The sequence below is a fragment of the Lytechinus variegatus genome, chromosome 18, assembly GCF_018143015.1.
Source record: "Lytechinus variegatus isolate NC3 chromosome 18, Lvar_3.0, whole genome shotgun sequence".
Taxonomy (NCBI): domain Eukaryota; kingdom Metazoa; phylum Echinodermata; class Echinoidea; order Temnopleuroida; family Toxopneustidae; genus Lytechinus; species Lytechinus variegatus.
The window spans coordinates 23,841,248-23,904,872 of record NC_054757.1 but is presented as its reverse complement, the minus strand read 5'-3'; the positions used below and the strand labels follow the sequence as shown (position 1 = coordinate 23,904,872).

General features: G+C 34.0%; 1 long non-coding RNA gene across 3 annotated transcripts; it reads right to left on the bottom strand.

The window, feature by feature from the left end:
• Nucleotides 1-13,570: 13,570 nt before the first annotated feature.
• On the bottom strand, nucleotides 13,571-59,324 carry LOC121431768. 3 transcript variants are annotated; one of them, XR_005972160.1, is made up of 8 exons: nucleotides 59,127-59,316; nucleotides 29,759-29,843; nucleotides 28,920-29,060; nucleotides 26,403-26,490; nucleotides 24,074-24,215; nucleotides 22,856-23,014; nucleotides 22,150-22,253; nucleotides 13,571-14,737 (listed from the first exon to the last, which is right to left on the bottom strand). It is a non-coding gene; the product is annotated as an uncharacterized LOC121431768 (long non-coding RNA). The 3 variants fall into 3 exon arrangements; XR_005972162.1 differs by lacking the exon at nucleotides 13,571-14,737 and adding an exon at nucleotides 17,238-19,311 and having other exon boundaries at nucleotides 59,127-59,324; XR_005972161.1 differs by lacking the exons at nucleotides 28,920-29,060; nucleotides 29,759-29,843; nucleotides 59,127-59,316 and adding an exon at nucleotides 27,051-27,113.
• Between the last annotated feature and the right edge of the window lie 4,301 nt (nucleotides 59,325-63,625).

Genomic DNA, 63,625 nt, shown 5'->3' with positions numbered 1-63,625 from the left:
GATATGATTGTTGATAATTATTGACACAGTCGTTATTATACAAGCACATGTTTCAACTTAAGCTGAGAGAAAGTAGTGTTTGAGGAACTTATTTCGCTTGCCATAACTAATTTGGTTATAAAATCATATGTAACTTCATGAAGAGATCTATGAAACACCCATGGACCGAATTATTGCACAATGCACTGAACTTAAAGCGTTAAAGTGAAAAAGTTTCACGATAGATAGTCCATAGCTGTATATACGATGTTTTGCATGTAAGAAATGGTTTTAAACATTGCTTTTAGAGGATTATAAACAGGTACAATACAACATCATCGTTGTTACGGATGATATGTTTGCTTAAATACTGTATATACGTGTAAAAATTCATGAAAATGTGAACGTCGAAATAATATCAGTTGAAATACGATAACAATTTGGTCATTGTTGATTTTTTGTTTCATTTCAAGCTTCCTGTTACATACAATGTCGAAGTGAATAATCTAAGTAATTATTTTAATAACTTTGATTCTTTGCTTAAAGTGCTTTAAGTACAATTCCTCCTCAAAGGTCATTTAGTCCATAATAATGTATTATTTCGATTGTGAATGATGTATTTTTCTCAATCATAAAATCATAAAAGACCAAAAATAGTAGGGGGACATTTGACATTGTGTCCCCCCCCCCCCTCTAGGAATCCGCCCATAGTACAAAGTAAGATGGGGAGATGAACGGAAAAACGAAGAATAAAGAGAGAGTAAGATGGAAAAAGAAGAGAGAAGGACGAGAGAGAGGGGAAGAAAGTTGGGGAGAATGGATAGAGGGAGGAAGAGAGAAAGAGAGGGGAGCGAGGGGGGGGGAGGGCAGACAGTAAATTAGGAAAAAAAATAAAGGGGATAGTATAATGTGGAGTGGGAAGTCATTGTTAAGAATTCCGAGAAAATTGATATTGAACTAAAAAAAGAAGGGAGGACAAATTTTCTGTTAAAGTGAGATGATGAGAAGAAACCTCATCAACAACAACAAAAAAGTGAAGAGAAGAAAATCTCCAAAGCCTGCACATCGACTGAGTCAGAACGTGGGTATATAGTAGGTCCATGGTTATACCAACGCAACCTGCTCCTAACCGACCGATTTTTTTTTTAAAATCATATTCATTTCTTCCTCATATCACATGTAAAAAAAAAAATATATATATAACATGACATCATTAAAACTTAATTGTTTCAAGTTTACACATAAACATTTTATCATGGTACGAAAAGGAATATATATGAATTTCAAATGTAAACTTAGAATTAATCTGCTCACATTTCTTTAACAACTTATAATCACGAAGGGATAAATACAGAACAGAATTCGGGTATACAACAGCAAAATTCTAAATTACGGAAATACACTTATAATCTGTATATAAAACTCAAGTTAAGATTCTCCATACTCTTCAATCAAACTGATTAATGAGAAAGTTATATTAATTAAAAAAAAATACACACAACTTAAAGCCAGACCCTTAGCTACACTTAACCCCCCTACCCCCATAAACGACAAATAAAGAATAATAATAATGGTAATAAAGAAAAAAAACCTAACTAAGTGGTGGAAGACTGTGAGGCTGATTCGTCAATTCCCCTTTCCGTTGCAAGCCGTTTCTCTTCTTTTCTATTTTCAATTAATTTATCTCTAATTTCCTTTACATTTGGAGGTAACCCCTTTTTCCTACCATGGAAGATCATGAATTTTATCAAAATTATAATGTGGTTTAATAATTGTTCTGTTTTTACACTATAGTCCCATTTATTCCAATATGAATTTGTTTCCAAGATATTCTCCTAAAAAACGGCACATTTCTCCCACAGTCTTTTAATTATATTACACTCAAAGAATACATGTTGGTATGTTTCTTCTAAAGTATTACAATATGAACACAACCCATTTATCAGAAGTTTGAATCTGTGTAGATGATGGTTCGTATAGACTATTCTATACAATAATTTAAACTGAAACTCTCTCAATTTGCTAACTAATGTGCACAACCTTGGCCGAAAAAAATCTTTTCCACTTCTTTAACTGTTATATTATAAACTTCCATTAAGTTATAAAAAGCAGAGCTAATTTCTACATTATTGCTTATTTGACTTCTATAAACCATTTTTGCATTTATTTCTTCAAATTTATAAACTTTCTTTGTAAATACTATTTCTAGGCTGAGGCCACAGTGGATAGACTTCCTTTCCGGCTGAACGTTTCTTTTCCATTCATGAGGAATTATTGAATATATTTTTTCCAATTCCGATTGTAAGCTATTCGATATAACACAATGAAGTTGATCGGTCAGGAATCGGTATCATGGTGCGACCGTTGCATTACGATCAAGAAGTGAAAAAAAACGAGTGGGATATCTATTGTTATATATAAATGAGATGTATCCAGGTATTGCTGTAAATTGGTATCAATAATGTTGTTTTACCCTACCCCCATAGCCGGTGGATTAGTATTGAAACCTGGAAATTCCCAGTCCATAAGAACAGAAGATTTATCTTACTTAGAGAAGGAATATATTATTCAGATAATGGTACATAACGAGAAAAGGGGGAAATGATAAAAGTTCTGAAGAGTAATTGCTCGTGCTTGTCTAAGTGTCGGATTTCAACCTTGGGGAGATTCTGTCATTCCAAACCCGAGACCAGATGAAGCAAATTTCCCATTTCAATTTTAAAATCTCATTTACTGAGATATTTTTATTCATCTTATACATCAAACTGAAATCTTGATATCAATCGGAAAACATACAAATCTGCATAAAACATCTAACAACCTGTCTAAGGCTTCAAAAAGGGTCAAAGATGTGAATTGTTTTTCATTTCAATCTTACAAAAATTGCATGATCGATTTTTTTATTTCTTTGTAAACATTGGAGTTTGTTGATTGCATATCAGAAAGCTATAAAGAATATTATATAATTTTCCTACACTGACATTTTTCAGCAAATCCCTGCTTGATAAATGATAAGTGGAACACATATGCAGTTGCTTTTACTTCATATGATTTCATTTCTATAAAATACGTTAATCATCTACCAAATCCAAAATGGCCAAAAAGGGCTTTAAACTGCAAAAAAAGTACTCCGAAAAACTTTTGTTAAATTTTCTAATTTAAATTAGACCCATTTATATAACGCATTTTGAAATATGATATGACAAAGTCGTATGCATATTTTTGTATTAATTCCTTATTCATTATCTTAAGATGACAGTTCTCATATCTCTCCTGCTGATGAATATCATTCATAAAATTATTTTTGTAGATATCATATAGATCATCTTAAAGAGTAATAGGATTCCAAATGTTATCCATACATATAGCTTATGTTTTCTTCGTGATATTTACAATCGCCTTATAGAAGAATGCATAATTTCACGAATATTGGGGATTACCAAAAGAAACATAAGAGAAGCCGAAAACTTCCAAAACATATCTGGGTAAATGTCCTGAAATGTTTCCGTTTAATTCATTTCTGTAATAACATTTTGAAATCAGGTAACATGAAGATTTACGTTATTCTTAAAAAAAAGCATTACTCATTACTTTAAGATATGAGTTGCCATTTTTCTGTTGATAAAATGACTTATGAAACTTGATTTTCTTAGATGATGAAATAATCATAAAGAATAAACGAGATTCGGATTATTGGGAAGAGGCGGGGTGGGGCAGGGTACAATATTGCTATAAACATTATTAAGGCAAAATGCATTCCCAGCTTACAAAGGGCCCCTATAGCAGACCATCTGAACCCTCCCCCCGGGGGGCTCATTATTCTTATAATTAAAAAAAATACATATTTTTCGTAAAATTCAAAATGGAAACAATATTGGACTATCATCTACCCAAGAAAATATTTAAAAAGTGTGGAGACTACTAAATATTTTGGGTCGTTGTGAAGAACTTTACAATTTTAATTTCGAATGGTTCACGGTAGACGTAAAATAAAATTCTCATTAGAAATGAGTGACAATCTAATTGTTTCTCTCTACAAAATGACTGCTTTAAGATTTTTTTTGTACTTGCATTTCTCGTTTTGATGCCCTGTTCATATTCCTTTTTTCTCATTATTTTTTTTCTCGGTCTTAATAATACCTTTGCAATCAAATCTTTCCAATTTTCTTCCCGATTAATTTCCTTATTTTTCTCACTATTCTTTACTATTTATCCCATTTATTTTCCTGTTGATCTTTAAATGTAACTTTTCCTTCTCTCTCTTCCTCCTTCTCTGATTCTGTTTGTTTTATTTTGTTCTCCATCCTTCTAACTTCCCTCTCCATCTAGATGAAAGCAAGCAGGTGATCCACTGAGGGCATATAAATGATAAGATTAAACTCTCCTAGAGAATAGATTCTAGGAGTATCTCCGGCAGGTGTTCGACCAGATCTCAACCATCTCAGGATATCCTTCGTTCTTTCAGGTTTCTTTCATTAATTCATTTTCATTTTCCGGTGAACCATGGAAAATGATAAATGTCACATAATATATTTGAAGACTTCGCGTCTTGTTATCATCTATTCCTACCTATGTTTATTGGGATTGTTTTATCAATACAAAGTTATTCGTGAGAGAAAATATTTTTTTTAAGGATGTTTTATTATATTCCCTCAAATCAAAATACACAATCAAATTCTATAAACAATTTGTACAAACTATTTGAAATATAATTATGAATTATACAATAAATCCATTACAATATAATTATACAAATTATACATCAAACTTAAAAAAATACTAGGAATACTAATGCGTTTCAGCAATTACAAAATGAAATATTAACAAAATATATGACATGATAAGAGAGAAAAAAAAAGATAAAAAAAATTGTTCCACCTCCCACCCCCCCCCCCCCCCTCCCCTCCGTCCCAAGGTTAGGAGCATTTTCCTCTTTATGCCTATACTCTACATGGAAGGGACTCCAATTCTCCGCGTTGTTTTTTTTCTGTGTTTTTATTTATTTTGTTTTGTGGCTTTGTTTCTCGTATGTATACCTTTGCCTCACTCTCCCTATTTATTCTTTTAATTAAGATTAATTATATATAGAGACAAATATAGAGACAATATAGAGACAAATATCGATTCAACGGCCTTTAATATCGCATAGCAAAATAATCATAAAAGAAACATTTAAGGCCCTAAGTGATATGATAAGAAAGACGTCTGAAGAATTAATAGGGTTCTGAAATTTCTAGATCCAGAATGATGAGAATTGTCAATTCGACTATATCTATTAATATTGCGAACTCGGAAAATAATTTAACGTTTCTTTACTCCTTTCTTCTTCTTCTACTACTATTCTCCTTCTTCTACTACTACTACTACCACCACTTCTATTACTACTACTACTACTACTACTACTACTACTACTACTACTACTACTACTACTACTACTACTACTACTACTACTACTACTACTACTACTACTACTCCTACTACTCCTACTACTCCTACTACTGCTTCTACTACTACTACTACTACTACTACTACTACTACTACTACTACTACTATTACTATAGTACCGAGTACTTCTCCTAAACTTTTGCATCTCTTTTTTTTCTAAATACTATTCCTCAGAAACATTTTTATTCAAGTTTTTGATCATGAATAAATCATTTTTGGGAAAAAAGGAAAATTAACATTAATATATCACGGCACGTTCTAGTCCCATCCGTGGGCATGATGACGAGAGACGTGTCCCCCTCTCCTTTTAACGTTCAACTCTATCAAAGGTAATAGCCAGTGACAAAGGCCAATCTGTTTTATGGTTGTCATAAACGTCACTCCCGAATTCCGTTTCGATTTGTCAGTCACGGCAAGTCGAAGCCGCTCGCATTGTCGTCAACATCTAATCCAGGAAATGGACGATTCACCGAGCAGGTGGCAGCACGTATCGGGAAGGCAGCGGCTTGAAATGAGTCGAAGAAAGTCAGATCTCCGCAGGTTCTTCCAAGCAATATTCACCTCCACTGTTCTCCGTTTTGTTCATCGCTTTTACGCCACCATAGCTACGGGAAAAGGCCCTAGTATGTTTATCAAGCTCCTGACATCTCGTTACCGGGAGTGCTTCGGCTCCGAGCTTGGATGAAGCATGGTCCTGTCATTAAGCAATTTTAATATGCCTCCAAGATATAGCGGATCACTTAGCTCCATAATAAGCCTGAAATGTGGCAAAACATTATTTTGGGGGTCACTTTCACACTCTGAATTTCTTCGTCATGGCAGGCAACCATCGTCATCTTAGCTGATCCCCCAAAGCATCTCATAGATAATACCCGTACTAAGAAAAGCCATTGGCTGGAGATTATATTCCTGTTTTGAAATAAAATTCATGTTGTGATTTATTTTCAAACATTAATTAACTAATTATAAATCCGATTAAAATGGTTTAAAGGGGGTACTCCACGCTGAAATAATATGATTAGAACAGATATATCAGACAAACAAAACACTGGGTAATTCATCAAAATTGAACAACGAATAATTGAGTTCATGGCGGCATTTTCAAGATTCGGCAAAACAGTTCTGTGCATGTTTTCATGAATATTTAATAAGCAAACAAGTGATGTTATATCCCCACTTGTTCTTTTGTATTTTACTATATGAAATTATGATCATTCAAATTCTATCCTCCAAAAATCAAAAGAAAGTTGGAATGGCAGCTGATGTAATGCATTAGATATTTTTGATTGCAACTTATTATTTTTTGGGGTCTGGGAGACATACTACTAGTATACACACATATATGAAAATATGCAATTTTTATGAAATAAAATAAGAAAAAGAAAGAGGGGACATGACATCTTCAGCCATTTTGATGAATATTTATGACGTGCGTATAACTGCTTTCATATTTCTAAACTTTAAAGTTAAATAACTTTGTTATCATATTTTAAGGAAATTTTCAGCACATTGTTCCGTGAAATTCACTTTATTTATCTAGATATCATTATTTTCTGAGTACCCCCTTTAAGTATATTGAATACAGTAAAAAAAAATTACAGCGCTGTTTTCTACATGAACCTTACAGTAACAAGTGTTTAGATCTTAAGCAACAAAGTTCAATTTTCAATATCTTATCTTCAATAAATTAAACATGATTGTTTAAACGGTTAAACAAATACTGTAAGGTACAGATAGTGAACAGCGTTGTATTAAATCTTAAACAGCGATTTACTGTGTAATGTGAAACAAAGTTTGATTATTCCTTGAACATGTAGAATTATCATTGTTTCAACATCTTATCGTTTAGTCAAAATCGTCCTTCGTGTCTAATATCCTTCTTACATTTCTTCATTATTTCAGCAACAAAAATCTACTTACTCTCTTCGTTCTACTGCTGCTCCTTCCTATGTAATTCCAAAGTCCAGAAAACAGGCCGGTTTCAACTCCTTTCAATCTCTTGCCCCCCCCCCCCCGTCTTTGGAACAAACTCCCTCCATCTCTTTGAAACCTATTTTCTCTTAACCTCTTCAAAAACATCTAACTTGTCTTATGCAATTAACAGCGCTTTGTATCCTCTGGAAAAAGCGCTATATAAATCCAATTATTATTATTATTATTATTATTAATATGTAAGAAAATGAAACAGTGTCTACTTCTAACAACTAAACATAAAAGAAATATTAAGTGAGCACATCGTCGACTCTCTCATTTACATATCACTGAGTTGCTCGTATAACTGTTGTGTGAAAAATAAGCGAAATTGTAAAATGCCATAACTTAATTACTTTACATCCGGTATTGATTAAATGGTATGCTTGTTTGATTTTTCCGGAGTGGACTTGATCTTTAACAACTATACGGTAAGATTCATAATATAGTATAACATTTTAAACAGCGTTTTTATTGTGCATATTTGATTCCGTTCTTCAATAAATTATTCACAATGATTATCTCGGCGTATTGTGTTCATGTAATCAAAGTAAAGATAATGTTGATGGTTGTACACTAATCTGATTGTTGTATTATCAACCGCAGACGATAGAGAGATAAATAAGTCTCTATCCTCTAATGCGTTTTTCTTCATATTATACTTGTAATAACGTTCTTGTAAATACGACGTGTTAACAAACCAAATGCAAAACAGGGCGATTCTACATTTCATTAACACCTGGGGGCGTTTCATGAAAGGACTTGTCAGACGATTTATCCGACAAGTCCCATTTTATCTGACAGTTACCATAGGAACACTGCCTCTCAGCCAATCAAAATCATGGAAAGATGTCAGATCTGACAACTTGGATGAAAATATTGATGAAACGCTCCCAAGATTCTGCGGTGTATTGCCCGGCGTCCATGAAAAGATCCATGCAAGAAATTATTTGATATTTTGCCCCCTATTTTGATGATTTTTTTTTTCAAAAATAAAGTTTGTCTTCTCCTTTCGGGGTTAGCTTAGTTGGTCCTAACTGGCGTTACTTGCAAGTTCGTTCTGTTTACTTTCAAAATTGTGGGCAAACTTTGGGGATCCGTACGTGGTGATTACCGCCCTCGTACGGATTTTGAAACACGTAGACGCGACGTAGCACTTTTACGTCATGACAAACTTTCGCTGAGTGCGGTCTGTGTGGGGGCTAAGGATGCATCCCCGGTAGCATGAGTACGGACGACATGCGTTCCCTCTTCTGCCAACGTTCATCGCACTTGCACACACAACTTGTGAGTGAGCAATGACATCTTATGTGCGCAGTCCGTGTAAGTTAAGGCCTCTGAACGATAACGTTACAATCGCATGGAGATCGTAATTTGTAAGCACGTTGTAAGAACGTACAACTCACCACGTGCACCCAACCGCTCACGGCCTTGCGTGTGATATGCGTTGACGTACTCCCTTCCTACTCTTGCCACTCTCTTCTTTACCTTTTTCGAAAAAAGAAATACAATCTTATTGGTTATACAAAATGTCGTTTTCTAACTTCAATGTCGACAGGGTTGCTTTTATAAAAAAAAGTGTATCTGAACTTTTTATCGTGTATAATGATGTTTTGATATTAAGTAATATATATGGACCCCATGGAATAACAGTATTGTCATGTTGACAAAACTGGATGGGCTATCCATCGGTTTATATATTTTTTTGTTTTATAATGAAAATAAATACAATACTATAATAAAAAGAAGGATGTGCAACTTTAGTTTCGTCAAAAACTCTCATCTCTATTATTGATGCTTCCATATTTATAAATTTATGATATTCATTTACTTTTTGCTTTGGGCGTTTTCCCGTTTACAAAGGTTGGTGACCGTTCGTATGTACTCTATCATTGGAAAAGGATTATTGCCCATTCACCTCATTAATACCTTTTCCAGGATGAACATCTCTGGAAGAAAATAAATAAATAAAAGTTCTTGTCGTTCCTTGTATAGAAACATATATAGACACATATATAGACACGATATGGTCTGTACCTTTCGCTTACGATTGATTCTATTGATAAAAATGTATATAGGCAGGTACCTGATGACATTGACAAATCATTCATCATTTGTACCTCTCCTATTATTATTAAAAGGAATATATAAACATATAGTCATGATAGTCATGTGTATTGTATACATGTGATGAGGCAATACGAGTTTACTGCATAGTGAGTGATAAGCACGGTTCACTATCAGGGTAAGATAGGGGAAAGCTGAGGGGAAATTCAGAGTGAAGTTAGCAAACAGTTTTTCGCTGGGTGATTGGTTTGCTTATAGCTTGAGTGGATGCTACTGTACCCACTGTTCCCTAATTATATTCATAACCAGGATTTGCAGAGGGATTAAGGCATCGAGCTTACTCTCCATCGCAAAAATGGCAATCGAGTTTGAGCAGAGCGGAGGTACTCGGTACGGCATAATCCTAGCTGCATGGGAGAACGAGGGATTAGCCACAAAATCGAATAATGCGCTCTTTTTCCTGCGGGGCTCCGTAGGTGCGCCTTACATTACATTCTCAATCCCCGCTCATTCTCGATTCATCATTTACTGCTCGTGCTCTATCTATATAGCCATTTTATGGAAGCAAGAAATCTATCTCTTTTTTTCTCCACAGTCAGACTCTGATTTATGTCTCACGTCTCTAGTTCTTCTTGCATCTATCCTTGTAACAAAATCAGAGACGCGATTCATAATTCATTTTGCATTATGATGCCTGTCCTCCGTGCATTACTCGTTAGAGTAGCGCGTTGATGCTAATAAACCAGTATTTAGGCGACAGGGGATGCCGGAGACTTGGGTTGGATGTAGGCTCGCCATGGTGGGGGAGAATGCACGCAAAGCCCTTAAAATGCAGTCTTAATTCTGGAGACATTTTCCAGGGACTTTGAGTGACGTGTAATAGTTTGTTTTAGGTTTACTCGAGTCACTTTTTTCAAGAATATGCATGCATTTTCGAAAGATGCGATTATTACTTCTAATGAAGATGGGATTAATAGGGGAAGGGGATGATGAAAAAAGGCAATGTGAAAAATAGATTTGGAGAGAAAAGTTAATAGAATATAAAAAAAATGATAAAATGGAGTATTCAGAGGTACGAGTAGTAACTCTAAATCAGTCATGTAATTACAAAATACTGGAGGAGAGGTTACAGAGGGAACGAAATCATTTAAAGGAGTTATTGGTATAGAAAAAAAACAGGTGTAAAAGAGTGAAACGATATGGAAGGGGGGGGGGGGAAGAAGGAGAAGGAAAAGGAAGAAATAGAGACAAGGGAAAATGAGAGGAATTAATAGAGGGAAAGGTGCAGAAGTATAATTTTTCCATATTTGTTCAATTTGTTATTTCAAATGAATTCCAATTCCATTGCATTTCCATTAAAAAAACAATGCATAGTAATCAAAATCAGACACGAATTAACGAATTTATATTTTAAAGAAAGACAGTATCAAATAGAGCATTATAATGGAAGATAAATAAGGTTTTATTTCCAACATAACATCAAACATTGTCCATTGTCAAGAGACATGAAATACATATTTATTTCTATTTACAAGCATAACTTTTTGAAAGATGAATATTTAGTAGTAGTAGTAGCAGCAGCAGCAGCAGCAGCAGTAGTAGTAGTAGTAGCAGTAGTAGTAGCTGTTGTTGTTGTTGTAGTAGAAGAAAAAGTAGCAGTAACAGTAGTCGTCATTGTCGTCGTAGTAGTAGTCGTAGTAGGAGTAGTAGTAGTAGTAGTAGTAGTAGTAGTAGTAGTAGTAGTAGTAGTAGTAGTAGTAGCTGTTGTTGTTGTTGTAGTAGAAGAAAAAGTAGCAGTAACAGTAGTCGTCATTGTCGTCGTAGTAGTAGTCGTAGTAGGAGTAGTAGTTGTTGTAGTAGTAGTAGTAGTAGTAGTAGTAGTAGTAGTAGTAGTAGTAGTAGTAGTAGTAGTAGTAGTAGTAGTAGTAGTAGTAGTAGTAGTAGTAGTAGTAGTAGTAGTAGTAGTAGTAGTAGTAGTAGTAGTAGTAGTAGTAGTAGTAGTAGTAGTAGTAGTAGTAGTAGTAGTAGTAGTAGTAGTAGTATAGTAGAAGTGGTTGTATTAGAAGTAGTAGAAGAACAAGTAGCAAAGAAATTCCTTTCACATTCTCTCTTCTAATCTTTATTTAATAAATTGCCGAAATGTCCACAAGTGTTGTCAAAACTTGTGCATGATTTTCTAATAGCATCCAGGACTGCAAGGAAAGTGATCCCTGAAAGAATGAATGTTGGTGAGGAGGGGGAAGGAAATATGAAGAAGCGGAGGGTATGGGGATCAAAATGCCATAAAGGAAGGATTTTGCTTTCATTTTGTAACGAGACGATGGCCAACATCTGAATATTTACGGGATTACACGGCACGTTTTCTAACAATGATCAGGTAGGGAGATTAAAAAAGGGGAAAATCCTAAACGATCATTAGCATAACTAGCAGAAAACGGGGAATTACTGACAAAAATAATAATGTCTTCGCAAGTGGGGTTCTTTTTTCCTCGCCAAAGACTTGTGTTTACGGTTTTCCTATAAAATTCATCATCAGTTTTTTGTTTCGAGAAATTCCCTGTCACTTTTAGGCATATATTGACTGAATAGGATTAGGTTTCATTTTCTAGTTTTCTAGGGCATCCATTGTTATAAGTAAGGAAAATAATGTTCTTTTCAGACTAGCCTTATTACTGATGGGAAGGGGGTTTCTTGTTCTGTGAGGATTTCAAACTTCCCTTTCTTTCATTCTTCTCATTGAATTTCATAATGTCATAATTCATCATCTTTCAGTAAACACAGTAACAAAACCGTTGTATGAATTAATATACCTCTTTGAACAATAATTTAAGAGTTATGTTAAACATCATATATGTTCCTTCTTGTTTTGTTTTATAAAGGTGATATTTTTTTCTTTCTGAAACTCCACAGATTGTTCCATCTCCTAAGTCAAAGATATTCCAAGAAAAACAATTTAAAATGTACGCCTATCGAAGATTAGGTGATTGGTGACTGGTGGGATTTTTTTACCTGATTGTTAAGAAAGCAAGGATGCTTGTAAGCAAGCAACCAGAGGACCGACCGCTTAAGGTCCTCTCCGAAGGACCTGGTAATGAGGATTAATGCCTTACCAAAGGGCACCAGCGCACCAAGTGGGAATCGAACCCGGGTCACCGGAATACGAACCCCCCGCTCTACCGATTGAGCTATCGCGCCTCCTAATAATGAAAGTAAGCCGACTGTATATATTTTCATCATCTTAAATAATATTTTGATAACAACTCAATATCTAACAAAGATTACAATCAAGTATTTCATAACTTCTTTTGACTCTTGATATTAGAAACGACAATTTAGAAAGGTAACTTTTCTTAAATATTATATTTGATGATAACTCAATATCTAACGAAGATAGCACTAAAATAAATTTCAAGTATTGCTCGTTTTCCGCAGTGGTTTGAAATGAATCATAATTAAAATAACTTTGATATCGATTTTATAACTATTACCATTATGATATTTATAATCAGCATCTTAGCCATCCTCTTTATCATCATCACCATCATTGTCATCATCATCACCATTATCATCATCATCATCATCGCCATCATCATCATCACCATCATCATCATTATCATCATTTCATCATCATCTTAATCATCACAACCACCATCAGCATGATTATCATCATCATCTTCATCATCATCACCACCATAATAATTATTATCATCATCATCATCATCAACACCACCACCATCATCATCATCATCATCACCACCACCACCACCACCATCATCATCATCATCACCACCACCACCACCACCAACATCATCATCATCATCACCACCACCTCCACCACCAACATCATCATCATCATCACCACCACCACCAACAACATCATCATCATCATCATCATCACCACCACCTCCACCAACATCATCATCATCATCATCATCACCTTCATCACCTTCATCATCATCGTCATCATCATCATCATCATCATCATCATCACCACCACGACCACCACCACAATCGCAATCACCATCATCATTGTTATCATCACAAATAACGATGATTGACTCTTTTATTATCTAAGATTGAAAAAAAACAAAATAAGTCATATTAACATTTTTTCATTACAAGGAATATAGGTTTAATGATACACAATCTACATTATCTTCATCGAATCAAATAATGGAACACATATATCGGTATTTTCTCATCAGCCAATTTCGACACAACTTCGGTGTCTTACTTGTTAAATTTTACTATGAGTTCTTCATATCCAACTGAAGTAGACATATAAATGTGATTTTTTTCTGATAAACATGATACGAAATAAGAGATAAAACAAGTACGCTTCGCTTTTAAAAATAACCTCCGATTGAACACCTTTGAAATCCCCGAAACTCATTTTACCATTATCGGTAACATGAGAAAACACAATATCCGACAGAAAAGGTAATAATGATCTTATTATTCCCAATATAGTTTTGTTACTTCAAATTGAGGTATATTATCACTGTCTTGTTTATTACAGTACTATGAGAAGATCTTTTGCGTGTATTTCGATCGCACATCACAAGCAAGAGCGAGCTCGGGGATATGTTTGATGTGGAGGGGGGGGGGGGGTTAAGGCAGTGGTGGAACAAGGCGCCAAATAATGATATCACTCCCAACCAGAAGACCAAGAAATAAATGCATTTTGACCATTCTATGTTCTGGGTCGAAAACAACTCCAAGCAATGTCCGAAGTGATCATTTCTGGATCATATCTGGCCTTTTCCGAGTCACTTTGACCCTCATTTTGACCCAGAATAAACAGTTGCCAAAACGGACTGATTTCCATATAAAATCTGACCTGAATCTTTTTTTTCGAAGAGGGTATCACTTTACATAGAATCACAAGCCGTTACTCAGACCATAGAGGACCAGTAATGGATCCAGGAGGGGGGGGGGGGCAAATCCGGCATGTGCCCCTTTTGAGAGCCATCATATAAAAAAAGTAATGTAAATATGCCGTTTTTACACAAGTGTGCCCCCCCTTGAAAGTCACAACATATATTTTGAATGGGAATATGCTTGTCGGTAAAACACAAGTGAGGCCTTTTTTATTTTTTATTTTCTACTTTTCAAATCATAGGTGGACGAAATGAAGTTCTTTTTTGTCAATTTGCTTGTCAATTTTTTCTCGGGAAAATGTGCCCCCTGAAATATCCTGGATCCGCCCCTGTAGAGGACCAAGACAAGCAACCAATGAGCCTTCAGTAGCTAGTCATCATAGATTCTTCCAGATCTGTGGTGACACACAAAATAAAAATGAAATAAAATAGCATAAATCATTTGCCACTGGATACATTTTGATGTTGAAGTTATGTTTCAAAAAATGCAACTCTAGAATTCAAACACAACTTGATTTCCAGCCAATTAACTCGCGTAACAGAGATTTGTGATTGATCTTTGGAGTTACAGTTAACGCAACTCTTCTGCAACGGCCCATGACATAATGCAACCTTTGTTTTATTTTCAGGTTATGCATTCTGGAATCAAATAAATGTGAAATGACTAGATGAAATCATTGCAATATTTTATAAATCGGTTGGCATCTTTCTTTTTAGATAAGCAGCAGGCACACACCCTCTCAAAACAACATTTAACTGAGTAAACCTGTTTTTTAGGATAAACATGAATATTTGGTAACTTGCATAGATCGTCAATTTACACAATATGCTCGTAGGCCATTGGTAAAACTAAAACACCTCGGCACCGCTTAGTGCCAAATTCAGTAAAGTTCTGTTGTTATAACGAAAAAAAATAAATAGAAATCTAACATAATATCGAGAGCAGTCACTGTACAATCACTTAGAAAAGTGTATATATAATAGATTATTTGATTTTATTAACAAGTGCAATATATTATCTCTCCATCAATACGGTTTTCGTGCTGGTCATTCAACATCTTCGGCTCTTATTGATTTTGTCCATACTGTTACCAACGCACTTGATGATAAGAAATATTTGATAGCAATGTTTTTAGATTTGAAAAAGGCTTTCGATACAGTTGATCACGCTATTTTATTGAAAAAACTCGAATTGTATGGCATAAGAGGTAATGTACTTAAATTATTTAAAAGTTATCTATCTAACAGAAAACAATATGTTGAAATATCCAAATGCAAATCACAGCTTCAGATTATCTCATGTGGGGTTCCTCAAGGTTCTATTTTAGGACCGCTGTTGTTTCTCCTCTTTATTAATGATCTTAGTAAAGTATCCAACTTGTTACATTGTATTATGTTTGCTGACGACACTAGTCTGTTTTTATCTCACACAAACTATCATGTTTTACACAATTTATTCAATTCTGAACTTGAATTAATATCTGAGTGGTTTTATGCAAACAGAATGATAATTAATCTTGCCAAAACCAATTATATGATATTTAGTAATGTATGTTTACCAGATAGTCTTTCAATTAGAATGTGCAATACAGATATTAAGTGTGTATCGTCAGTAAAATTTTTAGGAATAACAATAGATAATAAGTTTACATGGAAAAATCATATTGATAATCTGTGCAATAAGCTTGCCAAAAATATAGGTATTATGTATAGATTAAGATCATTTCCCAAGGAGATATTAAAACTGACGTATTATGCTATTATATATCCATACCTCAATTATGGTATTCTAGCCTGGGGAAGTGAAAGTAGCATTCACATTTATAGATTATATATTTTACAAAAACGTGCAATAAGAATTATATCTCATGCTCCTTATCTTGCCCATACGAATCCTCTATTTGTCGAATTGAATGTATTAAAATTTTGTGATATTCATGCATTTCAAATTCTTATATTTATGTATTTATGTAACAATAACCTCTTACCAGATTATATCAAAACATTTTTTAAGTTCAATAGTGATTTCCATGGATACAACACAAGAAATGCAAAGGATTTTCATCTACCTAAGCCAAGACTCTCATCTTTTAAAAACTCAATTTTATTTCAAGGACCACAACTCTGGAATTCTGTTTCTGTAGATATCAGGCAATCAGTTTCATTAAATGTTTTTAAGTCAAAATCAAGGCAAATTATTTTAAATAGTTATTCATAAAGTTTGTTTGTATAAATTTAATTTAGGCATATTAGGCAACCCCCCCCCTTTATGTTGTAGTTTAGTGATTTTTTTCTTTGTTATTAAAGTCTTTGTATGATTATTATGTTATAGGGTCAGCTAATCACAAGGCTCGTTCCTTTCTTGCTGTCCCTCTCATATTCAATCCAATGTTTATTTCTATTTGTTGTTGTTGTTTTTCTATTTTGTTAATACGATGCTTTGTATATGTTGTGTTTTTGTATGGATTTTTATGAGAAAATAAATTGAAATTGAGCTAAAAGGCCAAGTTTAGAATGATATCTTCACGTGTCACGTTTAGATGAGATCAATCATGATCAATTCAGACGGAAACTTCATAAATGGACTCATATATTTTTGGCAAAATATATGAATAAAACACCTTAAAAACACATAATTAATCAAAGGCGACACTTATTTCGGCGATGGCCTGAAGGCCCACCAGTCTGATATGAAATGGGGGGGGGGGGGGGTAGAGATGGGGTAACCTGCTCTAGACCACCAGGCATATACACATCCGGTATGAATATCATTATCATGCACTATCAAAGCGACTGTGTTACTGGTTGTGTGAGAGAGAGAAAGAGAGTGATGAGAGAGAAAAGGAGAGGAGAAAAGGAGAGAGAGAGAGAGGTGGAGGAGGGGGAGGGGGGGGGGGAGGGGGGTACACTTTTGCCCATTTGCAAATGCTCGTGCACACAACAGCGTGCTATCAATCTCGCAAAAAGACAATACACCCGGCGACAGCACCGGCGTTTTCAATACCACAATGGGCTGTAAATGGCGAGTGTTGAAATTGTATGTAATGATAAAAATCTATTTTCTCCCCACTCCTCTCCCCCCTCTATTCACCCCCTTCAGGAAAGCTGCTATACATCGACCTGGCGTATGTTACTAACCATCCCATCGTCGGCACTCGTGTATTTTACCGTTATGTTGTAGAGTGGTGTGTATTATACATTACAAAGACGCGTATCAATCTTCCCCCGTTATTCCCCAAGACGGTTTACTATCCCCTCATCTTTTCTCTTTAAGGGTTTAGAAAGTTTGACGTACGCTGACAGGCTGAGGATTTAGACGTGCGTTGAATGCGCTCATCAAAATGCCTGGGTGAATCGAGGACACGCTATGAAGGAAATCTGTATTGCCTGGGTTATGAATATTACATGAACCGTGGGATTTCATTTTATTAAGATAATGATGTTAAATGGTACCAGGCTAGAATAGAGAGAGGGAGGAAGAGAGTCCTTTTAAACGCTTTTACCTTCTCGCAAGGGAATGCCTTTGTATTCCCCTTAATGTAAATCAAGCAACTTTAAGACAACTATGTTGGAAATGTTTTTCTCTCTACAGGATAATTGCATTATCGCTGGAATAATCATTCATTTATGGGTATTGTAAATCTGTTTTTATCCTGACCATCTATCCTTAAAAGCTGTTCACCTTTGTAAAACTCTTCCATATTGCATAAATAAATATCTCTAAACAGGAACTAAAACATATCAATGTTGATAATAATGTTAATGATAACATCTTGACAATGTTCACCATTTCACATTGTAGGAAAGAAATTGCGCAATATACAATAAATATTAGTATTCATGCTTCTTTACACAGAAAAATAGCAAATTGTGTCAGCCTGTAAATCTAACGACAAGATGCTTAAACCTTTTTGTAATATTTTTAAACAACATGTTTAAACGTTTTAAACAGTGGTTTATTTAAACAGTTAAAAAATTATTGTTAGGAGTGAGGAGCCTCAGCAACGTGCTCAAAAATTTTAAACAGGGTTTTTACAATGTAATATACAAATGTTTACGTATTAGAATTAATTAACAAAAATCATGTAGGGGGAATTAAAATAATCGAAAAACTATCATCAACTACAGACTGAAAATGAAGTAACGAAGGAGAAGGGGGATAAAATTACAAATTATGTGATAGGCTGAAAATTTACTTTCTCTTAATATTTGATTTTCGCTTGGAATAGTGGAAAGATGCAAGACGTAACAGATTCAAATGTAGGCCTATGCAAATTCATTGTATAACTTATTCATATATCAGAAGGATATCACGTATACGCATCGATGAAAATGTAGGAAGGGGAAATACAAAGAAATTAAGAAGATTTTTTCTTCATATTCCTATAAGAAAAATATCCCTTTGACATTATCCAATTGACGTATTTATTCTCAGTAAAAAACCGAAAACAAACCAAACTCATTATCAAGATAAATAGGATGGTTTTATTGCCGATTAATGGTTATGAAAACGGAAATGAGAAAAGAACCAAGGAAAAATGCGAAGATGATAGAAGTGTAACAGCTAAATGCATTGAAAAGAACACCAATTTAATGCAAAGACGAATATCTTTCCAATATTGTCCAAAGGAATTGTGAAAATGCGTAGTTTACTATACACACCCAAAGAGTCACATGAAGCCAAGATGATTATGAAGATGAAAGTAATAAAGAAAACTAAGAGAACAAGAAAGTCAATAAGATATTAGTTTCTCCTCAATCATTCATTATTAATTCTCTCTGTCTTTGATTTTTGTTAGCGATCTTTTTAAAGAGTGGAACGCAGTGAAAAACACCTGCTTTGACAGGAAATATCGGATAGTGGAACGGAACCTTGGAGTTTGAAGAGCGAGGGGTAATACCTCTTACCCCCCTGGCCCCTCTATAGGAGCAGATGATTTCTGGAAGATGGGACTGGTGGTGATGGATTCTATTGAGACGGAGAGGTAGGAGGAGAGAAAGTGAGTGTGTTTGAGAGATGAAGATAGACGGACAAATACACACATGACTGTAAAAAAATATTGGGTAAAATTTTAACCAGCATGAGGGTAATTGTGTCCAACCAATTTTGGGCAGTATTTTACCCAATGCGGTAAGCATATTGTCAGTATAAGTTAAAATTAAGCAGCACTTACTTTTGAATATAAATATACCATTTTGGCGTTTAGCAGCAAAAATGCTGTCCTGCCGAGTTTCTAAGGGAGTTACCATAAACAGAAACAGAATAGGCAAAAAATAAAATTAAAAAAAATCATCACACTGGAGAAATAAAAATACCCCAAAAGAAATGCCCAATGTTGGTTAGACACATAATTACCCTCATGGAGCACTTTCACCCAATATGTTTTTAGAGTGCACATATAAGTCCAATGTCGCACAATCTTCATCGACCCTCTTAGATTAAGAACAATGATAATTTATTCTGAAATTTTGATGCATGTACATTTTCATTGATAAAATTACTGCAACAAATTGTGGTTTTGTTTAATTTATATTCAACATTTGTTACGAAATTTCATTGATTTGTCTGTATTATCTATTATATTGAATACGTATTGTTACTTTGATTATATTTTGAAAAAAAAATGTTGAACGGAAATAAATAAATCTAAATCTACATTTTAAATTGACGAATACAATAGGTTTTCTCTTTTAAAGTACTTTCAAAATACTAAACATTGTTTTTAATCAGATCCGATACGTGATATAACGGAAATGTGTTAGCGAAATATACGATAACATAAAAAATTAAACTAACGCACTGCTTATGCCTGGGGCTTGCTTCATAAAAATTGTTTAATACGGATTTGCAATGACAAATTAACGCTACTGATACCCTTCAATTTGATTGGCTGACAGTAAAATTGTTGTAGAATCTGTTCGTGACAAGTATTTATGGAACCGGACCCAGGTTTGTTTTCTGAAATAAAAATATTAGCCATCAGGAGTAGGGCATCTCCACCCCTGCATGAGAAGCCGTCAATCAGGAGTGGTCAAGTACTTTTAATGTCATGAAAGTAGCTACTAATCAAAACAACAGCCAAGAAATGCTCTTCAGGTTTTCGAAAATATACAAATAAGACCAACTTTCGGCCAAAATAATATTGATGTGTTGTCCCATACAAGTATTCCAGTGTGCAGTATATGTGACTCAAAACAGTGTGGATTTCTGACTATTTTGTTTCAAAATATCATATTGTATATAAGTTGCATTTAGAGAAAAAAATCAAATTCCTTTTGAGGCTTTTCGATCTCATGACCAGAATACATTTTATCTCTAAGGAAGTTATAAGGTGCAATTTGCCTTGACTTGATATTGGAAATTGCACGATCAGATGGTCAATATGTCTTTAGGGTACATAAATACAAAAATGCGAACATCGTTTAAAAAAAAAAGACGGCAAACGAGATTTGCAGAAAAGGGCTAATAAATATGAAGGATGAATTGGACATGACAGTGAACATTTCAATCTCATGCTGGTTGCGCGTGATAAAGCATGTAGAATGACGAATATTAGCCAACATTTCTGGCGTATGTCCCCCGATCGCCCCGGGAGAGGAATGGAAGTCAGTCGGTGATTTTCAGCGCGATTAATTGTCATGTATCTCGCACAATGAATGGTTTAGAGAGCGGAGGCAAGAAAGTAAATAGGAAAGACGAAAGATATCATGAATATGGCAAGTGTTCCCATTTTGTCCGTAACAATTGCAGAAGCTGTCGACAGTGGTTAGGCTCTATGTCATAACGGATTTCATAATAGCTTCATCAGGGCATTATGCATGTTAGGCAATCATTCTTTCTGTGGTTTTAGGTCAAGCATATTTCTATGATTTTTAGGGACCCTTCCCTGATTAAAGAAATTCAACGATTTATAAACTACATGCATGACAAACATGACAAAGCTAGGATGTTCAATTCTTAAAAAAAAAACAGACTGATAAACACCGACGAAACAGACTGGAAATGAAAACTTGACAATTGAAATCACAAAATAAACTTCAAATAAAATTTATAGCACAATGGCGTACTCATTGGGGAGATGGGGGGCATGGATCCCCAAAATTCTCAAAACAAAGAGAAAAGGAGGAAAAGATGTGAGATATGATGTTTTGAAGTCAAAATCTGTCACTAAAAATAGATTTTATATTAAAAAGTAAATAAAAAATGCTAGATCGGCTTGACCTCTTGCAGGTTTTATTTTTTCGCATGTCAGGCCCCCTTATTTGACTTAAGCGTTCCCCCAAATATTCTCGGTTTTATAATTTACACCTGTGCCCACTTACATAAAAGCGTGCAGTATCATTGCTGTATGTTGCATACTACCTGATTATACAAAATTTATATCATCAAATCTTTTGCTATAGGCCAATGACAGATTTTATTGTACTTTATTTCATTTGCAAAAGAATAATCGCAGGTGTTTCATAATACTACTGAAGAAAAAATATCAGTTTATTATCTATCAAATTATCTTGGATATATGAGTTCCAACGACACGCTTTCTGTACTATAGCGCTAACGAACCGCGCATGTCAAACTTAATGAAGCGAATAGCAACCGACACATTTAGATGCAATTTACACGCGTTCATTATGGTGCAGCGGCGCCCGCCAATTAGTATGGTAGAAAACAATGACCACTCGCTGTTAATCAAGTTTAAGGCTAGGCCATCGTTGTGCACATTGTTTACTGTAGCTGATGACACTGTAGAATTTGACCTCATTTCTACATGTGTGTCGAAAAAAGAGGAAAATGTCTTATACCTACACAGAGTATCTATGTATTATTGCAATCCTGTCCAATCCTGCCCAACTCTACAGAAGTCCAGATCAATCTAGAAATACTGCACCCTCTCCGTGCATTTATTGTCCCTGTTATGAATAAACATAATTTAAGAGGATTGATAACAGTCAGTGTTTATATTAAAAAATATATATAAATGAGCCTATAAGAATACAATGAACAGAAATATAAATGGCTATATTATCTTAATTTTAATGGATAATCATTTTAATCAAGTAACACAGTGTCGATACGTATTATATATTAGGGAATGTTTTGGAAGGGCTGCACTGCCTTTGCATTCGATTCAAACACTTTGGAAATTTGTATTCAATGATACGCTATACGTCAAACTTCAAGCATGAACTATATTTGTTTATTAATGATTTTCCCAACAAAATACACGTACCTCCACTTTTAACATTCATGGGTAGTTGTAACTCAAGTTTTAGTAGTTAGAGTGTAAAGGGGTTTTCATTATACTGTTGTCCATGATGCTTTTAGTGAAAATATGCATTTCGCATTCAAATCGATTCAATTCAATTCATCATAACTTTAAAGCCATGAAAAAATACCCATAATAGAGATAAATAATATCGCAATAGTTCTTTGATTTTTTTTTCAAAACAAGTTCAGCGATTGGTAATCATACTACGAGAAAACAGCATTGTGGATAAAATGCCTTGCTCACGGGCATAAGATGTCTTGCCGGAATCGAACCCGGGACTTCCATGGTGTAGTTGTGTGCCTCAGACCACTCGGCCACGGTACCTCTTTGATTGGCGACTTCGTGTCTATTCCCTCAAGGATCAATACATCCCGGTATATACGATAGTGAATCTCTTCCTTGCTGTAAAATGATAATAATAATTAGAAATTCAATGAATGCAGAATAGAAAGAAGGAAAGAACAATGATAAATGATATATTGAAATTAGTGACAACTGTTCTGAAAGATAATTTGAGACGCGTCACTTAAAAAACATAATAGAAGTCACCTTTATTTTATTCCTTTGTGCACTGCAAAAACTCGGGTGTTGATTTGATACCAGCGCGGAATGTATACATGTCCACACCGGAGAAGTATTGAAACAACACCAGTTTGGTATCAAACCGATGATGTTTTAATACTACTTGGTATTGTATAAACACCTATCTGGCATGTCTAGTGTTAGACCAAATTCAAACTGGTGTAGTGTAACACTTCTCTGGGGTGGACATTTATATAGATTCAGGGATGGTGTTCAATAAACACCGGTGTTTTTGCAGTGTGATAGAGCAATATATTTCTGTCCCATTTCTTTATATTTTCATGAGTGGCCATAAAGATCCCCTTCTGTCTCAACAGTCAAAAGCTTTACCATGACAAAACAGAGATACCTTAGGGTAACCACAATGGTATTGGTAATAATTTACTAATTATAATAATTGTACATTCAGAACACATTTTCTATACAGACATACTCAACTAAGCATTGATCAAATAGTTCAGTGATAAACATGGAATTAGAGGTTTGACAATAATTCTAATTAACGGTATTTAACCCCGAATAATAAAATATATCGCTGTTTTCGGGAAGATAAGACTGAATATTAATATATAATGTTTTTGCTCCCTTTATTTTTTTTACATATTCGCGACTTGATTACTACTTGAACCTTTGTTCACTTTATTTTTCAACATATTCGCGACTTGATTACTACTTGAACCTTTGTTCACTTTTTCAACATATTCGCGACTTGATTTCTACTTAAATCTTTGTTCACTTTATTTTTCAACATATTTGTGACTTGATTACTGCTTAAACTAAATATGATATTATTTTAAGAATGAACAGTCATTCCCTTCATAAGTGTGGTACGTATAAAAGAGGATCTACTCATCATGAAGTTATACGATAATGTCTAACTTCGTCATTTATCCTCGTATATGCTTGTATATAGATGCAGAAAGACGACCTGATGTGATGAAGAAATCCACGTAGGTATCATGGTTGCCATGGTAACACCTCATCGAACATGCATTTTATCTTTGTTGAAGATAAACATAACCTGGGAAAGAATAAAAAAAAAATTATCCATATTTTAAAATTCACCCATCGCATCATGTCACTTATCCACAAGCCCTAGTATACATACACATGTGTATTGGAAATTTCGTTAAGTGTATGTTTTCACCAGGCTACGTCTACTAAAAAGATGATTTTTTCCAGGAAATTCAATAATATAGGCAATTACATGTTATACAAAAAGTGAATTAGATAGAAATAAGACAGGGATTTCAATAGTTCTACAAAAATGTATAAGCTTTTATAATATCACAAAATAAATCATATCGAATAAATGGAAACACTTACATCGCACTTTAATTATTCATTGACAGACCTTTTGCGGAGCTGACATTTATATAAAAGTAAAACTCGATGAATAATTCATTGGATATACAATTAGTTTCGAAAAAAATAATCTTCCAACGATATTCCAGGCAACGCAACCTTAGTTTGCTTAAAGTGTTTTTACTCAATCAAATTGGAGATTGAAAGACGTTATTTTTACTTATCGAAAAACCATGAATAATATTCGATATCGGAGAACGCTTGAGAATCTGTGCAATCTTGACTCTATAATGCTTACAATTCATTGAGATTGCGGATTGATTTTAAGGCTAATGGTTGTATTAAAGTGATTTGTTAACATTGGTTTGACTTTAAAAAAAATCTGAGCTAGAAGGTCACACTTGTCACCTGTATCTGTGAAATGTTACAAAAATGAAGCCTAGAAAAAATTGCGTTCAAAAATAATTATTTAGTGCTTCAAAAATTGAATTATAAAGTGACCGGAAACACCATCTTAATTTCATCCCATACACTTATGTGTAGTATTTAGGTGTCTATACACAAAACCGGGGTTTGCCTTGTAGTTTTAGCTTTTCATTCTCAATAATGGTTGTTTTCAGGGTTTATTAGTTCTAATACATGCACTTGTACACATGTTTCATCTTGGTTTGAGAATTTTTTTAATTGGCTGCTCACAAAGTTAAACAATACCTTTAAGGCAATTGTGAGTTTTAAACAAGACTACAATAAATATTGCAACTTTATATATATATAGTCCACGTGCGAAATCACTGGCTGTGATATAAATCTCAGTTCACTATTGAATGGCGAATAGAATATTTGGTTTGACTTTTATTATGTATATTTCTTCCGTTTCTAACCCGAGGTAAATACAACCCGGTGATTTATCATTGCCAGAATATCAAACTATTTGCATTTTAAAATTAGTATTTTCACCAACAACCAAACTCACCAACCCATCATCCACGCTAAACTGATCTTGTATTCATTATTTTTCAAATTGTATTCATCGCAACATCTAAATTATTTGCCTACGTCAATTGCCAGTGCCTTTCAACGAAGTATTGTCTGAATAGGTATCTATTGCCTCTCATTTACAATTTAATTTCCTCTTATAAATGGCGCAAATAGCATTGATACTTCTGATTTCAATGTGTTTGGTGTCTATTAAGGACTATGCAGTCGCACTATTAATTTGTTTCATTGGACGGGCTGCGCGTTTCTCTATTTTCAATTTCCGGATTTAATTTATCACACGCGGGACTACGCACTCCGATTGAGCGATCGTCTGCGGTTTTTGACTATCAGAGACAGCATTAGGCGAAACGCCAGGGTCAGTCAACAAAATGGCAATGAATACCATCTCTAAAATCAATCGGTGCATTTTTGTCCTCATTTTGTATCTTTCATTTCACCTCAAAATTGTGATTATTTACTTTGTTGTAATTCATTACCTCATCCAAAATGTCTCACTATATATATATATATATATACTTGTGATCTCTAATACATTTATTCTATTTTGGGGGAAAATTTAAAAACAATGTTATCATTTGTAAAGATATCTTTTTGTAACATGCATAATTATCATCATCATTATTAAAATCATTATTATTACATCGTTATTGGCATTATTAGTGTTGGTATTATTATATTATAATTATCATCATGATCATCATCATAGTCGTAGTCATGGTAGTAGTATAGTAGTATCATTGGCAGTGTATTATCCTCCTCCTCCTACTACTACTACTACTACTACTACTACTACTACTACTACTACTACTACTACTACTACTAAATATAGGACCACTGCTAGCACACGATATATCATTCGGATTATTATTTCGCTGCATCTAATAAAAACATTTTATCTGTATACCTTAGACAAATATGAATAATTATTGCATCAAATCAACGAGGTCATCGAATAGCCTTAGCTGACACCTTCAGTTTTTCATGATGAATATCTGCAAATAAATCAGATATTGAGAGGAATTAAGGAGAATGAAATCACAAGTAAAGAGAATTATTGCATTATTGGGAAGGTATAATGATTTCTCCTAATAGAGACTTATTACAATTCAATGATAAATTAATAAAGTGAAATTTTCACCTCAAAATATTATTTTTTTTTATTTCAGTTTAATTTCTTTGCTTCAATTCTCAGTGCACCTTAACAGTCGAGAACACAAGCCTCTTGACAATGATATTTTACCGATTCGTATACTTTACAAAATAACACAACTAATGTACATTTTGTTCGAATCTGTAACACTGTCATGGAGATTTATTAGAACTTAATTTGGTGCAAGCATAAATATCAACGCAAAAAATATATTTCCCGTCATTACCCAATTGTTCTATTTAACAACGAAAGATGTCTTACTTTGCGTACTCCGACATGCCCGGGTAGACTACAACAGCTATGGACATTACACTTTTAAGCGATGGTTTCATAAATCTCTAAATACATATTCCTATATCATATTTCACCCCTAATCCCTCCAACAAGCTTTCTTAATCTCACCCAGCTGTCTACGGAAGAAGATCTCAACCAGACACCACTAATCCTTAATCCACCAATTTATAAGAAGAAATATGATAGACAATAGAGAAAAGAAAATAATAACATGAATTAGTAAAACCATCAAAATGATTTTTGGCAGGGCTGTAAAAGCTACTCCAGAAATCAATGCTGATGCTATTTTTGAACCACTTTTCCATGTTTGCGGTTGCGCAATAAGGTCGTGCAGGGGAAGTCAATTCATAGCAATGATGGCATGATAGTGGAATATACTCTTCTAACCGGAAGATGGTATTTCTCCTTATAAACATCATCCCATATCTTCTGATACAGATCTTTTTAAGACGATGAAAACAAAATCAAAGGACATTTCGATGTGTCATTGCTACCTTTCCTTTTATTTTTTCTTCTTTTTGCTATCTTTATCTTCTTCTTCTCCTTCTTCATCTTCTTCATTATTCCACCCTCTTTATCTTCATCAGTATAATTTATTTGCAATTATTTCAATAAGGACGGTTTATAGATAATAATAAGGATTTTGTTATTCAGCAACGCAGTGTGTGCCGTGGGCCTACCTAGAGTCCAGTGCACTCGACCTTATAAACGAAAGCAAATAAACGATTGGCTGTTAAAGGTCTGACCACGTGACTGTTTTCCATGACGCCAAGGGTGGTAGAAATAACCAGGAATCCGTGTAAGTGTCAAGGTGTAAAGCTCTAAAGCTCAATTCTTCTCCTGTATCTCATGCCCCTGGCCAAACCGATGATCATCTTCTTAACTATTATCTGCTCTAGCTGTCATTATTATTCAGATACGGTCATTTTGCAAGTATAAAAAAGCAAATCTACAAAAAATACGTGATCACCCGTCCATTGTGCATGGATGCACAAAAGGAGTAAAATGCTGATAACTCATTGTTGACGCACCATGAAAATCACAGAGGGAGGCCAGTGGTGGTAGTGATGACCTTTTTTATTCCAATTGTAAATATTGAAGGGACATTGCATTTATGCACCATTTCAAACACTTGTATTGTATTGTACGTGTATTTCGGAGCCTTTTAATGACCAAATACCACAGAGTCATAAGAATAAAATATACTAAGTATGAATCACCTTGATGAAGTTGTTGAATCTATAAACTGATTTTTAAGGCGACATCTTTTTCTGATCCACAATTCTCCTATCAGTTGGGTTATAAATGGCCTATATCTTCGAAATCAGTTCCTGGAAATTTGAAAGCTGTGACATTGCCATGTCTAAGCTAGCCGTTTAAAATGTTGACGATAATCAGCTTTATCCACTTTATTTTCTTTATTTCAGTGGGCATGTCATGAGTTCAGTTAAATTAGTTAAATTCATATGAACACCGCTGATTCCTAAGTTACATCAACAGACTGGCATCATAATATTAAATCACCTTTTATTCATATTTGGGGGTTTTGCTTTTATCTAAACAAAAGTCAATATTTCTAACACAATTCATAAAGATATGAGCTTTTAATTCACTACATACATTGTACACGTCCTATCCGTCCCTCGGATGTGACGTTAAATGGAGGCCCCGTGTAGAGGAGAGTCGCCACCTTTGCACGTTAAGAACCCATTGCACTATTCGTATAAGAGTAGGGGGAAACCCCGGTGTAGTGGTCCACCTGCATTCCCCAATCAGTTATATCGGGAGGAGAGACCTGCGGGTCACAGTGATTCAGTTCGCTTTTCGCCTCCCAGGCACAGGTGACGCCAAACAAATAATAATAATAATAATGTTTTTACTGCTGAATTTGTTATACCCAAGTACCATCATAAATGCAATTATTAAATGTATAATTAAATGGTAATTTCTAAGTGTATATATATTAAGCAAACTCACCATGTTCATTTGTGTTGAACCCACAGTCATTGATTGTCATCACGTTCTTCTTTTTATACAGTGATACAAATCACAGTGATACACATCTTGGTCTTGATGCGCTAGATGTCCACATAAATATAGTTCAGTTTTATCATCGTCCTGTAATGATAAAAATAATGATAAATATTTGATATAATATATAGACATGCTCAATAGAGCCAAGTATTACATATTTGCCCCCGGATTCACTTCATACTCGGCGCTATATGCAAACAATTATCCTACTAGATTTTTTTCAAGGCAGGGGACACTCCCCTTTTCGTGAAATGTTGCAATTTTAAATATTGCCATTTTATTATTGCATTCAGTAATTTGGATCTGTTTTTATAAATTATTTATAATGATTTATATTTATTTTCATTTCATTAAATGATAATGATTGTATTAAGATATTTGTACCTATATGCACGACAGTCATTGAAATATGTCTAATATGTGCGCTATTGCGTGCCGAATTCTTAAGCACATTTCTTCACGAAATTAAATATTGACCATGAAAAGACTTAAATCATGATGAAGGTCATTATTTTTTAATTACATAAATAAGAAAGCAAGATATTGCCAGATTCAATTTTGCACAATACCTTGCAGTCATAAAAAAACACTCTTGATCATTCTAAAAGACGAGTTGGCGTTTAACTGTGATAAATCTCAGGCAAATACACAATCAATAGAGTATAGATACATCAAACTAGTTTTGCTAAAACTTTGTCTATTTGCCTGCTTTCACCTTTCAAAAAATCTTATTTGTGAAGGCATTAGTAATACAAATAGTCATGTCACGTGATAAGCCTTACCCATCTTGCCATGCAGTTTGTGATACACTATCCATGCTTGAATCGGGAAATATAAGTTATTATCCCCCGTAAGACGTAGTTTCACCTGTAGTAGAATGAGGATACATTTAATTACCACTAACTGATTAACGAATAATATCAAAAATGGATGAAAAGGTTATTATTAATCTATTAATTTGTCACCATATCCTGTTGTTCAGTCTACATGTTTAACTAAAGAATAGTAAAATTATGTAATCTGTGACAATATCTACATCAGCATAAGATATCAAACACTAAACCTCTAACATCCTTCATATAATTCTGGATATAATTGTTCTTATTTGCTCATGTTACATGTAAATATCGTGGATATGCGTAAAAATGATACTTGGGAAGAATATTTAATAATATTGGTTCGCTCAACTCACAATTAAGTATTGCTTAAATCTTCGTTTCTTTTTTTTTCTTTCTTGTTCATAGGGGAATATACACAAGATATTTATTTGTTTGTTTCGTTGAGATCTTGTCCTCTCCTGATATTTAAAATTAAGTCATATTATACAACAACAAAAACACTTATGTAATTCAGCAATGAATTATTTTAAGTTATTACATACATTTAATTCATTTGCTATGTAGCACTTGCTTTGAAAAAAAAAATTAAGAACGTACAAAATGATAATTTTTTTTTCTAAAAGTAAATTCATATTATAATAAAATTCCTAGTTAATTTTTATTCAAAATGAGATTGTTTGACAGATTGTAATTTTTTATATGAATATATTTTCATTTACTTCTTTCTCAACTAGGTGCATTTGCGATTCAAGGAACAAACAAAAATGCATTATTGGCAATAATAAGTGACGAATGTTAGAATTCAAAGATAAACATATCATAAACATCAAGCTTAGAAGGGCGTCAAATTTCCCTCATCTCGTTTAAAGCAGCCAATTCATCGAATCACCCAGATACGACACGACAGATAACCAACCAAATACCACACAAGAACATGTGTGGCAACAGGATTGGGGGAACATGGTATCAGATAAAAAATAAAAAGTAATTTCTCACATTCACAGAGCGTGAGAATACCAAGAAAATAAACATAGTCAGAGCCTGAGGCGTGGGTGGCGGAGAGGGCCCCGGGGGATAATAACCAAAATTGGGAGCGGCGGTAGATTTCATTTTATCATTAGTTTTCCCGCCTAAAACCTTCTAATGTATCGTGATCTATTTCCTTTCAGAAAGATTTGGATGGGAAATGTATTTCAATGAAATATTACAGGAACATGTTTTTGTCATGATGTATGCATTTATCCTGCGTTGAAATATGTAAGCTACTTTTTAAATACATGTATATTTTACCGCTACATTATTCTAAAGACAACGATTCCAACTCCCTTATTTGCAGTAATGAATGTCATTTTATTATTTTACGTTAAACTACATTACGCGAAGGCTTTAAGAACTAGCTAAATCCGTTTGAATTTTCATTCCTATATATGTCAGAACTATTTGATATGTAATAATTTGCAATCTACCATTTTATGATAATATTTTAACAATGTCTAATCACTGGAAACTATTGAATTCAATTAACGTCACCCTACTCCATATGTATTAGTTACAAAATTCAAAAGTATAGATCTCTATATTGATATATAATTCTAAAGAAATTTATACATATAATAAATTCTATAGGAAGAAAAAAATGCAGGATATTTCGTTAAAACAAAAACATATATCATGTCTACAGGATTCTGTGTCCAGTTATTATTAAGTCCATTAATATGATGATACCAAGACACTTAAGCATGGCGGGCCTTAAATGCCATGATCTTAAAATCCTACTATTAACAAATCCAGCATGAAAGTTAAATGAAGTATACAAATCTTAAGTAAAGTAGTGTAACAATTGCAACAACTGTCTCTAAACTGTTGTTAAGCCACTGGATTAGGTACAGGGACATATATGAATACTTCATCAGAAATAAGGACTTATAGATGAGTGGAATTCTTTGTTCTTTCTTTCAAAGAGTGGGATAAAGTCGTTAGGAAAGCAATCGAAAGTTTATTGACTCGCAAGCCTGGGTTCACTCTCTCGATTTGTTTCGCATAAGGCAACCATGCGAATATATTGATTGGGGGCTTTCGATGAACCGGGTTTCAATTCTTGGGGGAGGCTTATTGTCTAATCTTCTGTTTTCGACAAAAAAAATGATCCCCACGTCGTGTCGCCACTGTTGGGGTAAAAGAAGCTGACACGGCAATTAGAGAATCTGGAATGAATTGCGAAAAAAAGAAGAGATGAAAAGCTTAAGATAACAGAGCGAAACGGAAGGTCAGCCAGGAGAATTGAAAATCGATTAGAATTTTTTTCACTTTTCTAATCGTTCCCTCTTGGGATTTTAAGATGAATGTGGCCATGAAGACTGGATTGCATCTTTCCAAATAAATGAATATTAGACTCGATTTTACTGTCATGTTTACGATTCATGATTATTTGACAAATGTATCTAAAGTAGATAGGGAAATGGCCATCAATTCACATAAATTGACATTGATTACAACTATTTCAACTTTACAGGCTTTGGGTATGAACAATGGTAAGAAAACCCCAAATAAATAACTTCTCAGCAGAAATATCTTGTCTGAAAAAAAAAAATGTTGTATAGATATTTTTTTCCTAACAGAAAAATAAGTATACTCAACATTGATTTGAAATATTAGCAATAAAACATTTTATATTCAAGACACGGTATACACAAGATTATGAATTTCAATGAATTTCTTTTTAGGGGTAGTGGTCAGTTTTACATAACAGCAATTAAGAGGGAAAGCTACACTTTACCGAAGAAATTTCCTAACCGATGAAATTATTATTTTTCTTAACGATAAATTTGTCCTTTTCATGCAACGAAAATTTGAGCATTTATAATCTGTATATACACGACAGACGGTAATATATGAAATGATTAAGACATGATACACACACACTACAAAAGCTAAAATATTATGTATTTTGGTCAATAACACATAACCAAAAACAGAAAAGACAACAGTTATACCAGTAATCATAATATAAGTTAATCACCTGACATTCCGCGAGAAAGATTGCTCGGTTCTTAAATAAATACAACCTCTAAATATTCATAACATTGCCTTGTTTTCATATTTTAAAAAGATTACAGACAAGCTAATTACCTTATTCCATTTTTTTTGCTCGGAGCACTTTTACAGACCTCAAAATCTGCTATAGGACCTACGAATAAACCAATTATATTCATATTTTTTCTAGTGAATTTAACACGTGAAAATTGCATTTTATTCTCAGAAATTCACTACTACACCGAGCTAGCTCTCTTTGCTACAATATTGATTCATAATCCTTCATAATTACCTCTTATTTTTCAAGAATTCGTTCAATTATACTTAAATCTGTATATACTTCTAAAAAAGTTCTAACTATATTGATTTATACAGCGTTAACCATGTCAGCTAAAGTATTTCCACAAAGCGATATTTTCCTCTTTCTATTGTTCCCCCATCTTTTATTGTTTAACTTGACCATTCACTTTATAACAGTATAATAAGCTTCGACTAAAAAAAAATTGTGTATATTATTTGAGTGAGTGTGATGTGTGTGCGATCGTGTGAGTTTTAGTCTGTTCGTGGTCATTTTTTTTCTAAAGATACTCCCCTGTGTGTGTATCAGCCTATGTTGTTGCGCCGTCGGTCAGAATGAATAGATATGGACACACCTTGCCCCATTGAGTTTAAAGCATTTATCTCCTACTGGTCAGATATAGCAAGATATCCTTCAAACTTTCATAACAAGCGTCAATCTAAACGCTAAAGTAAAATATACAAAATTGTTTCACGGCCTTGCTTGGTGTAATTATTCATACCCATTACTCCCTGTTATCTGCTTCTCCATCCTTCGTTTCGGCTCGTTTTTTCGTGTTGTTTCTCTCTTGTCTCGCTGGTTTTACCTTTGGTTCTAGCCTTGAGGCTTTTGGGTAATATAATAGGATGTTTTCATGTTGAGCTCAGTAGCTTATTCAGCGCTGGATTACTAGAAAAATAAGGTAAAGGTGATTTAGGATTTAATGTAAGCCTTTATATTTTTCAGTAATGGTCGTTCTTTTCGAGCACTTGTTGAAATTGTCCTTTTCACAAGCAATATCACCCCTTCGGGTCATTGTGGTTATAGTTTCTCTTTCATCGCTACTGTTTGATTTCGTCATTATTTCAATCAGTTTTCATGATAATATCCTAGTAATTTTCCAATTATGATTCTAATCTATTAACCCTCAATATGTGCTTTTCTATTTTGTGAAATTCAAGAAAAAAAGAGTATAAGTGCAGGCAATAGCAGACTTGATATTAAAAGATAACATTAATGAAATAAACGTTGATCATTTTCACTCCCTATTCCTCTCATGTTCCCGACCAACCCACACTCACGCACACACACACACACACACCCAAAAGCATCCATACCCCCTATGCATCTTGAATGTTAGGATACCGATTATCAGTATTGTCGATACTTTTATACTGAGATTTGTGTTAGAATTTTTTTTCAAGTGTATCACATTAAAATCATGAAATTTGGATACACATTACAATGTCTTAACATTAAAAGATCACGTGAATTAAATCAGCATTCGTCGTTACCCCCCCCCCCATCGACCCACCCACAAACACACACCAAACGTCCACCCCAAAACTCGCGTGATTATAATTATTTTGAACTATATATTTTTAATCTTTGATTTTTTTTTATTGTGAGATACTTGACACGTCATACAGACTCTGTCATTTCCCAACTTCTAATATCGGGTATTTTATTTCTCAATATTTCGCAAGTGTATCACAGAAAATCTTGAATTTCGTTTCCCATATTCCCATAAAAATAGGGCTATTTGAAACCTTGAGTTCACGACGCCTATATCATGGGAACAACTGGTCATAGGTAAATGATAATCATTTTGTCCTGTTAACTTTTGAGGGTTAAACATATTAATTAGTTTGTTACAAAAATCGGTCTTTCGATTCTTTGAATATAGAGACATGTCCTTACAGTGAGTCTTTTTCTACATGTTTATTCAGTAAGGTGTGAAGCCTAAAATCTTTTGTTGATGGCTATAAAAAAGCTTGTTGCTACTTTCCAGAAATATTTATTTTAGGTTTGATTGTCAGGATGCTCCTTTCAAAGGGTAATGTCCTTCTAATGGAGGTTACGCACAGATAGGTTTTCTTTCTTTGACGAACTTTATTTTTTACTCATTCCGCCCGAGTTATCTCCTTAGACGAATTCTTTCTGACGACTTGGAATCAGACCTTGGGGCTGTCTGTCTGATTTTCTATCGGGGTGCTCCGGGCGAGGTTTCCATCTAAGGTCCCTTGCTCACTTCCGCCGTTTCGCCAAGAAAGTATCAAAATAAATGTGTAAATATTCGTGCAAAAGGTGTTCAGTAAGTCTAGCGGACCTTCCGCTCTGATGAGATTTTAACCTTCATTTATCAACACTTCATTAAAACTTGCATTGCCATTGAACATTAAGTGTTTGATTGACATTCAAGTCAAGTACATTCCTATCTAGTAGGATATCTAAATCACCGTAATTCTCTAAAATTGAAACTTATTAATTGAATTAAACAGTTTATTGGATAATCTGCAGCTTGAGAATCGTAATAACAAACCTCCAGTTTATGGTTACGTTTCGGATTTTAGAGAGTATTCATAACTCGCCCAAGGCATTGTCTAGCATCGTAATTAAAGTTCGAGGAGCATTTTAGAATAAACTAATAAAATTAAAAGCTACTTTATTCTATCATCTCGAAATTAATTTGCCTAATTTTCATCCCTGTACCATGTCTGACCAAACATGCGAAAGAGATCTCATCATTAATTACAAAGCATAGCGCCCCTAACGGCCATTTATCTTTTTTTTTCATTTATAACTGACCTCAAGATCCTATAATCCTCCGTTTATTCATTAAGGTCCAACTAATCTTTTTCGTTCAGATCTCTATTCATCATCCACAAAACGCCCCATTAAATAACGATCTTTTTTTAACGCCAATGTGCCCGAAGTAAATCAGCATCTGAAACCCGAACAAAACATTAATGTTATTTTGCAATCAACTGAAGATTAAATTAATGGGTGTCTTAAACAATTTGAAAGAACACTGAGGTCTAACATTTAAAACAAGTTACATTTTCGATTGCCAATCAATAATATACATTCAGAGTAAGAGGGGGGCATTTCGCTTGAATAAATTACTCAACCCTTGTCTTTGCAGCTCAATAATATACTCATTATAAGATTAAGAGTACAATACTAACATACCCCCTGCCAACTTATTACCCTGAAGTTTTCCAAGTATTTCAATCGACAAATTTTCATAATAAAGTTTATTGACATTCCTGGGTCAAAATTTAAACTTTATACCTAGAGAAAATTCTGAACGCGGGCATATATGCCTCCATTACTCCCCCTTTTTTGTTTGAGTTTGATATTCTTTTGATTTTAATTTCATATCATTGTATTTCATTGCAGTTCTTCCCATTCAATCCTTTCTTTTCGATTTCGCTTGCACAAAGAATAAATCAACATGACAAGTCCAGCCATATATCATATTATTTACTAGTCAGAATGACTACATTCTAGCCAAATATGACCAAAATAACAATTTTCCCTTAAATATGACCATTTTAACTAGTTTCTTAAAGAATGTAATACTGAGTTTTGTCTCTCTTGTTTGTTTCATTTTTTCTGGAGTAAACAGGTTAAATATTAAATGGATTAAATGGTGAGAAACCTTCAATGGGATTAATATAATCAGGAGTAGATATTAAACTCTTAGAAAACATATATGATTTGACTTTCTTGCATTTTATCAGAAGAAAGGAGATTACATAGAAAGACTAGCAGACAAGGATACACCAAGGAGAAAGAATTATAGACAGGGGTGGATACAAATGAAAAGAAAAGTGAAATGAATTATTAAAACCCGCTCATCATGCCCAAACAGACAATGTACATAAAGTGATTAAGCAAATGGTCAATATCTTTTTACGTTATGGATGGCATATCATAAGTTTTGCCAATTCCGTTCTTATACTTCAAGGGTAGGGGCGAGTTGACAGTGAATACGAAATGGACACAACTTGATATTTGATCTCTGTGGTATACAGGTGAATATCCCATACCAAACTGAAATGCAGGGGGAAAAGCCCCCCCCCCCCCCAAAAAAAAAAATAGGGGTTGAGAAAATTTCACTTTTATAAAATCAGGTGATTACTAATGATTTGTCATCGAGGTTGGTAATGGAATATTTTCGTTTTGATTTAAGGTATCTCTTCATCTTTGTGGGAACAGAAGACATGATTGATCGGGTAGGTTTAGGGGCAAAGATCCACTACCAAAGCCCTTCAAGGTCGGGAAGCTGGTTTTCCAACGAAAAAAAATCATACCGCCTCAAATTTATTATCTTGCGGGTTTATTTCCCCGCCTAAATTGTTGGAATGTTCTAAACTGAAAACCGTATACCTGATGTACCTGTATGTTGTTTTTGCATGTAGACTTTCAAGGATTTCCAGATGTGAGGGGATATCATTGGTTTCTTTCATTGCATAATTGCCCCTTAGTTGGAAATGTTTATTATCTTAACAAGTTAAAGACATGTGAACGAAAGGCATTAAAAACTGTGAAATATGTATATATATATATATATATATATATATAGGTTACTAACGTGTGAAGCTAAATCTTTAAAGATGATCATATCCTGCACTGTTTAACAAATTCCGTAAATATTGATAAATGCCATTAAATAAGACATTCTTGGCACAGAGTCGATTGGTAACCTTTTTCGTTATGCACATGTAATTACTATATAAATAATTATGCATTATTGATTTAAAAATTGTCATTCGCGTAAACAAAGACAATTACCTGAAATGTTTGCACCCTTCAATGATAAGTTTCTTTCATAAAAATTTTCAACACCTTCTCTATCTCTTTAAAATACAAAAGAAAAGTAGTCTATTATACATGCCTACACTCTAAAAAATGAAGTGCTAATTCAGCTCTTAAAGAGCGTGTATAGTGACTGCACTTCGGAGTGCTGATTTTTCTCGTTCAAATTTGAACTAGACAAATCAGCACTCCGAAGTGCAGTCACTATACACGCTCTTTAAGAGCTGAATTAGCGCTTCATTTTTTAGAGTGTATGATAACTTCAAAACGATGAAAGAGAGAGGGGGGGGGGGGGCAGAATCAAACGCTTATCAGATGGAGGGTTGTCATCTTGGCTGAAATCCAAGTTGATTTTAATTATTGGAGAATTGATGCGAATGACTTTATTTTTTTTGCAATACAACGCACATCTGTACCTCCTACGAATAAATCCATTGTCTTTTATCAATTTTCCGTATTGTTCCGTCTAGAACCCATCGCTTCTTTCATAATAACGAAATAAATAAAGTTATCCTCAATATCAATATTTGTTGTGCATTTATACATACCAGCACCCCTTCCTAAAATAAACACCCCCCCCCCCCCTTCTCCCCGACCTCTGATCCACTCCTGGGCACCGTAACACAAAAGTTAGCGATTAATCGCTAAATGAAACATTGCCTAATAGGATCATCGTTGCATGCGCTCTTTGCTCAGTTGACTGACTACGAACCAATCAGAATTGCTCTTCCAAATTAGCGATCAATCGTAACTGTTTGTAAGACGGGACCACGGTCAGTCTTCTCCCTCCCCTAATTCTTTTTCCATCTCATGATAAATGAAAGAGGGATCAAGCAGGGTTTACCTCATCCTCCCTGGCTCATTATTTTGTCAGTCCTGCTTTGCATCAAGGAATGAGAAAGTATTTAGTTCAATCCTTCATTTCCAGACCTAATGGTATGTCTTGATGGTATCTGCGAGTATGGGTGTAGGGGCAAGGGGGTGCAGGCCTACCCCATCTATATTTTATATACATGCCACTATCATTCTGAAGTTTACCCTATCGATCTTTATTCTCTTATAGCTAAACAAAAAAAAGGGCATTGTTCTTTCATCATCGCCATTATCGCCATCGGCATTATCATCGTCAACACCTTCATATTCTTCGTTCATCCTTAATATGCGTCTTTCTTTTTGTTGTATTTTACTCTTTTATTTTTTGTTTTCATACGAATCTTCTTCCCTTGTCGTTATTTTTGCCTCTTTTGATTGCTAGGAGTTACAACTGCAGGAAAATTATAACTCAGATAAACTTGATTGTTTCTGGTAATTCGACACGTATGGATATCCTTTGATTGTTTTTCAAAGTTGCACTTCATATGATTATGTTAAAACATCCCAAAGGGGCAATGGCATAGCCATTAAGATTCAGTTGGTCACCCGTTGTGCAGGACACGAACATGCATAATTAAAGTTCAAGTGTATCGAAAATAACTTAACTTCACTCTGTACGCTGTATATAAACATATGCATATTGCCGTTTGGTAATTGGAAGGAAAATGGCAGGCTCTATTAGCTTTGCGTTTAATTTCAATTCTTAGAATTACCAATTTTGCGTCATCATTACAGATGATCCTTTCTGAAATCACGTCTTAACCCCATCAATCCCTAGGTTCCGCGGGCAGACCATCGCGATCAGCCCTGCCCCTCCCCATGTCAGCTAGGGCTAGGATTAGATTATCGTGAGTCTACCAAACCCATGCCAAGCCGCAATGAGTGATAAATGAACACAAGTGTGAGTGAGCGGTGTTCTGTTTCCCAAAACATGATGTAAAGCGATAAGAGGTACACAATCATGAAAGAGAGTCCTTGTTATGAACTTGAAATTTCATCCGAATTTGCCTTTAGGTGTATTTAGGGAAGGGGGGGGGGGCGGTTAACACGCGTCTGAAAAAAACAGTTTGCGCAGAGAAATGTTGTTCCGTTAATACTCTAATCATGCTAATAATTTAACAATTGCTCTTTGCTCCCACTTTGTATAGAAATTACATCTCAGTGTGAAAAATATTTAATTCCCCCCAAAAAAAAATATAACTATCTCACACAATTTTCCGTTAGCAAAAAACTGGAGATCCATGGATAGAAAATATTCAGATTATTTGATAAGGGTGGGGGATGGGGCTAATAAAGACCTGTCTATGTTTTTTTTAACTGATTTCATTAGATATTAACACAATTCAATTCAATTCAAATAAACATTTATTTTCCTCCATTTTACAAAGTTACATTCTTTATTGTTCACAAGAATACACTTCAAATCAATTTCTATAAAGAATATAAATATAAACAACTAATGTGTAAAGAGGAAGGCGTATGTCCCTAGAAGCATAATGCTTGTGGCGGGATACGTCTGTGGACAAATATATACAATACACAAAATACACCCCTAGCCTACTGTCAATAAATATTTGTATTTCCATTTATTTTCGTTTATTTTAAGAAATCAAAATTGAAAATATAATTTTACACTACAGTGTTGTATGAAAATCAGCCCAGTGACTTGCAAGTTCTCCAAACGACAAAATAATGTTGTAATCTAATGGAATAAAAGACAAATGTATTCAATATTTTTTTTTATTCTGCTCTTAAGGAATAGTAAATTGCCGTGTGAAAAGAAGAAAAAGAAATTAAAGTAATAATCTATATATAGGAACATGATCATCTTTCGCTCTAATATAGTGAACACATTTCCTTTGAAACCCATGGTGACAAATTTACTTTGTGACATTGTAATGTGCATAGGCGGCGGAAGCGGGGGGACGTGTCCCCCCTAAATTTGAGGAGGGGGGTACGGTCCCCCTAAATTTGTTGTTGATGACCTTTTTTTTTTTTTTTTTTTTTTTTTGCTTGTCAATTTATTTTCCTACGTCCCCCCTAAAATTTTTGGGTTGAGAACCTTTTTTTTTTTGCTTGTCAAAAAATTTGTTGGTTGTCCCCTCCTAAAATTTTTGGCTTCCGCCGCCAATGGTAATGTGTAATACCACTGTCCATGGATCACGGTCATTTAAAAGGGGCTGCATCTGTTCTAAGCCCCTCTGTAACCCTCCCTGTCAACAGAAAAAAAATGGTGTTTAGCCCCCCTGATGACTGGCTGCCTCCGATGCACTTTTTGACCCCAGCAAGGTTTGGAATCCCCCAGATAGAATTACAAATGCGACACGACCCCTAAAATCTACCATGACGGGTGCGAGGATTGCTGGTTCAGATCGCAAGAGGTGTCGACAAGATGGAAAGGAAAGTTGAAGTTCGGGAGAGGGGGGGGGGGAGGGGTCCACAGATGTAAGAGGAACCGGGGGAGGGGCAAAGTGAGAACAGTATAAAAAAATTGACCATAATTCTTACCTACTTTCTTCAATGAGTGTTATCACAAACAAAACAAATAACTGACTGTGAGAAAAAAAATAAAAATATTGAATTGGTATAGGCAAAACCAAAAACATGTTCTTTGAAATAAAGTCTTAAAACAGTGTCAGGGTGTTAAGAAGGGCCTTTTCCTGATGACTAGGATATTTACCAGATAATTATTAGTCAAATGACAGTATTTATTATGTAAATGTAAAAGCAAAGAGCAAAGGCAAATATTGGTTTATTGTAGGGAGCTTAGAGAATTAAATAAAAAACTTTTAATGTTATTCCATCCATGCGAAAGTATATTTGATATCAATACTACTATCAATCTTCTTAATGTAATTGCAAACAAAATTTATGGTTACATGAAATCTCTATTTCACCTTATGCGACTTCTTTGGGAAAAGCAATGTCAATTCAACTGCTATGTATTAAATAAAATTTACCATCATAGGTAACAATGAAAACAAAATAATGATTCAATTTCAAGAGCATATTTCTGAGATAAATGAGAAAAAATGCGATAATTCTTATACAATTTTCCTCATAATTACAAAAATATACAATAACAAAATAATACAAAAATAATAATATAGTAACTTAGCAATTTGAATTTAAAAAAAGGAAAACAAGTTTCATGGATTCTTTTGGGAGTATCATACCTAAAAATGTAACATCTAACGTAGATAGCTAATTAGCTAAATATGCGTATATTAATCAAACAATTTGATCGATTGAAACGTGTACATTTTCAGGAGTTTGGAAATATTCTCTAAAAAAAGATAAATCAGAAAAGATGTTGTTTTCATCTGAATATTTCAAGGTACCCTGTTTAATATCTCCATTATCCTTGAAATCCCTACAAACCTATTTGTTTTCTATCTCCCTAGTAAAGATGCAAATTCAGATAAAATAAACTTCTGGCATTCTTTCATCGCTCTGCCCTTGAACACAAATGGGTTGGAAACGAGAGGATATACAGAACAAAATCGGATAGCATGACTGAAATGCAGGACTGAAAACTCGTTATGAAGGGGATAATCTATGGTATCCTCTTAGTAAAACCGCCTAGCGAAAAGTTGATGTTTCAAAAGTAAAAAGAGCAACGACCACAAAAGAATTATAATGGAGAGAGTGTTCCTGCACGTATTTCAGTTTTTATCTATTTTTTTATATTTTTATCTTTATTTTCATTTTTTTCTTTATCATTCCCCCTTATTTTATCCTTATTATTATATTTTTAGGGGTAGGGTCTCATCTTGCTACCCTACATGTCCAAAGGGATACGGCTCCTAAATAAAATAATAATAATAATAACGTTTTATTTACCCAGGGTAGCCACTTCAATCATTAGACTGCTCTTCCAGCGGGCCTGCATAACATAATATGTTATTATTACCCTTCTCCAGTCTAAATGCTGAGCGCCAAGCAAGAAGGCAGAAGGTCCCATTTTTATAAGTCTTTGGTATGACTCGGCCGAGGATCGAGCCCACGACCTCCCGTTCATAAGGCGGACGCTCTACCACTGAGCCAACATATATGAATTAAATCACTTGAGCAAAGGTTAAAACACTGATTATACAAACAATATTTATCCATACATAAATTCTATCATTTATGCATTTATTACGTTGCATCTAAATTCCATCTTACCACCACCACCACTACACTGACAATAGCTCACCTTCTTATTTTATTATTATTATCATTTATTTCGGCAATGAAAATAGAAAGAAATTGGTACAGTGTATACACATAATAAACATAACAGAGTATATATTGAGCACCCACTGGACTGCCAGGGTCAAATAAAGTTAACTGAATTACTGTAGTCAATAAAGACCATTTGACCCTATCCAGTGGGCGCTCTACATAAAACAGAAGCGGATAAAAGAGTGGGTATGAACAAAGATGTTTAAGATCAATTATAATAGAATAAAATAACATAGGTCTACTTAATAACACTTCATCTTAACTTAGAATAAATTAGCTGTTTAAATAAATATATAATGAACTCATGCAAGGGTAAATAATATGGTCATTCATTAGGCATAAAATTTTTCTTTAGTATAACATTTTATAATGTTATCATACATTTTCCTCGTATTTAATAAAAATTGTTAGGGTTTAAGCGTTTGTAGAGGTTTATAAACTCCTAGATGCTATTGATTTAGCACTTAGAATGATTCAAATATTAATATTCAAAAGGACTTTCAATTCATTCACTATGAAATCAAACAAAGCCATATATCATTACTAACGTCAATTTGAAAATGAATGATATTTTAGCTCCCCCCCAAAAAAAAACAACAAGCAAACCAAAAACAGATAACAAAATAACATTCAATATGAAAACGTTTTCTAAGGAAAAATTGTAAAAAAAGAAAAAAAAGTCCTGTCATAACGTCTACGGATTTGTCGATCAGGCGTTTAATCTACTCGATAATCGAAAAAATCCGTAAAAATCTATGAATCTGTGCAATAATGTTTGGTTTTGCAAAGCTTTCCTTCATAATCTGGTCTAAATCCTGCCCCCGATACATACCTTGGTTTTCGCCTCTCATTTATTTCGCTTTCCCCTAAACTATAATATGAAAAAATGGGAGAGATAAGGCTCGCTATTATTTCCCGCAAATCCCCATTCGTCATCTTCTCTTCATATTTTGCTGATGAAAGTGCAGAGCTGGTATGGCTTAAGTGGATCCCCCACCATCACTGTCAGATTTGATTGCTAGATTCGCTAGTTTATTAATCAATTTAAGGAGAGATGGTATGTTAAAGCTAAATCGATAGGCCAGCTCATAAATTAGTTCTACTATTGCCCTTCACGTATATACTGAGATGCGAGGCACAATATTTATGTCGTTCCATGGAGGCGTTTAATCAACGTTTTGCGCCATTTTTTTTCTCTCTCTCTCTTTTCACTGGTCGGACCGAAAACGTCCCGCCCGAATAGCTATTAAAAGCGGCTCTGATTTTTTCCCCTTCTTTTTTTCGCTAGGGCAATAGGCGTTCGCGCAAAGGGTTATTGCCTGGCTAAATTGCGCTCATTTGTTCACCTAAATTGGACGTCACCCTTAATGGGGAAATAGCTTCAAGGCTGGAAATTACATTTCAATTTCCCGAAAACAAAAAAAAATGTATGGACAGCATAGGGAGGGATGGAGGGGGGAAATTCGAGAGATAGCAGTAAATTGATTAATAGATATGAAAGATGGGAATGAAATAATTTCATTTCGAGCTCGATTTGATAACGTTCCTATGAAGTTAGCTGAATGCCGTGACTAATGGCATCTTGACTCGTAGGATAATATGGTCTCAGTGACTATTTCACGAAATGAATTCATGAGTTATTTCTCTCCCCTTTTCTCTTTTCCTCCTCTCTCTCCCATTCTATCAGTCCCATTTTGATCTTCTCTTCTTCCAATTTCATTTGTATTCGTATCAAACCCACTCACCTTGTCAAATTTTATTATTATCGTTTGTCTTATATCATTCCTATTATTTTACTTTATACAATGATTTATTTACCCCCCCTCCCTCTCTCTCTATCTCCATCCCTCTCCCATCCCTGTTCTTTCTCTTTCTTCAATCCTTTTATTCATTTATCCCTTTATTACCAACTCCTGGTTTCCAATATTTCTCGAACTGAATCATCCTCTTCATCATGAATCGAAACTTTCACTTTTCAATATCGTTTGCATTATCCAATATTCCCCCTTTTAACACAGATTCCTTGCAGTGTCACTTTTCATGATTTATGATTTTACTCATCTCTTTTCTTTTTCGTTTATTGAATAGGCAAAACAATTATTTTGGAAATACAGCATTTAAAATTCAAAGGATTTAAAAGTTGATTCTCCTTATCATTATCGGCCTTACGAATACTAAAAAATGCTTTTAGGTAAAGTAGCGTTGAAAGGTTCTGACATCTATAAGTATTAGAAAAATTGCCATAATCATAATAACCTTTCACATAAAAAAATCATCGAAAATCTTTCAATATTTTACTTAAACATTTCTTGATAAAACATGATTCAAGGAGCAATAATGTGACATCTATAAAGGCCTGAAAATTTCATCCATGAGAATCTCCATATAGAACCAACCAATGAAGACTAAAAATAATTCAATAGGATTTTGGTGTTGCTTGACAAATGGAAATTTGTATGCATCATAGTCAGCGTAACACTACTGTAATATTTGCTTAGGTTGTGGTGTCTTAGAACACAAATTACAGGGAAAACAATGTTGATAGCAATAAGGCGTTTCAGTGCAATTTCCATTTTAGTTAACACAAAATGATCCATTTCATATCATTCAGCATGTTCAGGAATAGGAGGATAATCAAACAATATTTATTTATTTATTTATTTATTTATTCATTCATTCATTTATATGTGCTGAGAGGAGGCTGTGGTTTGGTTAAGCTTGATTGATCACAATGGTCTGGAATAAGTCACGTGGTCACTCTGCCTACTTTTAGATAAAAAAATTATACAATGATATTAAGAACTGGAAATATTGGCCATTGTAATTATTTTTTTACAATGGTTACCAATAAAACAGGGGCATATTTCAATAAGCCTTACAACTTTGCCATTATTGTAACTACCATAGAAACCTTGATTGTTATTGAGCCCTATTACCATGGTAATTACTATAATGGCAAGATTGCTATAGTGTAAGTTTTCTTAACAAACCTCAAATAATTGAATTTCAAATTCATTGAGATTTGAAAACAAATATTGAATATTCAAATAAATTTCAGAATTCGAATGGTTGCTACCTATCTGGATCTAGCAGGAGATAGCAACAGAGGTGCATCTCTGCTGCTATCATGTGCTAGATCCATGGCCACAAGCACTAATTATGCTTTATCAGATACATCACATGTAGGCATATGAATATAGAAATCATTTATCCCCCCCCCCCCCGAACATATTATTTTTAACAAAATTTTGAGTAAATAGAAACAAGTATGATTGTTGGACAAAATTTGTCTCACACCGGGTAAATTACATATAATTGTTAACATTTACATGTAACTCAACATCGTGTAAATAGCATTTGGGATAATGTTAACCAGAAACCATGGTAACCATGATTGTATGTTTTATCCCAATAAAGGGCAAATGTAATATGATATTAAAGTCACATCCAGATCTTAAAATGAAACAAACATACATTTCTCATGTAAAAATCACTGACATGACTGATAAATATGCTATTTTGTTTGTTTTGTTTGTTTGAGTTGATTGATATCTTCGTTCTATAAAATAAAAATATTTTAATAAAGAAAATACATAAACACGTACTATCATATAAGTACCTTGATTCCAATAAAATGTATAGAAATTATATATTTCAATAAAGAAAATACATAAACACGTACTATCATAGTACTTTGTTTCCAATATAATAAAATGTATAGAAATTAACTCTTAAAAAAAAACACAGTATATGAACGCAGGAGACAGTTGGAAAAAGAACGTTGATCTATTTCAAGTTTTCATAATGATTTATGCAAACAATATTTTGTAGGAATATAAGTTTAGGTCTATGTTAAGTCTACTTTGTACCTAAACTTTATCAATGTAGAATTTTGCTGGTTAGTACCATAGAAGTACTGTTACCTCAATAGTAGTTGACTGACACCTAGAATCAATTTTATAGCTCTACACATTTTGCAAAATTATTGATCTTGTTTTGTTTTTCCCTCAGTGAATGCCCCCTGGCCTGTGCATTAACTTTTGATTATAGAACACTAAGTAATATGAAATATCCATCGATGGTACATCAGTATACAATTCACTTAATAATTGTCACACATACCCCTAAAAATATAATAACAATTATACAACATATAGGCCTACCAAATCACTTTCTCTTTACTTTCAAAGGATAAAATAGGCAACAAGTTGAAACGATAGAAACACATCTTATTTGAGGATCGTTCAATGTTCTTACCTGAAATTTTACTCAGATCTTCTCTGGAGTGTCAACAACTCATTGGAAAACATAATATTCATAACTTCGTTGGATTTGAACAATATTCGTTAATACGAAATCATATATACCTTTACTAATCTATAGCATACAATATGACATAGGAGCTGGACTATGTAAGATCTGTATTTACTCCCAATTCTTACCCATATTTCATTGAATGCTTATTTGGCTGCTGCATTGATATTGATATAAACTTATTGATTTAACCTTTAATGACAAATTTCTATCTTGAAACATACCAATTTGTTTAGATTCAGTCATAATTCGTTCATCATAAAATATCACTCTTTCTTGTTTTGTGCATATAATGCCCAGTTGGCAAACAGCTAGCAGGTATTACGTTTAATCACAAGTAGACCACCGGGCTACGCACGGGGAGGATAAGGGCAGAGGTCACATCGGTTTATCGCCTCGCTGCTCTGTCCAAGGACAATGTGTCTATTCAGCTATTCCGAACTCACATAATGGAACCCTTTTTTGTTCGATTAGAAAAACACACGGAGCGTGAGCCTTCGGAATGCAAAGAATTACGTAACAGTGGTCTTTACAAAATGGCAGATATATTAATAGAAATGGAGATGTATAGAAATACAACTATATACCCTTGTGATTTTATTACAGCCTGCATTGCGTTACACATTAAACGAACAGAAAAAAGAGCGATGGGGTGTGATGAGGAACACAAGTAAAAGATCTTAAAATTGCAACAAGGGAAATAATCTTCACTATTATTCGATAAGACCGTCCTTCCAGTTTCATATTGTTAAAAATGTTCAATTTAATGTAATTTATATCCAGGCACTTCAAATAGAAGAAAGGAAACTATAACTTGAGAAGGACGCGGAAAGTTAATGGATAAAATAATGTGAAACAGCTTTAGAGAAACGAGCCATAAAACGGGTGTAATGTCCGCGCTGCTTATTTAATATTTGCATTATTAACATGGAGACTTACTATGTAATTATTAATCTATAAAAATGAAAGGGAAAATCAATCCTTAAAAGGTCCAAGGATTAGATTTGATTTGACTCCACAGTCATTTTGAAAAGGAAAGGAAATAATTTTGACTTATTAGTATCTCACTCGATCTACATCGGTGAAAGAAATGAAACTGGGTGTGAAAGAGAATCCCCTTTCAGTGAGAAAATTATTGCTTTTTTGAAAGTTCTTGATTTCGATCCTTCAAATTCTGTTCCCTGTTCGGAGCTTTACCTTTTTACGATTTTATCTTTTCATGATTTTCTTGTAAATATTGAAATACATATTTTTTTATTTCTTATGTTTCAAACAAAATTACCCACAATTTGCACAGTTACAAAATACCATTTAGGTTTTCAAATAGTTATAAACATCATCTAGATGTTACACAACAAAATTAAGATACTTATTTTGACAACACTGTGAATCTCTATTACATCAGCCAGGTTATCCGTGATGAGTAACAGAATTCAAAATGACCAGTAACTCTAAAGTGAGATATATTTACCCTTTTTACCCTTTACCCTTATTGACCATTTTTCTTCTTTATTAAAGTTATCATTCATTGCATTGTGGAGAATGTAAGGGAATCAATTGATGTATCTTCAAATGATAGTGAGTATGAATTAACTTCACTCTAAAAACAAATCAGTGGAAAAAAAAACAAAATCAAACAAGCTACAGCTGGGGTAATAATATCCAAGTCCTTTGGAAGCGCTTAGAGACATTAATCGTAATTTTGATATGCGCTATACAAGAACTGTTTATTTTTATTATTATCAGTAAAAAAATAGTAGTATTATGATCAGCTGGGTGCAACTGATATTTTAGTAATATTTGACTATTTTCTAGTCGTATTTTACAAGAACATAGCTATTTCTGACTAGAATATATCTCAGAAATGTGACTAATGTATCAGTAACACCAAGCTGACTAGTGGTCTAGTCAATTTGAGCGTTGAGTGTAGTTCAACTTATATATTCGTCCGATAACACAAAAGAATTGATGAATCGATCAATAGCCACAATAAATAAACACGCTCTCCGAAAAACAAAGACTCTAACTGCGTCATGTCTATTTATTATCATTCCCACCAACTGTCCTTTGCTTTCACACTGATGAAAATTAGTCCAGTGACTTGCTTCTTTCACTATACATGTTATACAAGCTTTCCAATATTTGCTATCTTGTTTGTCTTCTCTACTTTAATCATGTTCTCAGCTCGGTTATTCTTTTTTTTTGTTCCTGCAAGATCTTTTCTCGAGCTTTACATAATGTATTATATTTTTGATACTTTTTTTGTTAATGTGAAATGGAAATCATTAAAATTTAGATCTGAATCAAAAGAAAGAAATTAATTTACTTTATTGTTATGCATTTTAAATATGCTGTATCATAATTATGTTGTTAATTTTTTATATATTGGAATGTGCAATATTTTCTCAATGGTTTTGCCTCTGGGCAATAGTACTTAATTTTACTTTTGCGAGCCTGGCCCATGGACAAAACGTTTTTTTACTCTTTTCTTCTTCTCTTTCATTGTTACTACATCCATATTCAATTATCCAATTTCAAATTGTACTTATGTAATTACATTGTACAATTTTTGTATGTTTTTATGGCCAAATAGATAATAATAATTTGATTTTATGCTGCGCACTTGTTTATATTTATATTGTAAACGATTTATTTTTTGATGTGTAGGGTCTCTAAATGGAATATAGGCCTATCAAAAATATAAAGAAATTTAAAAAAATATATTAGAGTGAGAGGAGGAGAGAGGGGATGGTAAGAGAGAGAGAGAGGGGGGGGGGGAGAGAAATGAGCGGAGGGAAGAACATTAGAGCAAGGGTCAGCGAAGTTGAGAATATTTTGTTTGTTTCACGGGCATAAGCGTGCGTGTTAGGCGTGTGCGATTATTGTAATAGCCCCCTCATTGGCGTGTCCTTGTCATCATGAGAAATGTGAAGGAAAGCTACGTTGGTGGGGTCACACGATAACGTTGACAGGGTTCGGTTTTTTTATCACTTTCAAGGTTTTCATGAGTAAGGGGATAATGAAGAAACTATCTAAAAAGAAACCAACAATGAATAAGGACACCCCCTTTGGACATCGTCATAGAACAATAATTCGTTGAAAATGATATGTTTAAAAGCATGACATTGATAACTTCAGAATGATAATCGGTTACAGCCTTCTGTTCCCTTAGAAAAAAAAAGAAAATGGGATGTAATTGATAAAAAAAAATGCTTACAAATTTGAAATTGAAGTAAAAAAATGAAAACAAAATGTATTGTAGTGATTGTGGAAAATTTTCAAGGTTCTTTTTAAACTATATTCTTTATCCTTTCTTTTCCACCCCCCCCCCCTCTTGTTTGCTTTTTCCTTTTCTTTTACGTTTCCTTTCCATTTATTCTTTGCCTCTCCATCATCATCGTATTATGTATCTCTTCTTCTTCTTCTTCTACTTCCTCTTCTGTTTCTTTTAGTTTTCCTCTTCTTCTTATTATTATTTTTCTTCGCCTTCTTCTTCTTCTGTTTCTTCTTTTTTCTTTTTCCTCTTCTTCTTCTACTACTATTATTACTACTACTACTACTACTACTATACTTCTATTACTACTACTACGACCAATTAATTACAATCATCAAAATAATCACGAGAATATCATAAAGATCGAGTTAATGGTATGAGAGGAAAGCTAAAAGTTCAGTTAGAGTTTGCAATAACTTCTTTATGAAGAAAAGCTACGATACTTTTACGAAATTATAATACACTTATTCCAATCACATGCCCCGATTATTTTGAATGAAAATGTGATGTTTTTGTCCTATATTCATGCAGCACCTGTGCTAAACGGCAAGAAATCCTTTCGCAAAATCTTTTTGCAAACACAATAATAAACTTCTTCATTATAATTCTCTTCATAAAGGTAACCTTTGCATTCTATTATCAAATAGTCTGCCTTCGAATCTAACAAATTTGCCGTCCTAACCCCCCCCCCGCCCCCGCTGAAAACAGAATCTTTGCACCTTTTTTAATCGGTTGAATGGTCGAGAAACCTTCTAAAACGGTCCAAAAATGAATCGACTGCTACCTGTTAACCGTAACCTTCCCGGTCAATAGTCTCATCTTCCTCTATCTTCTATTGTCTACCAATTACGATGGCTGGAACGATTGAAGATCAGACTTATCGACAAACAAAGCTCCTACGAAAAAACACTTTCTCCCTTTGAGACTAGTATCACCCTCATAGTCTCAATTCAGACACATCTCTTCATCGATACAACATTTATTTTTATTTTTAAGATAATTTCTAATGTAAAACAATTAGTGTAATACCAGAATATTCATTTTATTAAAAGTAATTTTTTTGTTATATTGTATGGGGCGATGTTTGCTTTAAGAGTTACATTTTGCGATCGATATAAGATTATCTGGACTAAAATGAAAGGTGAACGGTAGACCGTTAATCTGTTTATTAGGCTGTCTGTCGGAGATACATCCACACTTGAGGATGAAGTAGACCGTTAAATGTAACCATCGATTGAACTTGTTAATCCTAATACACTATCTACACTATATGATGTGGGTTTTCCGCTCGGTAAAAAAAGAAAAGAATTAAAGAAAGAAAACAAAGAAAAAGTAGCTGTAAGTCAACTCGGTGCAAACCGCTATTTTCTACTGCGAACTAATTAACCCTTTGCGCAGTTTGTAAATGTACAATGATTGATCAAGCAAAATTAAGTAGGCATCCAAAAAAACAAGGGTTTGAGTTTTGAACGGGATTCCACCCCCCCCCCCAAAAAAAAAATGATAAAAAGAAACAGGGGAAAATCAGAGATTGAGAAAGTAATATAAAATACATAAACTTCTATTTATCAATGGTTTTTCATTACTGGAGCGGGTGTGAAATGATAACCATCTCCTCTTCTTTTCTTCGAAATTGACATTTTTTATTTGTTTTTACCACATGATACCATATTTTATGGAAGCTGCTCGCATATGACGCCACAAATAGTCACAAATATAAAAACAAAATCGAATAACTTTTTAATCTTTGATGGATTTTCCCCCAAAACATTCACCAATACTTTTAAATATCTTTTCCTACTATTCTATTTTTTTGTCTGGGTAAACTTTAAATATTGTATACAACTCAGTCGAAAAAAAATATTCGGACACAATGCTACAGATATGATAAAATAAAGTATAATAAGTCCACTCTCTGATTAAAAAAATAGTTTGTTTTAAGTCTAAAACTGAAAAAAATGATATGCCCCGCTTGAAATAATATTTGAGTTAAAAATTATTTACTTTTGAAAGGATTATTACAGAAATATCACATTAAGAATGATATACGTGTGTGTGTGGGGGGGGGGGTATTCGTACCATATCACGCTATTCACAAACACTAATGATTTTATCACAAGTGCAACCTTTCTCTATCACCGTTAGTATGGTAAGAACAAAAATTCAAATCAGTATCATATTGATGATAATGTTTATTTAGAAATGAATGGCGGACATAGAACGAGCTTGGACAACGCTACATCAACGGGAAGACATTTTTGAGAAGCTTAAACTGTCTTACATGTCGGATAAGGGGATCTGAGTTGTTATTAATGTGCAATTAAGCCTAGCAGTAAGAGCCAAGGACTTTAGGGTGATGATAGAAGAAGATCTAAACACCCTCAATCTCATCACTGAGGGAACCCCTCTGAAGGCATGCTTGAAACCAGAAGATGTCCATTCCTGAGTTTGACCCAATTCATGGCGTTTTGTGAAAGATTAAATGAAAAGATTTTTGAAGCTGTTGATACCTTAATATCGTCTTGGTGATGACAAGCCATCTCATAGTGACTACACGGATAAGCTACATTGCGGGTTGGGTTCTCAGTTCTTTATACACGCTGCTAAAACCCCTCGTCCAGAATACCTCAAAAGCGCACGCATTCCTATTCCAGCAAATTCCTAACTTTTCACGCTAAATGTCATTTTAACTTCATGAATTTAAAGTTTTTTTCAGTTCTGGTCGGAAAATTCTAAATGTCGGAAATATTTCTCAATCTCAAAGACATGAAAGTAGGCTGGGAAATGTTGAAATTTAATGCACAAATAAGAATTGGAGTATGTTGTAATGTTGTGGAATCATTTTACTCGATTCTTCTAAAACTAATTGCACTACACACCAACTACATGCAATGGGACCACACATTTCTGCACAGCCTATTTTTTTCCAATTTCAGAAAAATAATTTGAAAAAAATACAATGATCATCATATTTCACATAACTAAACTTCCCTTTAAAGGAAATGAGTGGAGAGAGCAATACACCAAAGAACATTGTAAAAAAATACAGAAATATTATTTTTAAAACAGTTGCAATCTGCACATTATATAGCTCATTATTCGCATGGTTCAAACAAGTAATTTTCCATATTTTTTTTCAAACCAGTTTGAGTTAGATATATCATAATGTGCTGACCGAAGGAAAACAAAATTCAGTTTGAAATGTTTTTGTTCAACTTACATAATCGAAGAACATAAACATTTGGTATTTTCAATTTGCCCATATCGTAAAAATGATGAAGATATAATCCTTTCATAAATGCATTGAAATGTTAATGCTATATGCGCTGTTATTAAATCAGTTTATTCATTTATATAAAACAATTCATGGTGGGGGTAGTATTCATTATTCCAAAAGTTACTTGAACAAGCGCTTTCATATTTGATCATGTCCAATTTAACTACTGTACGCCCCTTGCGTAAAGTGAATCTTATATAAACTGTGAGCAGACGACATCTTTCACTATCGTGATCATTGATCGCGATCACACTTGACCTTGATCCCTATATCCGTTTAATACCCCGTTATTTCGTTTGTTATTTTTCCATTTTCTGTCATAATTCTCCCATGAACGTCGTGAATACAAAACCGGAAATTTATAAATAAATCATAAGGGGATTGCACTTTTCAAGTTCACGTAAGTGGGGGATCTATACCTTCAGTAAATCAATAATAAAACTCATGGGTGACAAGGGTAAGGGTTACGAGGGGAGAAGAACTGAAATAAAGTGTATGGCTCGTATTCTGGGGGGGCGTTTCATGAAAGGACTTGTCAGACATTTTATCCGACAAATACCAGTTTATCCGACAGTTACCATAGGAACAGTGCCTCTAAGCCAATCAGAATCAAGGAAAGATGTCAGATCTGACAACTTGTCGGATGAAAATATTGATGAAACGCTCCCCAGAACTCGGGTTTGAATCAAACCCTGGTCGAAAGTTGTGGTTTAAGTATGGATAGCCGATTGGGGGCACAAATCCCTAACAGTACACATCCAATTTAAGGCCTGGTCACATAGCCCGAGCGTTGTTGGAGCGGTCGTGGAGCGGAGAGAAAAAAAATCATCACCGCTCGCTACCGTTCACCATTTTCCATTTCGATTTTTTTTTTTTTTTCGATTTTTGTTTCCGATTTTTCCCCCAATTTTGAAAACGAAATTCGACCCTCTTTCCCTACCGCTCCAACGACGCTCGGGAGGTGTGACCAGGCCTTTATTAACTCATTTGACACTTAAATTATTCATAATTTTCTAGGAATCATAACTGAATTATTTTGAGATATTTTTGTTCATTACGGAAGCAAAAGGAACAAAAAGAGTAAACGTAATAAATGTAAAATGTAAACAGAATATTTTAATTTCATTCATTCATTCATTAGTTAATGATGAATAAAAACTGTAAATTAGTTTGGCAAATCAATAGAAATAGAGAGTTTAACAAAGAAATAATTGAATAAACATATATATATATATATATAATGACTAAAATTATTGATAAGAAAAGTAATGAATATAATAAATCAATGAAAAATCGAAGAAATAAATAAATAACTAAACAAATTTGAAAATAATTTCAGTGTAAGTATTAAAATCTGACTTGAGTATGCAGCGACTGGTCTATACTGGTGTTTTGTTCATCAATTTACTTTAGTTTTTCTTGATCCTTGTTGAAATTTCAACTCTTGCTCTTAACATTGTTATAAACGAAGCGGCGTTTTTAAGTTTTAAGATCACTTATATTTGTTATCCTTCTATTTTAATCAAATTTGTTTCATCTTTTAAAGAATATGGAAAAACCGTCCATGAAATTGTTTTCCGTTGATATGATTTGCCCTTTCATCATGTTCTTATCCTTTTAAAAGGCACAGGAAACAGATTCAAGCTATATCATTGTCGACTAATACTCTCTAATTTAGAAGATATTACTCCATAAACATGCTGGAAGTATTGACTAAAGACCCATTTCAGATGTCTTGTCTACAATAAAGAGTGCTGGGCATTGGAGACAAAACTTTATTTAAAGATGGATTTGAACTTTTAACAAATCCACATTTGAAATGTTTTGGATGCGAAAATAAATAAATGAATGTATAGAGGAGATAGCTGGAGGCGGCATCAAAGAAATTTCTGACTTCTGAACAAAGATTCTTAATCATGTTAATATTAACGACTTGTTCAAACATCATGTAGTTTATGATACCATAACAATACACACTCCAGGGCCAATCAAATAAATATAAAAAGTACTTCATGATATGCCCGAGGCAAACTGTATTTGGCTTAATTCTAAAAGAAACTTCAATTACCACGTGTAATAGCAAATCATTCTGTGTTGTGGTCCCGGTGTTCAAAACTTGTTGCTTTTGTTCTCCAACCAAGATGCAATTACACGATTATAATGGTCTATGAACACGACGTTTTATCAAAGTCAAAACCAATCAACGAGGCTTTTCTATTCGACTGGAAAGAAAGACAGTAACAAGGAAATATCTTCTATGAACAATGATGAGACGAGGGGCATTCGGGGGAGAGGATTGGAATATTTTATTCTTATAATCTGTAGTTCTTATTGTATTTATACATGGACCTACGATGAAGAGGCTCACAGCCACATTACGTACTTTCAAGAAAGCAAATGATACGAAAAGAACATGATAATATCATATGGAATGATTATATAAAGGTAAGGATAATTTTGGTCATGAGACTCGATTATGGAAGAACAGCCTCAACATGATCCCGACAGGATAATCATAATGTAGGCCTATATAAGAACTAATAGAGACTGTAAGATTTGTTTTAAATCACCACAATAATTTATGCTTCGAGTCACATCCTCCGCACACAGAAATTTACGCACGGGGCTACACACAATAATTCCTCGGTCCCAACTCCATGTTCATTTTCAACTGGTTATTTTAGTCTGGTCATATTTTTTTATATCAAATGGACAGGCTAGCAGTCAGTAGAGCTTTTCACTGTAACAAAAAAATCAGTATGAAAAGAACTTTGAAAATTTAAAATACTTTCTTTCACCTATCCCACAAGATGTTTCCACCTCAAAACATTTATATTGATGATGATCCACAGCCTTTATATTGCGCCATATTTCTGTTAAAAACAGTCATTATGCAAAGGCTCATCAAATTAAGTTACTTATTACACATTTTGTTGAAATAAGTGAGGTTTAGAGACGATATGATATTGACGTGCTTAAAATATGATTTTACAAGCTGGATAACTCAGACTGTGATACATTATCATCCATAGGATATTTGTCTAACCCAAGTCCAAATAATGGCTTGGAAATATTTCTAGATTTGGCATCTAAAATTAATGCTCATTTTATGCTATTGTGCAATTTACATTGGTCTCTATGACAACAAAAATGTTCTATCAACATGATCACGAGGGATGGGGGAGGATATAATGTAACCTATATACATAACTCTGAGTATACATCCAAAATATAAGGTCCACAAACACTAAAAACAAATTATCATATAAATAAAAATGACAGGTGTGCCCCCTCCTTTTTTGAAAGTGAGGACTTTTTTGCTTGTCAAATATTCATCGGGAAAATGTGCCCCCTCCCTAATTGGACTTTGGGAAATCCTGGATCCGCCCCTGACCTCGTTTATGTTGGTATTCTCAGTTATGATTTCGAGTGCAAACTATACACCCTAAAATATTGGGCAAAATGCTCCATGAGGGTAATTATGTATCCACCCAATATTGGGCATTTCTTTTGGGCATTTCTATTTATACAGTGTGATGACAATTTTGCCCATTCTAAAGTAATTACTGCTTATTTTTTTTTACCTTACTGGACAATATCCTTCCCGCATTGGGTAAAATACTGCCCCAAATTGGTTGGACACATAAGTACCCTCGTGCTGGTTAAAATTTTACCCAATATCATTTTTACATTGTATGTGAGGTTCTTTCTGCATAGTTTTCCTCTTGAAAATGGATAGATATGAATTTGGATTTGATTTTAACTAATAGCAAAACGTATTTTATCACAATATCCTGCTTTTGGTTGTGTAATTCTAACAAATAATTCGTTGGGATCAATTTTAAATACCATGAATAGGAGGAGACACAGATCAACCATCCCAAATTCAAACCAATTTCTTTCAAGTTTAAAAAAAAAATTAGAAGAGGAGACATCATTACCTTGCACCAAATTGACTTTATTTATTTTTGTATCTTTATTAGTTTTCTTGTTAGAAGACCAATTTTTTTACTTAATCAATTACATAATGTTCAGATTTTGGGAACTTTCTTCTTATCAAATTTGCAAATTATCATGTACTCAACTGGAATGATTATTATTCAATTAGACGAGTGTCAATTGGAAATACTGAAACAGGTAAAATGCAAATGTTGGATAAAATTGGAATGTCTAAAATCTTTTTTTAATAGAATTCAACCACTATGAACTTTTTTTAGAGAAATACTTCCACCGAAACTGGCTAATATCACGTCTAAATAGAATTACATTTACAGACCTACATGTATACTAACAATAAGAGAGAATCATTATCAATCATCTATTTAATAAGGTTTGTTTTCTATGAATAATAAAAAACACATAAATTTATTTGCCCTTGTTCTTCTCGTTAATTTTTTTATTGAAATAAAATTAGAAAGATATATCATTTTTGTCATTTATCAGATAAAACCACATTATAATGTAGTGATCAGTGATACAATCAAATTAATACTGTAACTGTATTAATAGTTTGTTAACACAATCATTTTTGTATTGTGTGGAGAAAACTGCCTTATATTTTCTTTCAATGTCAATTGGAAGGAAAATAAATGTTAAATTGAATTGATTTGAAAGAAAATGTGTTTTTATTTTAGTTCCTTTCATATTGTAGGCCTACTTGGCTTGATTGTGTGATTCTGCCTTTTGTGTTGAATCTAGTTTTATAAGCATTTTATTCACTACTTTCTCACATTAAAAAAAATTAAACACTTTCTTATGATACTACTACTGAAATCTAGCGAACAATACTTATTTGATATTAGATGTATTTATTCATGGATTGCATCACTGCCATGTAAAAACTGTGAGCAAAAAGACATGATAGAAATACATATTGAGCTACTTTGCAACGCTCCACGAGCACTTTCAAATCAACGCCGAACAGAGTCGCGAAAACGAACTCGAAAATCTCATTATTTCGGAGGTAATATTAACATTTCGAACAAACCAGACTGAACATCAAAACGATATTGTACGAATGTTTGTATCTTTGATCAAATGTTTGTGTAATCACTAAAGGAAAAGTGTATAAATTGAAGTATTGTCAATAAAATTCACCCAAATCGATGAGAAAAACAAAATGGCGGCATTTGACCCAACAATTATCTCTATGTAACAAGGAAATCATTCCGATTGTCAAATTCAAGCATAAATTTCTCTTTAACTCTTGTGAACATCTATGTTTAGAAGAAACACGTACTAAATTATTTATCTATATAAATTTAATACAAGGTAATGCACTTTTGATGTATGTAGAAGAGTTGATATTCGGGATAAAGAGATGCCACGAACGCGATATCAATACAAATAAATGTTAAAATTCACATTATGATTAGACTGTAAAAATCAGATTAGTTTCAATCTAAAGCTGTAAAAAATGTAAATTGCATACCTTCAATTCAGAAAACTGGTTCTCTTGTACAGCATACAACCTCGAATCTAACGAATTATCTCGAATTCTGGCAGAAATGTTGCAAAAAATGAACAAAATACGATAATTCGAAATGTTTCAACGACTCGGGTTTCATACGGGAGGGGTTCATTTCGTTGAACGAGCCTAGATCGGGCTTTGGGTTTTGACTTGCCTCATTTGCATGCAACGTAGACCAGATTACGTAATATAACGGTCCACTATGAAAAGATAGGGCACTTCAAACTCAAGTCGTCTTACTTTAGCGGTCGAGACGGTCTAATTGGGATTAGATCTTTCATAAATGGCGTTGACATTGGTCTATAGAGCTTACTTCCACAAACCATAGTAAGGCATTATACATACGGTTGAGAGTGCATTGTGATCGGGAAACTAGCGGTCTGGTTTTTGCTTGCTCAACGTCGGGAAATGTTTTCATATCGAGTGATATTGTTGAGTACATGTATTTCGTTTCGTATTTTGTGAACATAACGGTTCACAGTTAATCAAAGATGCTGGTCAAAAAAAGGTCATCAAAGATGGGTACTGATTGAAAAATAAAATTTGAAAGAAAAGCTAACAATCATGAAAATCCTTTCGATATGAAGTGAGTTTTCCCCGAGAAAAAAATAAATCCATAAAAGAAGAATGAAAAATAATGTTAATGCTTGTATAATATCTAATTCATAAGATATTGTTTCATCGTTGATTTCTAAAGGAGAAGCAATATCGACGACAGTAGAATAAAGGCATTGCAATGCATAAAATCATTACAAAGAAATTAAGCCTATAGTGCAATGAAAAATAATAAATATTTCAATGTATTAAAAACAAATCATATTGACCATCATGACGGTCAATACAAATCCATAACTCGATGATAAGATTTGATTTATTTATGACGAATTTCGTTAGAAACATTTGCTTCATGTGTTTCGCATAACACAAGTCGTCACTATTTGTTTAAAATAACTCAGTTATTTTGAATATTGTAGTAATCAGAAAATTCAGATTTTAATTTGGCTATAAACGTTGAAAATAGAAAACAAACATTTGTTCCACAATGCCCCTTATGAGATTTCGAGTTGTTCGGAAGGGGTGTTTTCGAACAAAACGAAATAATCTCAAATTATTTTTTTTGTTCTGGTCCACCCATCGTTTCAAATCCTTATAGCATTTCTTTGATTAATTTTTATCCATTTCCGAGACATCACAGCCCAACGAATATTTTACTTTTATCTGAATGTAATTACATAATTGTACAATTCACATAACATTTCAGAAAAAAAAATTACTCAATTTAATGTAGGAAAATGTATGAGCGAGTTGTTACTGATGGGAGAGAACAAATAACTTGTAAAAGAATTGACTAAGAAGAAATGAATAACAGTTTATTGACATGAAACGAAAATAGCACCTTACTGACGAATGAATTCTGAAATCGAGTATTGATAATAAAGAACACGTACAATCTACGTGCAATTTTCCCACTTCGGGTTTTTCTTTCATTTATTGTATTTCGAAAGCTTGGGTGCGCCGGAGTATGATCATCAATTGACCAGTACCTGCTTGACCCTTGACCCATTTATGTAAATGTACCATTTGCATTTTGTTGCCGATTGAAGGATGAATATGGTAGTAGAGATCGAAAAAAAGTGTAGTTAACGTCAGCGGAGTGACTCCTTTAGCATGCACGTTATTCGCAAGAATATTATGTATATTTTACGGGAAATCAAACGGGGTTTCATTCTCGGCTGTGTCGTCATGATATCCGTTTAGCTGACGAGCAATTCATAATTTACAAGCCTTATTACATCATCAAGTTGTGGAAGATTGAGTAGAGGGGGGGGGGGGGCGGTTTGCTGCTCCTTAAGAATATGGTTGGCCTCTTCTTATTCGTGTTTAATTCAAATTCATTGTGTTTTGGGGGCTCCATCATCCATATTATATAGCAACTTGTATAATATCAGAGCGATTTGATTTGTTTAAAGAATGGGAAGAAAGATGGACGGCGTATAACGTTGTGTATGAAGTCTATTACAAGCTTGCTAAATTTTATGCAATTAACGGTCGCAATTAGGACAAAAAATTCCCTTGCCAAAGTCTAGACATTAATATCCCCTTATCATACGTTATATGTCCCTACCAAGGTGAAGCTTTACGCTGGCAAGAGTTACCGCCCAGGGGCTCTGTCCCAGACCCCATGCAGTAGAGGCTCTCAAAGGGCTCTCTAACGGGCCCCTGTATGGCTCGACCCTTCCTTACGTTAATTCATTGGCGTAAGGGTGGGGACTTGGTTCCACGCCCAAAGGGAAATGAAAGAAAATAAATGAGGCAACGAAAACAAATTATTTAAAAACAATGTAATATTTTATTTACTGAATATGATGTAAATATCTATGACATATAGAATTTCATTTCAAAAGGCCATTTTTTTCTGGTTCGTTTCGGTCGCTGGCGACTTTTTACAAATTTTCCCACATTTGCTCAGTTGTGCCCCTCAATATATTTGGTTTATCACGCAACTGCGTTGAATTACTATGTTTTGTAAAATCTATATTATATACCCGCGATTTGAATGTAATGTAAACATCTATCACATGATTAGAATTTAGTTTAAACAGGCCAATTTTTTTCTGGTTCGTTTCGGTCGCTGGCGACTTTTTACAAATTTTCCCACATTTGCTCAGTTGTACCCCTCAATATATTTGGTTTATCAAGCAACTGCGTTGAATTAATATGTTTTGTAAACCTATATTATATACCCGCGATTTGATAAAAAATAACCGCCATGTGTGAGGCTTAAAGTGGCTTTAATATCAAGAGTTTCCAAGGGCAGAGCCCCCGGACACCACCTGTCATGGTCCCTAAATGTTCTACGACCAAGAACAACAAAAAAAAGAAAAGGAGGAAAGAAAAGCAAAGGAAAAGTGTAAGATATGATGTTATATTCTGAATATAAAAATCTATCTCAAAGTTAGATTCTCATAAAAAGGTGATTTTTTTTCTAGCTCGCTCTGGACTTAACTTTTTTTTTGTTTGATGGAAGTGAAATAAATAAAATTGAATTGAAATTGAATTGAATTGAACTTATTATTAGCTTATTAACTTAATAAGCAGTTTTTTTAAATTTTACTCATAACGCTACTGCTGCATAGAGCTTCGCCTCAATGCCCGCGCACAATCATAACAAAAAAATCATGTTCACAGTATAGCGTACAGACCGATAAAAAAGAAAGAAAGGGATAGAGAGATGGGTGAAATGTGCTATTATTTTTTAAGTGTTTTATCGAACAAGTCAAAATCTATCAAAAAATGATTTTTGTAGTAAATAGTGTCGTTTTTTGATCGCTCGCTCGTAACTTTTTTTTTAAGAATAAATTCTGCCCGATGAGCCAACTCTGGCCATTTTTTTTTTTTTGGGGGGGGGCCTCATTACACCACTGCCTGCCCATACCATGGTATGACCGGGAAATATTTGGCTCTTGCCCCCCCCCCTCCCCGACCAACGACCCCTGTTAGGCCCCTGGGGATAATTACAAGTGTTCTCTGGCTTTAACATGTTTGTCCTGATATGGATTGACTGGACAATTTTTAAAAAGCCATGACACAATAGTACCCATGTTAGAAGATTTAGCCTACCATCTCCGATGGTTAAGAATTTGGTTCCATGATATTTGCACCAGTATAAATTCCACACACAAATAGAATGACCAACTTCAACCCTGGGGCCCGTCTAACAAAGACTTACGATTGATCCGATCAATCGCAACTATGGAAAGCCAGCAAAGTCAACATATAAAATGCATTTTTGATAAAAAAAAATAGATATAAACAGGGGCCGCGGAACCGGGGGGGTGGGGAGGCTGGGGGGCTTCAGCCCCCCACTTTTTTTCCAAAACTGTGTACAAAAACGTAAAAAATTACCATATGATTGTGATTTTTAGCATGGTCATCACCCCCCCCCCCACTTTGAAAAACGTTCCGCGGCCCCTGATGAATGTATATCCTTAAATTCATTGATTCTTGACAGTTTGGTGTGTTCTCCTTTGTTTACTAAGGGCATTTTGCACATTTCCTGTAGAAAAAATTATGACACTAATGGAATTCCATAGAGTTTATGCTCTATATTGCTGTTTAATACTACATTTACTGTTTTTAATACTGTTTTTGTCTGTTTTACGAAGTAAGAATGTCCTTCTGTAAAATTGTTTGATTTGTATTGCTTTATATTACTTTTTATTATGTTTTGAATGGAAATGAAATAAAAGAATTGAATTAAATTCCATAGAGTTGCGATTGATTGGATCAATCGCAACTCTTTGTAAGACAGGGCCCTGGGCTTATCAATCTTCCATATCCTGGTCCTAACCCTAAACCTAACATAAACCCTTTTGCAACTATATCCCCATACCTTAGACGAATGTCGTGTCACCAAGAAGGTTACGCACTAAACTAGTCATCATGGTCATAGGGTTAGG